The following is a 71,225-nucleotide window of genomic DNA, read 5'->3' as shown; positions in this document are numbered from 1 at the left end:
GACTTTGCAGTTGCAGACGCATCGCCCATAGCAAATTAACACCATTAGAATAAGTAGAAATCATGCTTAAATCTCTGTCTAAAGTAAACTAGTAATTGCTGTCATGTGGTTACAAGACTTTGCAGTTGCAGACGCATTGCCCATAGCAAATTAACACCAATAGAATAAGTAGAAATCATGCTTAAATCTCTGTCTAATATCTTTGTTTTTGTGGTCCTGATGCTTCCATGAATACTATAGTCCAAAATGATTCAGAAAGGATTATAATTTGATATATATACTTTCCTTCGGGACATGATATTGCATCACTTCTGATAAGATACAAAATGTACACAGTGCGGTTTTTGACTTGCACTAAAGAATTAATTGGTCTTGAAAATGATATTTGAAGGCTTTTGTTTATTTTAGCACGAGGACAGGAAAACTTCAATAATTTCCTCTCACGTTCCTTGCAGATAACACGTAGAATTTCATGGGCCCAAACAAATAATAAAGTGTTCTTAACTGTCGCTTACGGCAGCATGTCATTGTTAATCTTCTATCCGGAGCAGCCTTCTTTATGAGCCACAAATTTCACACTTCATATTCAGAACACTTAGGTGAAGGACCAAGCAACACCACTTAATTTTTCTAAAAAAAAAGACGAACTTATTTTCTTACAGAATGTTTATCACAGTCTAACAACCTGTTTGGTATGAGGAAAAGGGAGGGATTGAACAATCACTCATTTGTTTGGTTGGCTAATTAAAACGGAAAGAAATGGGCAAAGCGTGTTTGGCTACAAGGGGAGGGAAAAGAAATGAAATGAAAGAGAGAGATTGTATAGTGTAAATCTCTTCCCTCCTAAATCGGACGGATTGAAAAGGAAAGAAAAGAAAGGTAAGTAGAAGAGTTTTTTATTCCCACACTACCCCTCTTTTCCTTTCCTTTCTTTTAAATCCATGTGTTATTTAGTCTTTCCTGTTCTTTTGTTTCCTTTATATCCAAACAACTTTTTAATCAACTCTTTCATTTTCTTTCCATTCCATTCATTTCCCTTTCCTTTCTCTTTTCCTTCCCTTTCCTTTCTCTTCTTTTCCCTCCAACCAAAAAAAGCGTTAAAAGCATGCTTTAATTCAAAAGGTTGCTTTTATGAAAATTAAATATTGATATTTCTACTACAAAATTATGTTATTGTAAGAGACATATTGATTTTTGATGACTATACTAGAAACACATTGAAACTCGTAAAGTTTCCTCAAAAGCTCCAATCACGAAGACGGATCTATATATCAAGGGAAGCAACTAGAGGCTCTCCGTGTGGTACATGGAGTCAAAGCTGGTATTGATATGTCTCACGGAACACGGTTTTTCTGTCTGTCCTTGTGGAGAAATTTCGGATGCTCAAAATTCATAACCATAAATTTTTTTATGAGAGAGGTCAAATTAAAGTTTTTAAATTTTGATCAAAGCCGAAATATCAAATTTTTATATAAGTCAAATGATTTTTTTAAAATTCACATGTAAATTTATTTATTTATTTTTTAGGTGGAGCTAGGGCCCTTGCAGGGCCCTGCCTTGGCTCTGTAAATTGTATGTTCCTATCAAACACTATCCAGAGAGAGACAGAGGGAGAAATAGATCATGAGAGAGCTAGATTAAAACTTGCATATATTTGCTTTATCATCACTTGAAAAACATGCAGTAGATTAGGGTGTCGAACTAGATTAGGGTATCGAACGCGAAGCAGGTTCTATGTTCGGCCCAGTTCTGGCCTCAGTGGTGCATGTTAGAGCCATGAAATGACCAGAAAGTCCTTCATACGTAAAAAGAAAAACTCTCTTCTATAAGGGTGAACAGGAAAATCCAAAAATAGCTTTAACTACCTGTAATATCTATGTAATTTTCTAAAGACCAAAATACCCTTCATGCAATCCTAAGAGAGCCGAACATTTGCATGTGTGCTTGGGCTTAGGACATGGAGTGCACACTTTATCTGAATCTGAATTTTTGTTTTGAAATTCAAATCCGATTTTAAATTCACAACTGAATTTAAATCAAACTTTTAATATTACACAACCGAAACGGAACGGAATTAATATTATACATTTGGACCAATTCAAATCAGCTATGCATACTTTGAGAGCTACAGACTGTTAGTGGTTCAAAGACTTTTCAAACCAACTCCACATTCCACCATCACACCACAAAGACATTTCCGACTAACAAGGTGGAACTTCCTTTGAGAGTCACTTTCTCCCCAAAGCTAGCTGCAACATTCCCTCTCAATGAGCAATAGAATTTGCTTAGGAAGCTTGAAACACATCAGCCAATAATCAAACAATTGACTGAGAAGATGTTTAGTTAAGCAAAAATTTTACCCGAGTATGATAGGAGCCGACTTTTCCATCCTGGGGGCATTTATAAACCTTCTTCATGAGCATCTTACAATGCTCTACTTTCATTCTTCTTGTGAAGAGAGGGAAACCCAAATAAGAGATCGAGAGATCGGCCTTGCTCTTGCCTAATTAGTTTGAGATTTCAATACAATCTTCCTCTAGGACACCAAAAGGTACAAAACAGGATTTCTGAGCATTAATATCTACCCCAACATCAGTGGCAAAAGCCATAAGGGCAGGTTTTGTATTAGAGATGAAGACAATATCGGCTTTACAGATCGCAATCATATAGTAAAGAGCGACCGGGAGATAGGATCCTTATGAAGAAATGGCTGCCAAGAAAAATTTCCAGGAGAGTTCCTTTCACGAAGATGGATAAGTATCGATATTGGTCAATAGAAGCAGTTAAAGGATTATTACATCGACAAGGATTATTTCTCAGTCTTCAAAGAACAATGGATACATCTCTCCATGTGATTGGGAGTCAAAGATCACAATCTAAGTGGGTCACATGGTTTCTCTATTTTCCATCCGGAGAAAGAACTTGGCAATGTTCATGTCATGATCTCACATTTAAATGTTATCCTTACAAAAGATAAGGTTGAAACGGTTGTGAGCATAATGACTAAGAAGATATATCATTATCAAGGGAAACTATTAGAAACCTTCCTTATGAATGCTCGATCTTGTAAAAGCAATGACTTTTAAACTTAATTTCCCCATTCCACACGGCAGTACTGTGTGATTATCAAATTAATAGAGAACTTTCTCTTGGGGTTATTTTTTATGTTAATACGTGGAAAAAAGTATCAGCACTCTTTGTGGCATGTTTTAATATGGTTCACATTTTTTAAAAATTAACTACCCAATATGGGTGTGAAGTAAAGTAGTGCTAACTTGAGATATAAAAAGAAACTGTCAATGCAATTTAAGAAGTATTTTCAGTTAATCTTCGGAGGTTAACAGAAATTAATTTCAGTTTTTTATATGGTAGTTTTAATGAAAATCAGATCTTGTTGGAAAAATATTCACAAAATGTGGTTCATGTTTGAAGTCATAACATAAATAAAAGATAAGTTTGACGATAGAAAATTCTCTATATATTACAAAATAGAAGTCCCTCTTACTTTTGTACTTGTTCTAGTTCCCTCTTCTTTTCTTCTATTGCTTTTGTGTTGATTGTTGACGATTGTCACCAGACTTTGTTTGTCAGTGGATTTAACGCCTCTCAGTCTCTCTCAAAAGAGGGAAAAAGAACTTTCAGTGCGCATACACATTTACATATTTGTGTAATATGTAGTTCTTGCTAAGAGAAACGGTACTGTAGAAAGCAGAGAGCAGTACAGCAGTAAAGGAGAGGAATCGAAACAGGGGATGAACAAGAGTACGACTGATAGAGAAACAAAAGTTTTTGAATTCCATTAGCTCTGTGAGATTTCGTTATACACGTCTCGGTTCAGAATACAGAACATGTATCCAGAATGAATTTCTTAATACAGAAAGAATCAAATAAAATCAAACAAAATCAGAGTAACAATAGCTGTGGAAGGCAACCAGCAACAACGCTTGCAGGGCTCAGCGATCTTCAAAATGATTCTGCTGCTCCCCTTAATTCAACTTTCGAATAGGCTTACAATTCTACTGACCGATTCCATGCAAAGGCTTTAGGAAGCAAAACAATCTACGGTATAGGTTTGCTTGGTCTAGTTGCCTTGCCGGAGGTAGCCGGGCGAGCCCCGGGTTTCATGTTTCCGGTTCCATGGCATCTCTCGTGCAGTCATTGATGCTTTATGGTTCTCTTCAAAGGTTTTTTATCATTGAAAATTAAGAAGCCTATTAGATTTAAAAAATGTGTAGATCAGGCTTCTTTTCATTTAACTCATTTATGTTTGAACATGAGGAAAGGAATAACCTATGATGATACAGCAACAGTTTTTCACAACAACGAACATACTTTAAGTTTAATATCTACCATTAATTTGGCTTTATAGATAAAAAGAGATGGCACACGCAAGAGACTAGTTTGAAATTTATACATGTTTTGTGCGTGACAAAGAACCAACGTCTTATATATTGCGTGTAGATTACCGATGAATTCCAACTTAAGAACTTAATTCCTTTTCTTTTTCGTTGCTTATACATTGAGGCGTTTGATCGGCAAGGGTTCGAGCAGATGAACAGTGAGTGGCTTCTGCCATAAAAGATATTGAGCTGCCAATATTGCAGGCCCTGTTTTGTGATCCAGAATTTTCAGAGACTATAACTCCATAACCTAGCATTGAAAACCATAAACAGATCATGCAACATAGCCGCGCAGATGGCGGCATTGGTGATGACGCGGAGGAGACTATGATGTGGTGAAGATCACGACAATGAAGAACATGGTGGATCTGAGGAACGGTTAACGATAATGCAGACATCAAATAAATATGGTGCAGTTAACGGTAGTAAAGCTCTCTTGTAATTGCTCCTCAAAACAAGGAATTATTCTCGGGTATAAGAGCATATATATGAAAAGATGCCACTCTATCAATCAAACCACAATGTCAATAACATGTTTGAACAATGTCGGTTGGCATCCGTTAAATCAAACCCATGAAAAAGCAGAACGGAACTTTAGCAATTGCTGAAGTTCTATTAATCATGAGCAAAGAAGAACCGAAACTACACTAAATAGAAAAGAAAGAATCGAAAGTACGCCCAAAAAGTTTCCCTTCCCTTTTCTCTCTCGCTCTCTCTCTCTCTCAGCTGCTTCCTTTTGGGTCCAGGTTCCTCTGCAAGTTGTTCAGCGGTCACCTTCTTTGGGCGAGAGCTCTATGTTCTTTGGCTCTATCAGACTTCCTTGGCCTGGGCCTACCTGTCCTGGAACGCGGGGTCCTCCTTTTTCGGTACAGGTTCCGCAGGTTTTCCGGCCAGGTGATCCGCCGCACCAGTGCTCTTCGGTGGTAGAGCTGCCGCCTTCTCAGCTTCCGCCCTTGCTTCCCTCACCGTGGGCGCCTGCCTCTCCTCAGCGAAGGAGTCTAGCCTGCTCTCTGCCACGCTCCTCTGAGGTACCCTGCTCGCCCTTTCCTTTTCCTGCTTTGCGAGCTGGGGCTCCACGCGAGTCCACCTCGGGCTGCCCCGACCCGTTGCGAGTTGCTGCTCAGTCTGACCTTGGCGACGTCCGGTCGTCCGCACCGTCTCTTTCGGTTGCCCGCCCGTCGGCAGAGGGTCTTTCCCTTGAGGCTGCTGTTGTTGCTCGCTCTCGTCTGACTGCGGCCTGCGTTGTCTTGGCCTCTGGAGTCTCGGCACCCCCAGTCAGTCATTCTCCCTCCGTCCCTCCGTTGCCTGTACGTTGCTCTTTAACTTGGTTACTGGCCCCCCTATGCCCCCCTTACACCCAGGACCTCCTCCTTTGCCTATCTGCCTTGGGTTTTTTCTGTTTCTTTTGACGGTAGCTTTAGCTCTTACTGGCCTTCCCTGCATATTCTGCTCCCTAGACTCAGTCGCTGCTCGACTCTAAACCCCACCTACCTGCCCCTCCCACCGGTTAGCCCTGCCCTCTCCCGCATCCCTTATGTTGGCTCTTTTTCCCCTGCCCTGCGGTCTGAGTCTGAGTTCACCTCTGCCCCCTCGTCCTCCCCTGTTCAGTTGTCTAGCCCCACCACGAGTCCTATGGGTCGTCACTCCCAGCCCGATAGGTTGCCACCTGTTGCCCTCTTGTTGGATGCTGAGTTGGGCATCTCCCTCCCGGATGCGCTTGACGCTCTTAAGGTCTCTCTTCCGCCTGAGCAACTTGATTTGTTGCGGTCCTCTTTTGCTGCCGCTGTGGCACCGGTCTCCCGCTCCAGCCTGGCCAGGTTGCGGCGGGAATTGCGTAGGATTGGGGCTTCTGCAGCCTCCGTCCTCCCTCCTGGTGCCGCCAGGGTGGCCAGACGTTCGTCGCTTCACGTGGTTTCCCCATGAGGGTTGCATGTTGGAATGTGCGGGGCCTCAGTGCCCGTTATCAGCGTAGGTATCTCTCTTCTTGGATCCGTCAGCATGGGCCTTCGGTGCTTATTGTGGTTGAGACCAAGATGTCTGTCATCTCTCACGCTTGTGTTCGTACTTTGTTGCGCCAACCGTCCTTTGGGTTCCTTCCAGCTTGTGGAGCAGCGGGCGGCATCCTGCTGGCTTGGTCTCCACCCCTTACAGGGGCTATTGTGCATGTCGGAAGGTACTCTATCTTTGCTTCTCTCAGCGGATTTTGGCCTAATGGTCCGGTCCTGGTTACAGCGGTTTATGGCCCTTGCGTTGGGGCTTTGCGTGGGCAGCTGTGGGCTGAGCTGCATCAGGTTCGCCAGCTTGCAGCTTCCCCTTGGTTTCTGGCAGGGGACTTCAACTGTTTGCTTAGCCCTGCTGACTCATCCTCCCCTGTCACTTCTGGCCCGTCTATGTCTGCTTTTCGATCTTTCGTTGATGAGTTTGGTCTTTTTGACGTGTCTTCGACTAACGGTCCATTTACTTGGTCTAATAATAGGAACCCTCTGATCCTTCGTAGGTTGGACCGTATCTTTCTCTCGCCTGAGTTGTTCTCTGCTTTTCCTTCATCCTCCTTGGTTCTTGGCCCGAGGCACCTGTCTGATCATGCTCCGCTGCTCTTTTCCCTTCTTCGGGGTAGGGCTGGTACTGGGCACGCCAGGTTTCGTTTTGAGATCTGGTGGCTCCGTGATGAATCCTTTGTAGCTACCGTCCCTAATTGGTGGGCTCGTGCAGTCAATGGTAGGTGGGCAGCTTTCAGGCTCTCGCGGAAGTTGCACTCCATCAGGAGGGAGGCGCTCGCCTGGAAGCGCATTTTCTGGAGCAGCAAATTTTTGGAAGTGACCGTTTGGGATGAGGAGATCATGTCCCTTCAGGCCTCTGATAATATTTCTGCGGATCAGTCTTCCCGTCTCCTTTGTCTGCAGTGTCTTGCCCAAGAGTGGCGCACGAGGGAGTCTATCCATTGGCAGCAACGCTCTAGGTTGGGTTGGCTCGCGCATGGGGACCAGAACTCTAGATTCTTCCACTTGGCCGCCTCTCAGAGGCGCCGTCAGACGTTGCTCCAGTCCATGGGTATCGGGGGCAGGATTTTTCTTGGTGATGACATCCTCTCGGCCCTGAGCGCTCATTTCAAGGATTTCTACTCTAAACCTCTTCGCTTCCGTGCCACGCTGCCGGATTTTCACCTCTCCTCTCTCTCGGTCTCTTGTGCGATCGCTCTTGAGCGGCCCTTCCAACACCAAGAGATCAAGAACGCGGTCTGGGCCCTTGGCTCGGGTAAGGCGCCTGGCATTGATGGTTTTCCAGTCGAATTTTTTCGTACTTTTTGGGAGGTTTGTAGCGCGGATGTGTTTGCGTTTTGTGATGAGTTCGCCTCCAATTCTGTTTTCCTCAAGGAATTCAATCAAGCTACCTGCGTCCTGGTGCCTAAGCGCCCTAACCCTACGGACGTCACCCACTTTCGCCCGATCTCCATCCTTGGCACGCCGTACAAGATTATTGCTAAGTTGCTCTCTATGCGGCTTGCACCAGTCATGCCTTCGGTCATTAACCTCTTCCAGGTTGCTTTCGTCAAGGGTCGGCGTCTGCAGGATGCGGTTGTCCTAACCAATGAGGTTGTTCACTCCCTTTACTGTCTATGGCTACCTTCATTCATCCTGAAGTTGGACATCTCTAAGGCTTTTGACTCGGTTAGTTGGGAGTTCCTTTCTGACCTCCTCACCCGTCTTGCGTTTGGTCCTTCGTTTAGGCAGTGGATCATGTCGCTTGTCACTGGGGCCCAGCTTGCGGTCTCCTTTAATGGGAAGTGTGGTGATTTCTTCTGTCTCGAGCGTGGCCTCCGTCAAGGTTGCCCGTTATCTCCCTTGCTTTTCAACTTGGTTGCTGAGAGCTTTTCTGCGCTTTTCCATCACGCAACGGTCGTTGGCTTCCTCACACCCCATTCGCTCCCCCACTTACCGTCCTTCTCCACCCTTCAGTATGCTGATGATTTTCTTCTGTTCGGCAGTGCTTCTCGCCAGTAGGTTGTGAGAACTTGGCTCATCCTTCGGGTCTTTGAGCTCATCTCAGGTCTTTTTATCAATTCTGCCAAATGTCACCTCTCCTTCATTCACGCGGATCCGGCCACGGTACTTCTCGCGGAAGCTTGCTTTGGGTGTAAGGCTACTAGTCTGCCCATGGACTATCTGGGGCTTCAGTTTACGTTGTCGCCTCCTGCTCCTTCTTTTTGGGATGGGGTGGAGCAGAAGCTTACGGATCGCCTTCAGTGTTGACAGGAAAAGCTGCTTTCTCTTTCAGGTCGGATTACTTTGGCTAAGCACTACCTCGCGTCGGTTCCTCTCCATGCTTTGTCTGTCTTTCGGCCTCCTGTGGCTGTCTTGCGTAGGTTTGATAAGCTTATTCGTAAGTTTGTTTGGGATGGTGATCGACCTTCAGATCGCCTTGCGCATTGGGATGTGGTTGCCTTTCCGCGTCTTCTTGGGGGTGCTGGGGTGCTTGTGAGTCTTCCCTGTGTTCTTGGTGGTGGCGGTTAGCTACTGAACATCCTCTCATCACCCAGTTCATTAGTTCAAAATTCGACCTGCCTTCCCCTAGCGTCTGGCATAGTTCTATATCTCACATCTCCCCTTCCCACTATTGGTCCGACATGCTTTCTGTCCTTCCTCTTTTCCTCCGCCTTGCTGACCTCTCATCGTTCACGTCCCCATCCTGGCCCCTTTCACCTACTCATGAGTTCACTTTTTCTTCTTGCTACCTGGCCTCCTTTGGTCCCTCTGTCGCGTCACTCCCCCCCCGATCTCTTTGGTCTCTTGGCCCATCTCCTTGAGCCATTGCTTTTGTCTGGCTTCTTCTGACTGGCCATATGAACACTTTTGATCACCTACAGCGCCTTGGCATCAGTTTGGCTAACCAGTGTCCCTTATGTCTTGTTGCGACTGAGTCTAGGGTCCACCTTTTTACTTTTTGCCCTTTTTTCTTTAGTGTCCTTGCTTCTACTTGGCCTTCCCTTGTTAGTAATCTTCCAAACCAACCATCCATTCGTCTTTTCTTCCTCTTTTGTCCTTCCCCCCACCTGACTGCTTCTTGGGGTCATGTCTGGAGGCAGTGGCTCATTTCAGCTTGGTGGCGCATTTGGGTGGAGCGCAACAACAGGGTCTTTAGGGGCACCTTCTCTTCACCAGATTCTGTGGCTCGTCTTGTGCAAGGGGATATCCAGTTCGCCATTCGGATAAAGCGCCGCCGCCTGACTGCGGTTGGGTGACTGTGCCGTTTCGTCTTTCTTCTTCTCTCTTATTTTTCTGTGCATTGTATTGTTTATTTGTTCCTCCTGCTTGCGTAATTTTGTTCTTTGCGGATTGTTTTTATATTTAGGGGACCTCTTGTCCCCAAATTTTGTTATATATTCCCATTTTATCGGCTCTCGCTCTCTCTCTCTCTCCTGCCCTCCTCTTTGCTCTCTCACCTCACCCTCTACCCTTGTCTTACCTTGCTTCCTCTCTTTGCACCTCTATATTCCCGGTCTCTTCTCCTCATTTTGCAATTACCAAAAGGGAGGCGATTGAGTGTGAATAAGGGAGTGCACCAACATTTGGTATTAGAGCTTCCAGGTTGTATGCCAAAGCTGAAACAGCGCGGGAAATTGCCAGTGGGACGTTCCAATATCCACAACTCACGACGACCAACTACACCAGCTGGGTGATTAGGGTCCAGGCCATGATGGACGATTAAGGCGTTTAGGAGGCAGTCGAGCCGGTGGCCGGTGTGGCTGTCGACACGAGGAATGACAAGAAAGCGAGGTCGCAACTTTGCCTAGCCCTCCCGAAGGATCTCCTAATGCAGATGGCGAAGGAGGTCTAGGACTGCCTCAAGATGAGATTCATCGGGGCAGATCGTGTGAGGAATGCGCGCCTGCAGACGTTAAAGAGCGACTTTCATGCCATGCGCATGCAGGAAGGAGAGACGCTGGATTAGTAGCAAGGCAGGCTCACTGGGATGCCTGTCAAGTATGCCAACTTGGGGGGGAACCCTGAGCGATGCCACCCTTGTGAAGAAGCTGTTTGACATCGTTCCAAGTCAATTTCTAAGCGTAATTGCCGACATAAGGCAATTTTGGGACCTCGACACTATGTTGTTTGAAGAGGCCATGGGACGACTCAAGACCTACAAAAAACGCTCCCGTCCCCGAGCATTCGGTACCGGTGGCAATGGCGATGTTCAACTACTTCTCACTCAGGCTGAGTGGGAGGCACGACAGAAGAGAAGCGGCGGTGACCCATCATTGACTCGAAAAGAGAGGCCTCACGGGGAAGGAGGGGTTCGTAGTCGGGGTGGACGTGGGCGTGGCAGAGGTCGCGGGAGAGGCGGACGTGGTGACTTTCCACTCAAAGACAAAGCAGGTGGCTCTGGGGCAGTGGTAGCGACAAGAGTCATATCCGTAGCTTCAATTGCGACAAATTGGGGCATTACGCGAACCAGTGCAAGACTCCCAAAAGAAGGAGGAGGCGCATCTCACACAAGCTGACGACACCGAACCAGCCCTGTTGCTTACAGAGCTGGAAGAAGTGGTGCCCGCAACACTTGAACCACCAGAATGGCAGGATCGGCAAGATGTCGTCCCGCTGAATGAGGAGCAGGTATGGCCGGAACTGCACAAGACCGAATACTGCGAGGAAACTACCGACGTCTGGTACCTGGATAACAGCGCCAGTGACCACATGATCGGAGACAATCACCGACAAGGTGAAGTTCGATGACGGCTCATCAGTGCAAATAATGGATAATGACTCAATTCCTTTTAGATGCAAAAAATGATAATCAATGGCTGCTCCAGGAAGTATATTATATCACAAGGCTTCGCAGAAACATCGTGAGTCTTGGGCAACACACCTAGGCAGACACATGGTGGTTATGGATGAGGATGAACTAGAGGTGTTTGTCAAAAATCCATGGCAGCTGATCATGAAGGTGAGACGCACACCAAATCGTCTCTATCGCATCGAGCTGTGGATTGCTAGGCCAGTGTGCCTCCTGGCAAACCTCGAGGATCTGACATGGCTGTGGCACGCACGTCTTGGCGATGTAGACTTTTAAACAATGAAGATGCTTGTTAAACAAGAAGATGGCAACCGAGGTACCGCCGATCACTCATCCCGCTCAGTTATGCCGAGAGTGCTTGGTGGCGAAGCCGATGAGACTGCTATTCACGTCGGTAGCCATCTATCGAGCGAAGGAGCCACTCGAACTCTTGCATGCTGATCTTTGCGGCCCGATCTCGCCACCCATCCCTGCCAGTAATAGTTATTTCGTACTAATTGTTGATGACTTCTCTCATTGGATGTGGTTGTGTGTGCTCAGAACAAAAGACCAAGCATGCTCGGCGTTCATGAGGATCAAGGCCCTGGCCGAGAACGCATGCGGGCATCGCGTCAAGACGTTCAGGACCGATCGAGAAGGCGAGTTCATCGCTCTCGAGTTCGCCAATGTGTGTGAACATGCTAGCATTGCACGACACCTCACCACACCATACTCACCTCAATAAAACAGTGTGGTGGAGTGAAGGAATAGGACGGTGATGGCGATGGCAAGATCTCTCCTCAAGAGCAGGAGCATGCTGAGAAGATTTTAGGGAAAGGCGGTACGACACGCGGTACGTGGTCTATTTATCGAACTGCTTGCCTACGAAGGGCAACGAGCGAGCACAACCTATATGAAGCTTGATTGGTAGGAAACCAGGCCTTGCACATCTTTAGTTGTTCGACTGCACGACGCATGCCAGGGTGACGCCACATCTGAAGAAGGTTGATGATCGCAGCCAACCAATGATGTATCTAGGTGTTGAGGACAACTGCAAGGCGCATCGACTATTTGATCCACGACGTGGGAAAATCCATGTAAGTCGTGACATTAAATTTGAAGAAAAACTGAAGTGGAAATGAAACATGGATGCATGAAGCAGTGAACTGTCAAATTTCACTGTTGAGAAGGAGTCTAACACTGAGTCGGGATTGGGCAACTTAGTTGCAGGCGGACAAGCAGGAAGGTCGGTGTCTATGGAACTAGGCTTTCTGGCTTCCTCATCGACGCCGATGGGCGGCGAAGCAATGCCAGTGGTGACGCCGGCTCGGAGATTGCTGGCAGATGAAACTGCCACGACCTCAGAGATGGAGGATAGCAATGACGGACCCATCCGACATAAACACATCGAAGATATCATGAGAGACGCTCAGCGCGTCGAACTCGACGATGAAGACGTCGAAGAAGAGGTCATGTTTGCGGCAACTGAGGAGCCGTCATGTTACCAAGAGGCAGTCGGCCAACCTGCATGGAGGAAGCTATGGCCAAGGAGATTGAGTCCATTGAGAAAAACGCGACCTGGACGCTGACAACCAAACCGGCCGAAACCAAAGCAATCAGACTCAAATGGGTGTTCAAATTGAAGAAAAACTCAGACAGAGAGGTGATTAAGCACAACGCCAGATTAGTCGCGAAAGGCAATATCCAGCGGCAAGGCATTGACTTCGAGAAGGCGTTTGCACTGGTCGCCAGGCTTGACACCGCACGAGTCAACCTTGCCTTCGCAGCCAACCGTGGGTGGCAAGTCCATCACCTCAACGTCAAATCAGTATTCCTCAATGGCGAACTTGAGGAGGAGGTCTATGTAGCTCAGCCGAAGGGTTTCACGGTAAAGAACAAGGAACATATGGCACTCAAATTAACCAAGGCGTTGTATGGTCTCCAATAAGCACCACATGCCTGGAACACGTGCCTGGATTAGAGCCTGAAGCACCTTGGGTTCTCAAAGTGCATGCTGGAACAAACCATGTATATGAGGGGAAGAGACCACGCCGGCATCATCGTTGGAGTTTATATTGATGATTTAATTGTAACAGGAGAAGATTCAGAGGCAATTGCGACATTCAAGCAACAGATGGTGGTTGAGTTCAAGATGAGCGACCTTGACCTACTCAACTATTACCTTGGGATCGAGGGGGCACAAGGAGAAGACAGTATCCGGATCAAGCAGGCCTATGCCAAAAAGGTGTTAACTCGATTTGGCATGTTCGATTGCAACCCCACAAAACTCCCTATGGAACCAAGGTCGCAGCTGCACAAGGATCCCAAATGATAGTCGGTGGATGCAACAGAGTATCGACGAGTCATCAGATGTCTGAAGTATCTTCTCCACACAAGTTCAGATCTTTCATATGCCATCGATGTAGCTAGCAGATTCATGGAGAGACCGACAGTGATGCACCACAAAGCAGTGAAGTAGATTTTGTGAAATTTAAAAGGAACAATCCACTTCGGTCTTGTATACATCAGAGGAAGAGGAGAAGAGGTGATTGTCAGGTTTACAGATAGTAACTTGGCAGGCGACGTCGATGACTGAAAAAGCATCGGAGGCATGACATTCTATGTAAATGAAAGCCTAGTCTCGTAGAACTCGCAGAAGCAAAAGACCATTGGTGTGTCTTCATGTGAAGCTGAATTCATAGCAGCAACCGCGGCTGCGTGCCAGGCACTCTGGCTCAAAGGACTACTGGCCGAGTTGGCCGGAAGAGAGCTGCATGCGGTAAAGTTATATGTGGATAATAAGTCTGCAATCGCACTGATGAAGAACCCAGTTTTTCATGGACGCAGCAAACACATTGACACTAAGTTCTATTTCATATGCAAATGTGTTGAAAGAAGATAGATTGTTGTGGAATTTGTGCAAACAAATGAGCAACAAGCGGATTTATTGACAAAACATTGCCGGCAGTAAGGTTGGCAACATTACGACACTTGCTAGGTGTTCGACATCTCAGGCCACATAAGGATTAGGGGGGAGAATGTTGCTCTAACTCCTGTCATGGAGGAGATTGTGGGAACATGTGTGAGTGTGAGTGCGTCCTTTCATCCATCGATTCCAAATGGTGGGGAGTTAAAGAGAAGTGGAGAATGTGAGGAGATTGTGTGTGCGGTTCTCAAGATCATGGGTGGTGGAGAAAATGGTGCCACACTCTAGCTAAACTAGAGAAGATCATGGGGATTGACCAGCGGTTACTAACTTGAGGGTGAAATAAAGGAGATCATGGGAACTACCCAGTAATTGGCTTGAGGGTCAAGTTTTAGTTTTCTTTAAATTATGTTTTCTTTTTAATGTTAAAAATGAAGTTGAGAAGAATACACCCAAAAAGAAAGAAGAAAAGTTTCCCTTTTCTCTCTCTCCCCTGCCGTCCTCTTTGCTCTCTCACCCTCTACCCTTGCTTCCTCTCTGCGCCTCTGTATTCCCTCTCCTTGGTGTGTTGCAGCCTACGACCTCCCCCTCTTCATTTTGCCATTACCAAAAAGGAAGCGATTGAGTGTGAATCAAGGGAGTGCACCAACATATCTGCCGATTGTGGCAGAAGCCATATCTCTTAATCGCAAGATGATATCATCGTCGTTGCATAAGTTCAGGCTAATGCCTACCAGATGCCTTGTGGTCTCGAAGGCGAGATGGCCGTCGTCTGCGACGACTGATACAAGGATGGGAGAGGACAGTCTATCGAAGGTGAACTGCGCTCTGCTTAAGCAGCGGTTGGAGTGGGGAACATTTGGAAGCAAGAACGGCAGATCCCCACGTTGAACCCATGATATTGCTAGTGTAGACGATTCGCTCTCATGTAGAATATCCTTGACACCAGAAGGGCCAATGAACTCTCTTGGCACCTCCGTTAGCGCAGGGAGGGTAGTTCCTCGCAAAAAACGGATCAATTCTGATGTTCCCTGTGCTTTCGACGGAAAACGTACTCAAGCGTGGAAATGCTGCTTTGTGTTGCAGGCAATGGTTAGGACTACATTAAAATGGATCTGAAAATAACAATTAGCTTTAGAATTGTCAATAAGGTAAAACATGTGTGAGATTTTCGGGTATATCAACAACAATGTTCCAAGGGGCAGAAGGTACATTCTCGACACACTTTTCGATGGACTCCGACTACACCAATACCCAATACACTGGTACTTACGTGATCTGAATTGAATATTCAATTAAGCAGATCCAAAAAATCCGATATGAAAAATATTTAATACCCAATTAAGAGATTAGATTAGATTTGGATTCAAAAAATGACATTTGATTGGATTGGTATTCGGATACATGTAAATATATGATCAAATTCGAGTACGAAGTCAGATCGGATTTATTTTTAGCCAAATATTCGATATTTAATGCTCTTAATTTTTGAAAATTATCAAAATTCGAATCAAAATTTGGATTTGGATTTGGATATGAATATAAAAATCAGATTCGAATTGAATTCGGGTGGTGAAATTGGATTTTAGATTCAGATATGACGTTTATTATCGAATCTGCATGTGTGATTATTTGAAAAAGCATATATGGTTAAAGATATATTAGATTCAAATACGATCCGTTGAGTCTTTAGTAGCAAAGAATGGAGGGAAGAGTACGGACTTTAGCTCTCATCTTGAGGGTATCTTCAGGGTAGAATGAAATACTCCTCACGCTTATTTAAGAAGGTTTAGTGTGTAAAGAGAATAGTGACACTATTGAAACTTAATTTTTTTAACCTTTTGCTGTAATTGACACATTTTGTTTGCTGTATTTGTTTATTCCCTGTTTGTTCCTGTTCCTCTTTGTTTTTTGAGTAATAAATACGTTAAAGGGGCCCTTATCAAATCTTCAACATCACACCGTTCACATTTTTCGCCTTACTGCCCACTTCAAGTTTTGTACTCGCGAATCTTCGGTTATTCTCAAGCGAGAATCGCCTCAGTCTATAAATTCGAGAACATACCAGCGTCTGGAAGCTCCTGCCGACATTCGCCTTCCTTTTCCTTCCTTCCACGCCCTACCATTGCCAGTCCAGGCCCTACCATTGCCAGCCACTTGCGTTTGAATTGTTCTTGGTGAAGATCGACTACTGCTTCATAGATTATTTTATGGCAATAATCTTAGCTTTTGTCATGGCGCAAATCACCGGCGTCCATTTTACAATGAAGATGGAGGACCCTTGAATGCAATCAGCGGCCAATATTAGCTCCCCTATAAGAAGAACGAAAGTCTATAAATTGGCTCTTTCGCCCTATAAATGTCCACTTTCACTCATTTTCATATGCAAGTCGCTTTCAATATTGCAATTGCCATTCTAGCAAGTTGTAGGTTGCCAAAGAATTGGATTCAAGCTTCAAAGGGAAACTTGGACGACCATAAAATTGAAGTGAAACTATAATAATAAGAAAATCTTAAAAAAATTGATGCTTAAATTAGAGTTTGTAACGAATACTATAAAATTTAATTTACACATTTAGTTTACGTGTCTTTAGTCTTTATTTATTACAATAAACAAACAATCATAGATATGAGACTTGATCTTGAAGCGATCCAACCCATTTGAGGTTTTGTTTACATATTTACCGGGAGGATCTCAAACCTTTATCCTTACATGGTGGTGAAATTTGGAGTTAAAGAAATTTCAATTCAATGTAGGATCAAACACATCCTTTAACTATCTTGATTTTGGGATTCATATGGATTTTAAAACCGTGGATCTTTTGTCTGACGACAAATTTTCAATGTAAATCAAATTGGAATAGAAACTCTAACAGGGAATCTCTCTTAACATCAATCTGTACATAAGCTATTTATAATATTTAATACTAAAAAAAAAATTCTAGAAAGATAGGTAAAGTGAAAAGCATGACTAGCAAATCGGACTGTTAACAATGTTTTCCACTTTGATGCTTCGAGAAACTTCCACGTGTAACGAACCAGCCGTAGATTATACCACGTGAATCTCTACTTGCATTCCCATGCTGCTATGGACTTATAAGATAGGAGCGCACTTTTCATGTCGGTCGTGAAAGCGACGGCCTCCGTTGACGGGGGCAGAGCGGAACCAAAAATTTTTCATCAATATAAAGTGAATTAAAGTTTTTAAATTTTATTACGGTTGAAATATTATTTTTTATAATTTTATATAAAACAAGTAAAATTTTTTAAAATTTATTTTGCTAGGCAGTTGGAATGGAATGAAAGTTTGAAGAACTGACATGGTTGCCGTTGATCCCCAAGGGTGGAGATGGACGGCTCTTATTGCTTGATCAACCGCCGGCTAGACAAACATGAGGAGAAATATATTACATTGAAATAAAACCCGGGAAAATTGACTCCATCGCTCAATTTCGACTTTCGAGTGGCTGAATCTGAATTTGGTGTCATTTGGGCCGAATTTGCTTGTCATCTGGCAATTATTTAAGGAGGTCGGAGGGGGAGCTCATTCAACCAGGAGGAGAAGTTGGCTCTCTAGCAACTTATTCCACTTGGGTGTCAGTCCTTTTGCTTTATCAGATCGCAACTCTAGTTTTCCGGCGCCGGGAAAACTGACAACCAGTAGGGCGGCGACGTTGTAATTAGTTTAGCGTGAGACATGGCCCCGGGAATACCTATTAGTACCGTCACTAGCACCGGCAAGGTCGCCACGCTCAACGCTGGCTACTCCAAGCGTGCCTATGTCACCTTCCTAGCCGGAAACGGCGACTACGTCAAAGGAGTCGTCGGCCTGGTAAAGGGTCTGCGTAAGGTGAAGAGCGCATACCCGTTGGTGGTCGCCGTCCTGCCGGACGTACCGGAGGAACACCGGAAAGTCCTTACTTCACAGGGCTGCATAGTTCGCGAGATCGAGCCCGTATACCCGCCGAAAAACCAAGTCCAGTTCGCCATGGCCTACTACGTCATCAACTACTCTAAGCTCCGTATATGGGGGGTAATTAACTCGTGAAAACTTTGTAATTCGCTTTGTTTTCATGGTAACAGCACTTAGATGATGATGATGATTATGTGTATGATGATGTCATGACATGTTTCTTGGTGATTGCTGTGTATGTGGTGCAGTTTGAGGAGTACAGCAAGATGGTTTACTTGGATGCAGACATCCAAGTGTATGAGAACATAGACCACCTGTTTGATGCAGCAGATGGATACTTCTATGCTGTTATGGACTGCTTCTGTGAGAAGACATGGAGCCACACGCCTCAGTACTCCATTGGCTACTGCCAGCAGTGCCCGGAGAAGGTGGCTTGGCCTGCTGAAATGGGACCGCCACCAGCACCCTACTTCAACGCTGGGATGTTTGTGTTTGAGCCCAGTACGCTCACCTGTGACAGCCTCCTTGAGACCCTCAAGGTCACTCCTCCTACCCCATTTGCAGAGCAGGTAAGTCCCCGGGTCCTATCTCTCCTTTCTCTTCATCAAGTTTTCTCTGTCATGGTCCCATTTTCATCGCCAGGTAACTTGAAGACAAGGACGGATAATTGGTCCTTGCCAACAATATATAAGAGATCTAAAGAGAGAGAGTTTTTATTAAACTAAAATTTATATTTGCTTTACATATAATCAGTACTTGTTCATTAGAAAGATGCATTAAATTTGGTGTCAAAGGCATGTCAACATGTAATTTCTTAGGGTAAAATCTTTCAGAAGCTTACAGAAAAGAATGAAGATGTTCTCGATACATTGATTCAGTTACAGAATCTTGGTAAATATCAATCTGGCACCTGCAATTATCATTGTAGTTTGTCATGTGACCACGTTAATGACGATGGTGATAATGAACTTCAACATCAGCATCATCTCACATCCCTCTACTTTGTCTTGAACATATCATCATCGTCATCATGCTTATTTTCGTAATGAATGCTATCTTATTTATCTTGAAATTCAATATAGGACTTCTTGAACATGTTCTTCGAAAAATTTTACAAGCCCATCCCACTGGTTTACAACTTGGTGCTAGCCATGCTATGGCGCCACCCCGATAAGGTCGATCTAGAGAAAGTCAAGGTGGTGCATTACTGTGCTGCTGTAAGTATCAATACTTCATTTTTCTAATTAATTATGAACTATTTCTTGAAATACTATATCGATTTTCTCACTTATTTATGTTATTTTGTTTCTCTGTTGATTTTTCATTGTAGGGTTCCAAACCTTGGAGGTACACAGGCAAAGATGCTAACATGGGCAGGGAGGATATCAAGATGCTAGTGCAGAAATGGTGGGATATCTTCAACGATAAGTCTCTCGACTTCAAGGAAGAGGACCCAGTCATGGTGGGAGAGAGCTTGCCAAGGGCGGTTCTTATGACTGACATGCCTGAGCCTGCAATAAACTTCATCCCTGCACCATCTGCTGCTTGATCTCGGCTAGCTGGATCACCTTCATATCAGTAGTATAATAAGACATGTATTGTATTATTGATCACCTTATCTCTCCAAGCAGCTCCAAGCAGCCACATCTTCATTATCAAACTTCTTGAGGTGTACAATTGTGTGTGTTTGTTTCTCTCTCCATTTCCCTGGTTGCAGATGCATGTCAGAGACATCGGTTGGAACATTGAAACCGACAGTGTCACAATATAAACGACATATGAAATGCGAAAACTATTCAAATACATGGCATGCACATTATAGAGATGATTAATTTTAAGAATAAATGTATTTTAAAATTTTAATAAAAAAAAAATTGGTGTCATGTGGTTACACGACTTTTGCAGAAATGACACCAATAGAATAAGTAGAAATCATGCTTAAATCGGGTTTGAATAATTCAAAGTGAATTAATCCACTGACTGGCATGAATTAAAGTGGTTTTAATTTGAACTATCTCTCTAATGCCTTTATTTTTGTGGTGCGGATGCTTCCATGCATACTATAGTTCAAAATGATTCAGAAAGGGTTATAATTTGATATGCATACTTTCCTTCCGGACATGATATTGCATCACTTCTGATAAGATCCAAAATGTACACAGTGCGGTTTTTGACTTGCACTAAAGAATTAATTGGTCTTGAAAATGATATTTGAAGGTTTGTGTTTATTTTAGCACGAGGATAGGAAAACTTCAATAATTTCCTCTCTTATCTTCGTTGCAGATAACACGTTAGAATTTTCATGGGCCCAAACAAGTAATAAAGTAGTTCTTAACTGTCGCTTAGGGCAGCATGTCATTGTCAATTTTCTATCTGGATCAGCCTTCTTTATGAGCCACGAATTCACACTTCATATTTAGAACGCTTAGGTCAAGGACCAAGCAACACCACTTAATTTTTCCTTTAAAAAAAAAAGACGAACTTATTTTCTTACAGAGTGTTTATGATAGTCTAAAAGCATGCTTTAATTCAAAAGATTGCTTTTATGAAAATTAAATATTGATATTTCTACTACAAAATTATGTTATTGTAAGAGACATTTTGATTTTTTGATGACTACACTAGAAAGTAGAAACACATTGAAACTCGAAAAGTTTCCTCAAAAGCTCCAATCATGAAGACGGATCTATACAAGGGAAACAACCAGAGGATTAATTACAATGAAGAGGATTAGGTCTCAGTCTCTCTAGGGAAGATGTGTGGTACTTGGAGTCAAAGCTGGTATTGATATATCCAGGGGGAACACGGTTTCCCTGTTTGTCCTTGTGGGGAAAGAAGTACTTCGTGATGCTCAAAAGTCATGGCTTGCCATCCAAGGACCGAGCCATAAATTTTTCTATGAGAGGCTCAAATTAAATTTTCTAAATTTTAACTAGACCGAAATATCATTTTTCAACATTTTTATATTAGACAAATGATTTTTTTTAAAATTAACATGTAAATTTAATTTTTTTTTTTTTTAGATGGGCCCATGGCCCTTGTAGATCATCAAAGAGCTAGATTAAAACTTGCATATATTTGCTTTATCATCCCTTAAAAAACATGCAGTACATTAGGGTATCGAAGGCGAAGCAGGTTCTATGTTCGGCCCACTTGTGGCCCCAGTGGTGCATGTTAGAGCCACGCAATGTCCAGAAAGTCCTTCATATGTAAAAAGAAAAACTCTCCTATAAGGGTAAACAGGAAAATCCAAAAATAGCTTTAGATACCTGTAATATCTATGTATTTTTGTAAATGACCAAAATACACTTCACACAATCCTGGGAGAACCGAACATTTGCATGTGTGCTTGGGCTTAGGACACGGAGTGCACACTATATCTGAATCTAAATTTTTATTTTGAAATTCAAATCCGACTTTAAATTCACAACTGAATTTAAATCAAACTTTTAATTATTACACAACCGAAACGGAACAGAATTAATATTATACACTTGGACCAATTCAAATCAGTTATGTATACTTTGAGAGCTACAGACTGTCAGTGGTTCAAAGACTTTTCAAGCCAACTCCACATTCCACCATCACACCACAAAGACATTTCCAACTAACAAGGTGGAACTTCCTTTGAGAGTCACTTTCTCCCAAAGCAAATTGCAACGTTCCCTCTCAATGAGCAATAGATTTTGCTTAGGAACACATCAGCCAATAATCAAACAATTGATTGAGAAGATGTTTAATTAAGCAAAATTCCTACCGAGTATAGTAGAAGCCGACTTTTCCATCCTGGGGGCATTTATAAAAACCTTCTTCATGACCATCTTACAATGCTCTACTTTCATTCTTCTTGTGAAGAGAGGGAAACCCAAATAAGAGACAGAGAGATCGGCCTTTCTCCAGCGTAATTGGTTTGAGATTTCAATACAATCTTCCTCTAAGATCCCAAAAGGTACAAAACAGGATTTCAGAGCATTAATATCTCACCCAGCATCAGTAGCAAAAGCCATAAGGACAGGTTTTCTATTTAGAGATGAAGGCAATATCGGCTTTACAGATCACAGTCATATAGTAAACAGCGACCGGGAGATAAGATATTTATGAAGAAATGGCTGCCAAGAAAAATTTCCAGGAAAGTTCCTATCGTGAAGATGGATAAGTATCGATATTGGTCAATAGAAGCAGTCAAAGGATTATTACATCGACAAGGATTATTTCTCAGTCTTCAAAGAACAATGGATACATCTCTCCATGTGATTGGAGTCAAAGATCACAATCTAAGCGGGTCACATGGTTTCTCTATTTTCCATCCGGAGAAAGAACTTGCCAATGTTCATGTCGTGATCTCACGTTTAAATGTTATCCTTACGAAATATAAGATCGAAACGGTTGTGAGCATAATGACTAAGAAAATATATCATTATCAAGAGTAACTATTGGAAACCTTCCTTATGAATGCTCGATGTTGTGAAAGCAAGGACTTTTAAACTTAATTTCCCCAATCCACACGGCAGTACTGTGTGTTATCAAATTAATAGAGAACTTTCTCTTGGGGTTGCTTTTTATGTTAATAATGTAGAAAAAAGTATCAGCAATCTTTGAGCCATATTTTAATATGGTTGATCTTTTTATAAAAATTAACTATGGAATATGGGTGTGAAGTAAGTATTGCTAACTTGAGATAAAACTGTCAACGTGATTTAAGAAACATTTTCAATTAACTTTCGGAGGTTAACAGAAATTACTTTCAGTTTTTATAAGGTAATTTTAATGAAAATCAGATCTTATTGGAAAAATATTCACAAAATGTGGTTCATGTTTGAAGTCATACATAAATAAAAGATAAGCTTGACGATGAAACATTCTCTATATATTACAAGTCCCTCTTGCTTTTGTACTTCTTCTGGTTCTCTTTTCTTTTCTTCTATTGCTTTTTTGCTGATTGTTGATGTCTTGTCACCAGACTTTGTTTGTCAATGGATTTCACGCCCCTCAGTCTCTCTCCCAAAAGAGAGAAAAAGAACTTTCAATGCGCATACACATACATATTTGCGTAATATGTAGTTCTTGTGCAGAAACGATACTGTAGAAAACAGAGAGCGGTAGAGCAGTAAAGGGGAGGAATCGAAACAGGGGAAGAACAAGAGTACGACTGATAGAGAAAGAAAAAGTTTTTGAATTCCATTAGGTCTGTGAGATTTCGTTATGCATATCTCGGTTCAGAATACAGAACAAGTATCCAGAATGAATTTGTTAATACAGAAAGAAACAAATAAAATCGAACAAAATCAGGGTAAGAATAACTATGGAAGGTGTTACAGGGGCGCAAGGATGGGGGGCTTACAGAAGGCAACCAGCAACAACGCTTGCAGGGCTCAGCGATCTTCAAATAATTCTGATGCTCCCCTTAGTTCAATTCTCGAATATGCGTACTGTTCTACTGACCCATTCCATGCAAAGGCTTTAGGAAGCTAAACAATCTACGGTATAGGTTTGCTTGGTCTAGCTGTCCTGCCGGCAGTAGCCGGCCGAGCCCCGGGTTCCATTTTTCCGGTTCCATTGCATCTCTCGTGCAGTCATTCATGCTTTATGGTTCTCTTCAAAAGTTTTGTATCCTTGAAAATTAACAAGGCCTATTAGATTTGAAAACTGAGTAGATCAGGCTTCTTTTCATTTAACTCATATTTGAATATGAGGAAAGGAATAACATATGATGATCCAGCAACTGCTTTTCACAACAAAAAAGATATTTTGAGTTTAATATCTACCATTAATTTGCTTCTACGGATAAAAAGAGATGGCACACGCTAGAGACTAGCTTGAAGCTTATACATGTTTTGTGCGTTACAAAGGATCAACGACTTATATATTGCACGTAGAGTACCGACGAATTCCAACTTAAGAACTTAATTTCTTTTCTTTTTCGTTGCTTATACATTGAGGCGTTTGATCGGCAAGGGTTCCAGCAGATGAACAGTGAGTGGCTTCTTCCACAAGACATTGAGGCGTTTGGTGTGGCTAGCCAGCCACTGGCCTCTCTACATCATCGTGCCTTTTCATCTCCCATTCAAAAGAAGCAGAAAGTTGCGAAAGCCTCGACATGTCTGCCGTCACTTCGATTGTGGCAGAAGCCATATCTCTTAATCGCAACATGATCTCATCGTCATTGCATAAGGTCAGGCAAGTGCCTTCCAGATGCTTTGTGGTCTCGAACGCGAGATGGCCGTTGTCTACGACGACTGATACCAGGATGGGAGAGGTCAGTCTATCGAAGGTGAACTGCGCTCCGTTCAAGCAGCGGTTGAAGTGGGGAACATTTGGAAGCAAGAAAGGCATGAAGTGGGGAACATTTGGAGGCAAGAAAGGCAGATGCCCACGTTGAACCCATGATATTGCTGGTGTAGACGATTCGCTCTCATGTAGAATATCCTTGACACCAGAAGGACCAGTGAACTCTCTTGGCACCTCCGTTAACGCAGGGAGGGTAGTTCCTCGCAAAAACGGATCAATTCTGGTGTTCCTTGTGCTTTCGACGGCAAACGTACTCAAGCGTGGAAATGCTGCTTTCTGTTGCAGGCAAAGGTTAGGAACACTTTAAAATGGATCTGAAAATAACAATTAGGTTTAGAATTGTCAATAATGGACAAAGGTATATATATATATATATGTATATATATATATATATATTTATTTATTTATACTGCTAAGATGGACAAACTGTCAAATGTGATAAATTTATCCTTTGCCTGTCCAAGGATTGGCCTAAAATAAAAAGGTAAAGTCCTATTCGTGATGCATTTGTTTGATTAGTATCAAATTTGTAACTGATGTTATCGCCGTTTTGCTTGTCCGGCCGACCCTTGCCGTAGAGGCGCGACGGTATCGTCCAGATATGACCAACTTTCTTATGGTTATTTGACACTCTAATGCCCAAATATAACTAGATTTATTGCCTCTGAGACTGTCCTCCACATGTATGGCACACACAGTATCCTCATGCTCTATCAGATCTAGAGCTACAGAGGCGAGGACCATCAGTGGCAATGCTCCAAGCTGCTTAATCTTGACATGAATATTATTTCTAACCAAGAAAATAATGCATCTGATAACCTCCATAGTGGTCAATACGATACTAAAGAGAAAAGATATTGTACCTTGAAAGAACTTTCATTGAAGTTGTCGCTAAGGGCACATGCTGGATTGGGCAAAACAAGACTTTCCAAATTATTCGAAATATTTTCCAGACCGTGGATGTCTTCTAACAAATCAGAACCTCGAAGATCCAGCTTCATCAACGATTGGAGGTCGGAAATGTTTATTTCTCTCAGTTGAGTGCAGTCAGAAGCTTCAAGATCGTGCAAGGAAGAACAAAGTTGTAGAAGAGAACCATGCCCACCCTCTTCTGGTCTCTTTGACGAGAACGGCTGAGATAATGCAGAATGCTGTGGACTGTCCTGCTGCGGTATGGGAGCAAGCGTTAGCTTTTTCAGATTATGGCAATCTCTTAACCATAACCTTTGAAGTCTTCCCAAATAATTGATTGAAGCAGGCAAGTCTTCCAGGTTGCTGCAACGCAACAGAAGCGTTCGAAGATTTTTCAGATGTCCAATACTGTGAGGTAGAGATGTTAATCTGCTGCAATCGATATGCAAGTCTTCAAGTTTTTCTAATCCTCCGAGTGAATCCTGAGCTTCCAAACTCGCACAGATGATTTTGAAGGTGACAAGTTCCTTGAGTCCACCAACAGAGTTAGGTAAACTTGTAATCCGCATACAGTCCAACGTGAGTTCCTTAATTCTTCTCAGTGAACCAATGTAGGCAGGTAATGCTTTGAGCATCATGCATCCAAAAACAATGAGCTAAGATTTGTCATATGTTCCACAGAATCAGGCATCTATTCGGTTGTATCATCAGTCAAAGAAAGTCTGGACTATCAGCAGTGGTAAACGTAAATTTCTGATGGAACGTGGCAATGTTTCCAGGTCCTTGCAACCTTTCAAAGACAGAGAACTCCAAGTCTTCTAAGACTTCCTATTGAATCAGGTAAGGTTTTAATGCTTCTCTCAAGATAAAGCTTCTGCAGTGCTTTCATATTCTCCAGGCTTTCAGGCAAACACGGAACTTGGGCACACTTACGTAGATCAAGAGACTTGAAAGAACTTAATTTGCAAACAGAGTCTGGTATTTTGCCAGAATCTTACATCTTCCTAGGTCCAAGCTCAACAAGCTCTTCAGTACCCCAATAGATTCGTGAATCTTAGTTAACTTTGTGCAGTCAATAAGTATCAGTTGCTCGAGGCAACGGACATTGGTAAAATCAGGAGTGCCAGATATCTCCGTTCCAGCAAGATTGAGAAATTTCAAATAACTGAGGTCCAGCAAAATTTTTAAGCATTAACCTTCAGGTAATCTCGTTTGCGAAAGCAGCCAATAATCAAACAATTGATTGAGATGTTTAATTAAGCAAATTTTACCCGAGTATGATATTTTCTAGAGTCACAACATCAGTCGCAACAAGGGTGTAAGATTCCCACTTATCCCATAAAGCATGAAGTTGTCCAAGATATTATGTGAAGGTCATATTTCCTCGTTTAAGCTTACTAATTTCCTTAGCTATTTGAAATCTTCTAGCGACATTATATTGCTGGCTATAGAGATCTAGAGCTGCCTCCCACATGTCTTTGGCAGTTTCAAGGAAATAAAATTCACTAGCAATTTTTTTCTTCATTGAATTCAAGAGCCATGACATAATAGTATGGTCATTTGACTCCATTCATCAAGCTTCAAATCACCATCAACAGATTTTGTTTGCTGCCGGTAACATGACCGAACCTAGACTTTCCATTCAAGAAAAGTTTATCAGATTTCGCCCAGGTAAAGTAATTAAACCCATTCAAAAAGGAGGAGGAAACTCGTTGTAATTATGATTTGTGTGTTGTTTCACTCTACAATCATCATTCACCTTATATGGCGAGTGAATAACCGTTACATGTAAAATGGGCAAGAAAATTTAAGAAAAGATCCATTATCAGCAACCCATTGTCAGCAACTTCAACCCTATCTCTCTCAAAACACCGTGATTCAAGAATCTAGAAATTCCGAAGCGTGCGCTTCACAATGACCTCCCTCTCCAAAATCCTCCTGGGCTCCTAGCGACCGCCGACGGATCGACCATCCATTCAAAAGAAGCAGAAAATCGAGAAAGCCTTGACATATCTGCTTTCACTTCGATTGTTGCAGAAGCCATACCTCTTAATTGCAAGATGATCTCATCGTCCTCCCGTAAGTTCAGGCGAGTGCCTCCCAGATGTCTTGTGGTCTCGAACGCGGGCAGTCTATTGAAGGTGAACTGGGCTCTGCTCAGGTTGGAGTAGGGAACATTGGGAGCAAGAAAGGCAGATGCCCACGTTTAACCCATGATATTGCTGGTGTAGACGATTCGCTTTCATGTAGAATATCCTTGACACCAGAAGGAGGAGTGAACTTTCCTGGCACCTCCGTTAACGCAGGGACGGTAGTTCCTTGCAAAAACGGTTCAATTCTGATGTTCCTTGTGCTTTCGACGGCAAACGTACTCAAGCATGGAAATGCTGCTTTCTGTTGCAGGGAATGGTTAGCAATACATTAAAACGAATCTGAAAACAACAATTAGCTTTAGAATTGTCAATAAGGTAATATATATATATATATATATATATATATATATATATATATAAAGGCTCGTTTCTTGGAGAAGCTGCGGTTCTAGCACTAATAGATAGAGAAAACTTGCTTCTAAAGAAAGTAAACTACCAAGAAGGACAAACTGCCAAATGTGATAAACTTATCCTTCGCCTGTCCAAGGATTGGCCTAAAACAAAAAGGTAAAGTCACCTATTCATGATGCATTTGTTTGATTAGTACCAAATCTTTAGCTGATGTTATCGGCGTCTTCCTGTGTCAGGCCGACCCTTGCCGTAAAGGCGCGACGGTATCGCCCAGATATGACAACTTTATTATGGTTATTTGACACTCTAATGCCCAGATATAACTAGCTTTATTGCCTCTGGGACAGTCCTCCCCATGTATGTCAGACACACTATCCTCCACATGCTCTATCAGATCTAGAGCTACAGAACTGAGGACCATCAGTGACAATGCTCCAAGCTGCATAATCTTGAGATGAATATTATTTCTAAGCAAGAAAATAATGCATATGATAACGTCCATGGTGGTCAATACGATACTAAAGAGAAAAGATATTGTACCTTGAAAAAACTTTCATTGAAGTTGTCGCTAAGGGCACATGCTGGATTGGGCAAAACAAGACTTTCCAAATTATTCGAAATATTTTCCAGACCGTGGATGTCTTCTAACAAATCAGAACCTCGAAGATCCAGCTTCATCAACGATTGGAGGTCGGAAATGTTTATTTCTCTCAGTTGAGTGCAGTCAGAAGCTTCAAGATCGTCAACCTTAGTTAACTTTGTGCAGTCACTAAGTATCAGTTGCTCGAGGCAATGGACATTGGTGAAATCAGGAGTGATGGATATCGCAGTCCGAGCAAGACTCAGAAATTTCAAATTACGGAGGACCTGCAAAATTTTTAAGCATTAAACCTTCAGGTTTTGCGAAAGCAGGTACATGATATAAAAAAGAAAAGCACAAGGAACTCCCTCTATGTATTACCAGCTTTCCCTTTAAGGAATTATTAGTAAAACATTCAGCCAAGAGACTGCAGCCGGACATATCAAGCACTGTAACTTTCTCAAGGACAAAATCAGGAGGCGGGGAAGTGAAACCACAGTTTTCCAACGCCAACCATCTCAAACCTTTAAGAAAATGCTGGAAATTGCCTTCAAAGCTTATGCCCTCAAGATGAAGAATCCTCAGACTTTGCATTAGTTCAAAACACTGGGCACAGAAGCATTTCTCTAGATTTGATCTTTGACCTGTTGCTTTGTTTTGGAGGCTGCTTCTGTCAGTATCATCAAAATCATTTATGCATTTAGGAAGCATGATGCCTTTGACATGTTCGTTCGCCACCTGGATAAAAAGACGCAAGTTTAGCTCAGACATTCAGTTATAGCAGCCTTTCAAGTTTCAACTGGAGCAAGAATCCAGCATCATTGGCGACTCTGAAGTTTGCTAGTCACAATAAGCTTCAAGAAAAATGCAGCTCGTTTTCCCATTCTCCTCCCGTAAAATACAACAAATATTGCAGAAGGTGGTCGGACGTTCCATCACTTCATCCCTGATCACCTATAAGTAGGTTCAATTAATAAGCTTCACATCTGCGTGTGAAGCTAAGAGAATAAGAGTGTAGAACTCACTATTGTGAGTGAGGTAGCATTATGTAGGCTTCTTTGACTTGTATTATGTGTATTGCTCTTGACTAAAATTTGATTGCTATGTATAATTAGACAAGTAGACCAAAACGCTTGGGAATTTATATTTCACTATATTATATATATATATATAGGAAACTGGGGAAAAAAAGGGAGGTAGGCGCCGGCACGTCTCCAATTTGACAAACAAAAGCATGGTTCACTTATATATATATTATAGGAAGTTGGGGAAAAAAAGGGAGGTAGGCACCGGCACGTCTCCAATTTGACAAATAAAAGCACGGTTCACTTCCTCTATATATATATACATATATATATATCAAAGAGAAGAGAAAGAGAGAGATTCCATACCGTCTGTGTCATTCTTGAGATGGAAACCACTTAACTTGCTCACTGTCTTTAAGGTGCGTCTCCAATTGCTCACCTCCTACTGGTCCATGTTGGCATCCCTTTTGTATAGTTCAAAAGCAGGAGCAAAATGTTCAATTTGATCACAAACCTCCGCAGGTTCTACATCGAAGAACACGGGAATGATGAGTCTCCCGCATGGCACCATCATGCTGATCTCCTTCAAACACCATCTCGACTCCGCATACCTCTTTGAAAAGATGGGTAGAAAGATCATGGAAGTTCAACAATTTATTGATCTCTTGGCCTTTTTCAAGGTCATCACTGTCCTTGAAGGCCGATATGCCGTGAAGCTTCAGGCGATCATATAGATGGCCAGTAAACCCCTTTCGATTGTCCGTCCCTCTGAAGCTCAAAAATATATCGAACTCAAATTTTGTTGACGATGACGATGCTTCCATTTCACCTTCAAGACAAGTGTCGATTCCTCCAACAGTTTGCTTGCCTATTTGTTACCTTCTTTCGGAACGACCGGGCATGACATTAGTATCTTTATCCCTTTCTTCCGCTCGAGGAGAAGCTTTACCAGTTTCCTCTAGATCTTGCGATAATGTGTGTGAAACATAATTGGCCAGGGATGCAGAAGAAGATACCAATGGGATTATATATAGCGTAGAAAGATGGCGGAAGGGACGATGGCGTGTCATTGAAATTATATTATTACAGAGAGGATGTTCCAACCACCCCATATAGAGCACTAATCGTAAAACGGAAAATGCTTCTAATCACAGGCCGAGTTAGGCAATGTTGATCAGTAGACTAAATTATATAGTTTTAAAATTTTAATAGAAGCTAAAGTCTAATTTTTCAAAATTTTTATATAAAAAAGTTAGAATTTTTGAAAGTTACAAGTACAATTTTTTTATGAGAATCTGCAGAGGCTGGGGGCCAATGACCCTGCCGCCCCCTGACTCTTCCCCTGCTTCTAATGGAAGGTGGGCAGATCAAAAGTAAAAGTACGAGCTTAGTTTAAATAAAATCAGAGAATGAGAAACCTAACATAAAAAAACTATATATCAAGAATTTTATCTCATTCTCTACTGTCATTTACATTAATATAAATATTTTTAGCAATCTAATAACCTCAAGAATAAGCTCAGTTTCTGAAATAGCAATTCTGAAATCATTTTGAAGCCCCAAAACCTTACCAAACCCAATACTTGGAATTCTTCTAGCTTCTCTTCTTAGGGTGCGTCCTCCAATAACTCGAATATTAGCTAGACTGAATAAAAATCTCCAGTTTCCTCCAGAACTTGGGAAAGTGGGTGCCAAATATAATTGGGAAGAGACGAAGAACAAGGCGTCATTGGAATATTATATGTTAAGTAGAAAGGTGGTTGGAACTTGGAACTTGGAAGGGAGATGGCATATCATTGATATTCCAACTACCACATGCATGCATGGCATTAATTGTAAAACGGGAAATGCTTTAAGGAGTTAGGAAATTTTTATTGGGTTGGCCAAATTATGGTTCTAAATTTTAATGGAAGCTGAAATATGATTTTTTAAATTTTTATATGGATAAACAAAAACATTTTAGGAAGTTACACAGATTTTTTTTTTTTTTCCTGAAAATGAGGCTAGAGGTCATGACCCCAACTTAGAAATAACATTCAGAAACAATAATGGATAAATCTCAAAAGCTTATCTTGAATCTCAAAAGCTCCTATGCAAGATCCACGGGAAGTAATGCTTGTCTCATTTTCAGATGGAAATAGTAAAGGAATCCATGATTGTTATAGTGATCTTTGGCATCTATGATTCTTTGGTAGATGGAACACTTTATAATTATTTCATTAATTTACACCCAAAGATTATGACACTTTGGTAAAATTATGTGTCCATGAATCTGCCCATAACGGGTCATTTGGTAAACAAAACACTTTGTACGTGTTACATAAGTCGGCCCAAAAATTGGGTCATTCGTGAACCTCCTTTTGTTTTTCATTTGCTTTAATATCTGGGATTTTGTTTTTCATTTGCTTTAATATCTGGGATTTTGTTTTTCATTTGCTTTAATATCTGGGATAGATTCAAAGAACATTGCCAAAGTTGCAACTGTATCATCCTAGCTTTTCCAAGCAATCGATTCAAGGGTAGTATCATGTACATATATATATATATATATATGATTTTTTTTCATTTTTTGAAAATAAAAATTCAACATGTCAATCTCATGATATGCAGTTTTGAGCACTGCATCTACAGTATTGAAAATTTTTGAACGATTTATATGTTAAACTTCAACATGAAGAAATTAGAAGCGGAGTCACACTTCAAACAATTGATCCAACTGGCATTAGAATCGGACGAAGTAGACGGACTCAAGTCGGTATTCATGCAATTTATCCAACAGGCTGGAGACTCTCACTGGCAATTTAGGGAAGTGAAGATGGTGGACTTGGAAAATGAATGGTGGAGCAAATTAAAATGAAGCCCCGGGCCCTCAAACACCTACAAAAAAAAAAAATCATGGCCATGCTGCCACCAACGACCAAAAGACAAGTATATATATATATTCATCGGCACTAGCAATTGGCTTACTTAAAAACTTTTGGTGCATCTCCTATGACTCTCTTTAGGGTACTTTGGTCAAGTTAGTAGCTTTTTGATAATATATATATATAAAACAATATTTTTGTAATTCTCTTTTTGTCTTTTGAAAACTTTTTTTTTGTAGTTTTTTCAATAATATTTTGGTCATTATGTACAGAATTTTGTTGTACACAAAATATGCACATAACTCGTATCGATGTGAAATAGAGTTGGCCAAGATGGGAAAGATAACACCAATAAGGTAGAAAGATGGTAGTGGAAGGGAGACAGCATATAATTGAAATTATAATATTACAGTAAGTAATATAATAAGTGATATTCCTAACAACCCAAGTAGAGCACTAACTGTAAAACGGGAAATGCTGCTGATCACGGGTAAGAGTTACGAAATTTTTGTCGGAGCAACTACGTTATTGTTTAAAAATTTTAACATCTTTAAAAAATTTTTGAAATTTTTTAAATATGAGTTAGGATTAAAAAAATAAAAAAAAACTGAAGAGGCCGTAGGCGGTAGGCATAGAGAATGGGTAGGGTGGGAGCCCAGTAGGGGCCGACCTATCTCATTAATATTAGAAAAATAATTTTTATTATTAATAAAATATATTTTATATTTAAAAATATGTTTTATATTTAAAAAATATATTTTATATTAAACAAATATTTTATAATATAAAAACTGTTTTTTGTTATAATCGAGCCGGGCCACGGGGCCAGGCAACTTTTTGATGGATTGCACGACGCTGCAGTTCCCTAAATTTCATTAAGGACAAATGAATATATACAGAACGGCAAAGGAGAAAATAGAAAAAAAAAAATCAGAACAACAAAATTCAGTGAATAGGAAAACCTAAATTAAAAACTTGTTTGTCAGGGTCAAGTTTATCCCATTCTCTACTTTCATTTACATTAACATAAATATTTAGCAACCTAACAACTTCAAGAATAGGGCTAATTTCTTGTTCGAGTTTAATTTGTAGATAATTAACACAAGCATCCTTTTGACTGCCAACGACGATGAACCCTTTTTCCTGGCTTCCACTTTTAAGTAAACGTCCGGAAGCTGCTTATAAGGTGCAGGCTCATGTGAACAGCTTGGCAAGTGAATTAAATATATTTACAAATGCTAAAGTGCATTCATGCAAAGCGATGCGTTGAGCTAATATGGTGATGTGAAGAGTAAGCATTACTTATAAATTTTAAAATATACAATATCATTAAAAATAAAAAAAATAAAAATAAGAAAGTAAAAATGATTTGACAACTATATTATATGAATAACTACTTATGTATATTTTTATTAAATTTAAATATAGAGATATAGTTTTCAACTTGAAAAACCTAAAAACAAAATAAAAAACATATTTCTCCAAAGCACAATAGGATTTTATGAAGGGGTTCAATGTTTTTTTTTTCTTTTTGTTTGTTAGTTCTTGTGTTTGCACAAAAAAAAAAAAGAAATTCTTGACAATTGACTCTCAATTCATAAGACATGTAAAATAAGGAATAAAAGAGTTTGACATATAAAAGGTTATAAGTAGGTGTTCAATAACAGCTAATGTAACACTCTAAAAGTTTAGTCTCGTATCGAAAATTGTGAGGGATCTTCAAGGACTTATAAAGGGAGGCTTTAATGAGATGATTGTCCTGGTTCCTAGACTTTTTAAGATTGAAAGCGAAACTGCTAGGGGGCAGGTTGGGATCCGTCGATCCAGGGGCCCGAGAGTGGGTCGGGTTGTTACAGTGGTATCAGAGCCGGTTCAACACTCGGACCTGGGGTCCCACACGCGCGAACGCGGGTGCCTTAAGGGGGGTGGATTGTAACACCCCATAAGTTTAGTTTGGTATCGAAGATTGTAAGAGATCTTTAATGACTTATAAAGGGGGGCTTTAATGAGATGATTGTCCTGTTTCATAACCTTTTTAAGATTGAAACCGAAACTAGTAGGGGGCGGGTTTGGATCCGCCGAACCAGGGGCCCGAGCCCGAGAGTGAGTCGGGTTGTTACAGATAAAATCAAGTCGATAAGTCTTGTTTTCTAAAATAAATTTCAAAAAACATGACATCAAATTTACACGTCTAATACAATATAAAAAAACTGAAAAGCCTGAACATCTTGGAGAATCAGCAAAAATAACTACCAATCAATCTGGTATCCTTGTCGACAAACATCAACTATTTAACTAGAAGGGAGATGGAGACAAATATATGAGAGATGGACAGAAATATTTACCAAAATTGGATCAAACCTTCACCGAGGTCATGCAAAGACTGCCTAAGAGAGAACGTCATCGCTAGACAGATTAAGAATGGAAAACCACTTTTGCAAGTTCAAATCCGTTTTTATACGAAATTTAAAAGTCTTTCGCTTTAGAAGTTCAAATCGCTGGAGATCATTGCCGGCAATTTGAAGTGCCCGAAGTGTGCATTTCTCACAAACCACCTTCTGCACACGATCCGTGCGAATAAGTCAAATAGGCTTGAAATAAACTTTCCAAAGCATCTCCATGGCATCTCTCGCACAGGCATTGGTACTTTATGCTTCTTTTCAAAAGTTTGTGGTCCTTCGAAATTAAGAAACATATTAGATTTAAAAATAGTGTAGATCAAGCTTATTTTCATTTATTTCAATTATGATTGACAACGAGGAAAAGAAAAACCTATGATGATCCAACAACTGTTCTTCACAACAACGAGGATCTTTTAAGTTTAATGTCTACCATTAATTTCCTTTTATATATAAAAAGAGACTGCACACACTAGATATTAATTTGAAGTTCATACACGTTTTATGCGTTACGAAGGACCAACGTCTTACATATTACATGTAGGTTTACCGATGAGTTCCATTCGTTTTCTTCGTTTAGGTTTGGATCGGTAAGAGTTCGAGCAGACGAACAGTTTTGGGCTTCTTGCATAAAAATGCTGAGCTGCCAATACTGCAGTCTGCAGGCCGTGCTCTGTGCTTCAGAATTGTCGTAGACTTTAACGCCATAACATAGAACTGAAAACAATAAACAAATGATGCAACATAGATGGCGGCATTGAAGATGACGCTGAGGAGATTACGATGCATGGTAAAGATCACGACAATGAAGATCATGATAGATCTAAGTAATGGTTACCGATAATGCAGATATCAAGCTCAAGTGTACGAGCATATATATGAAGAGATGGCCATTCTATCGATGAAGGTCCACAATGTCAATAACATGATTGAACGATGTCAGTTGGCATCCAATAAATCAGGCCCAAGAAAAAGTAGAAAGGATCTTTATCAAGTACTGTAGCGCTGTTAATCTTGAGCAAAGAAGAATCGAGAATACATAGAAAAGAGAATCAAAAGTATTTCAAAGTAAGAACTTATTTTATCTACGCATGACAAAGGCAAGATGGTCATATTTTATTAACTCAAGTGCTGAAGCTGAAATGGTGCAGCTAGCTAGTCCATATCATCGAGCCTCTTCGTCTCCCATTCAAAAGAGGCAGAAAATTCAGTAATCTTCGATTCTATATCTGGTGTCACTTTGATGCTGGCAGAAGCAATATCTCTTAATCGCAAGATGATCTCATCGTCGTCGCCTAAGTTCAGGCTACTGTCCACCAGATGTCTTGTGGTCTCGAACGCGAGACTGCCGTCGTCTGCGATGACTGATATCAAGATGGGAGAGGTCAGTCCATCGAAGGTGAACTGCGCGTTGCTCAAGCAGCGGTTGGCGGCGTGAGGAACCTTTGGAAGCTCTAAAGTCAGATCCCCTTGTGGAACCCACGACGTCGCAAATGTTCGGCTAACTTCAAAGTCCTTGACACAACGAAGAATGAGCTCGGGCAAAAATGGATTACGTCTGGTATATCTTGTAGTACATTCCATGGCAAACATAAGCAAGCGTGGAAATTGTGGACTCTGTTTTGCAGGCACTAGTTAGCAATACATTAAAAAGAATCTGAAAAGAACAACCTCTAGAATTGACAGTAAGGTAAATTTTTTAATTAAGGCTCTCCTCTTGGATAAGCACTACTAGCATTTGTGGATGGGGAACCTTGCTTCTAAAGAAAGTAAACTACTAAGAAGGATATACTGCACAATGTGATAAACTTATCCTTTGGCTGTCCAAGGAATTGGCATAAAACAGAAAAGTAAAGTCTCTTATTCGTGATGCATTTGTTTAAGTAGCATCAAATTTTTAACTTATCCTTTCACACTCTAATGCCACATAACTAGCATTATTGCCTCTGGGACTGTTCTCCACATGTACGGCACACACAGTATCCTAATCTTGCTCTATAAGATCTATAGCTACAAAACAGAGGACCAACAATGACAATGCTCCAAGCTGCTTAATCTTGATATGATTATTATTTGTACTCGAAAATAATGCATATGGTAACGTCTCTAGTGGTCAATATGATACTAAAGAGAAAAGATGTACCTTGAAAGATCTTTTTTTGAAGTTGACGTTACGGGCCCATGTTGGAGTGGGCACAACAAGGCTTTTCAAATTGTTCGAAATATTTTCCAGACCATGGATGTCTGGTAAGGAATTAGAACCTCGAAGATCCAGGTGCAACAATGATTGGAAGTCTGAAACGTTTATTTCTCGCAGTTCTGTGCAGTAAGAAGCTTCAAGACAGACCAAGGAAGAGCAAAGTTGCGGAATTGAACCATGCCCACTCTGTTCTGGTCTCTTTGACGAGACCGGCTGAGATAAAGCAGAATGTTGCAGACTTTCCTGCTGCGGTAGGGGGGGAACTGATAGCTTGTGCAGACTACGGCAACGTCTTAACAACAAATTTTGAAGTCTTCCCAGATAACTGATTGAAGCAGGCAAGTCACTGAGGTACCGGCTACACAACAGAAGCGTTTGAAGATTTTCCAGATGTCTGATACTGCTAGGTAGAGATTTTAAACTCCAGCAATCGATGAGCAAGACTTCAAGACTTTCTAATCCTCCGAGTGAATCGGGAAGAACTTTCAGACTGTCGGAGAAAATTTCAAAGGTGACAAGTTTCTTGAGTCTACCAATAGACTCGGGTAAACTTTCAAGGTCTCTACAGTCCAACCTGAGTTCCTTAATTCTTCTCAGTAAGCCAATGCAGAGAGGAAATTTAATGAGCGCTTGGCAGTGCAACTCCAATGAGGTAAGATTGATCATATTTTCCACGCAATCTGGCAGCTTATTGTTTGTACGATCAGTTAAAATAAGTCTGCATATTCTTCTACAAAAGAAGTTTGGTAGTATAGCAAGCAATTCGATGGATGAGGCATGCAGTTCAACTGATTCCTCAGTGTAATAAATGTTGTTCTCTAAACCGTTCACCAAAGTGTGCTCAACTATCAGGTGTTGTAAACATAATAAATTTTGAAGGGAAGCAGGCAATGTTTTCAGCTTGCAATGTTTCAAAGACAGAACTCGAAGACTTGTAAGACTTCCTATTGAATCAGGTAAGATTTCAATGTTTGTCATGTCAAGATAAAGCTTCTCCAGTGAAGTCATATTCCCTAGACTTTCAGGCAAAGACAAAACTTTGTCACATTGATGGAGATCAAAAGACTTGAGAGAACTTAATTCGCAAACAGAATCTGGTATTTTGCTCAGAATCTTACATCCTCCTAGGTCCAAGCTCAACAAGCTCTTCAGTGCCCCAATAGATTCGTGAACGTCAGTTAACTTTGTGCAGTCACAAAGTATCAGTTGCTCGAGGCAACGAACATTGGTAAAATCAGGAATGCTAGATATTTGCGTCCGAGCAAGATTGAGAAACTTCAAATTACTGAGTACCTGCAACATTTTTAAGCATTAACCTTCTGGTTTGCGAAAGCAAGCACATGAAATAAAAAAGAAAAGCAGAAGGAACTCCTTTGTATTACCACTTTTCCCTTTAAGACTTTATTAGTGAAACATTCAGCCATGAAACTGCAGCCGGACATATTAAGCACCACGACATTCTCAATGTCAAAATCATGTGGCTGGGAAGTGAAGCCACAGTTTTCCAATACCAACAATCTTAAACCTCTAGGGAAATGCTTGAAATTGCCTTGAAAGCTTACACCCTCAAGATGAAGGATCCTCAGACTCTGCATTAGTTCAAAGCACTGGGCGCTGAAGCGTCTTTCATTATCTTCAAAATCATTTCTGCTCTTCGGAAGCACGATCCCTTTGACACGTTTGTTTTTCTCCTGGATAAAAAATGGCAAGTTTAGCTCAGACAAGATTGAGTTATAGCAACATTTCAACTGGAGCAGGAATCCTGCAAGACTCATTGGCGACTCCGGAGTTTCCTAGTCACAAGAAGCTTCAAGAAAAATGCAGCTCAGTTTTCCCACTCTCCTCTCGTAAAATACAAAAAAATAATTGCAGAAGGTGGTGGGACATTCTATCACTTCAATCCAGATCACCTATAAGTAGGTTCACTTAATAAGCTCCACATTTGCGTGTGAAGCTAAGAGATGAAGAGTGTGTATAACTCACGATTGTGAGTGAGGTACCTTTATGTGTAACATGTGCATTGCACTTGTCTAAAATTTGATCTTTAAGCATAAAAAAGTCTCTGAAATTATACTTCACCGGGTTAATTCTCATGCCCAGTTCACAATGTTGTCAATCAAATTAAAAGAACCGCAATCTCTATCTGAACTTTTGGCACTGATCACACACACACAAAGATAGATAGAGAGAGATAGAGAGAGAGAGACCGTCCGCCGAAGCAGATGAAATATATGTTGTGAACTCCACTGCCTACTTCTCATCCAAGACTCGGTGACTGCTTCTTGACGAACTATTTCCCTTCCCATTTCCCGGATGACATCATGCATTGAAAACTCCCCATGCTGATCTATGTCAATAAGAGACCTACTACAAAGGTCAGGAATGACACGTTCTGGACACCAATCACATGCTTTCCACATATGAGTTGCCTTCTCTCTGTCCTTACCAATGAAGAAGCATGAGATATCCAGAAATATCTGTCTCTGTCGTTCCTCCTTCAATCCATCATAGCTTATCCTCAATTGCTGTTGAATGTGAGGATCAGGATTATTTTGCAAGTCCTTGAGTACATGTTTCCAATCTTGTACTTCACTTTGGGATAAAGTGGATCCAATCACTTCAAGTGCCAATGGTATCCCCCTGCTACCTTTGCCTTTAACAAATGCATCCAACAGCTGACGACAACCATTTTCTGGTTCCCTACCTTTAAAAGCATGAAACTTAAGCAAGTCACATGATTGGTCATAGTTTAGACCATTCACCTTGTAAATTTGACCTTCACTCAGACCACATTCTTTTAATACCTTCTTGTTTCTCGTTGTCATGAAGATCACACTTCCATGTCCAAACCAATCACTTGCACCAGCCAATGCATCTACTTGGTTCCTGCCGTCAACGTCATCTAAGATAATTAGCACCCTTTTGGAATTCATTCTGTTCTTTATCATGATTTTCCCATGTTCAACGCTATATATTCGTGGATCTTCGATTTTGACGATGTCACTAGTGAGCTGCCGTTGTAGCTCCAGTTCTCTGTGCTGTTGAAAGTTCTCCCTAATATTAAAAAGAAAGCTGCTAGCTTCAAACTCAAGAAATAGGTCGTTGTAAATGGCCTTTACAATTGTTGTTTTACCAATGCCTCCCATCCCATGGATACCAATGAATTGTACAGTCCTGCAATATTTGCCAAGTAATTTCTTCACTTCGTGAACATGAGCATCAACGCCAATTAGGTGTTGGGGAAGTAGGAAAGGAAGCTTTCTTACTTCAGTTAGCAACCTTTTGACAATGCAATTAATTAGCTCTGCCTCATTCCTAACATGACCATCCAAAGAAAGAGAAAGATTAGAATGAGACATTGGTTAATAAAAAAGTTGAATGACCTAGTTTTTGAAATATTATTCTGTACAAAAAATAGAAATTATAACGCAGATGATGTTTATAGGTAGAAACTTTTGCACAACGGAAATTATTAAAATAATATAATGTATGAACTAAAACATACTTTTCTACGAGTGTTTTGTACTTTAATATGCTGTTATGTTTTAGTCTATTGGCAGATTTTCAATTTTTAACCATTTGGCAGTATACGGCACATTCAACACCACAGAACCCCACACAATTTAAAACGAGAGAAAATGTGATAAATAAGTCGCCCATTTAAACCTTAAAAAAAACACCAAACCGTACCCCCTTTCTTCATTTTATTCATTTTTTAAAGGTTTTTTCAATGCCCAACGGATTGTTTTCATTTTTTTAATTTTTATTTATTACAAATTTACTTATTTTTTTTGTGTTTGGGTGATTAGTTTCTTACGTACTTTACTTTTTTTTTTTTCTATTTTTAAATATTTGGCTTTTCATCTCATTCTTTTAAGCAAGTCGTACTATATCCGAGCAAAGCATCACCGTTTAAAACACAAGAAAATGTCTTGTGAACATATATATAAATAGGAAGATGGGAAAAAAGGGACGTAGCTACCGGCGCGTCTCCAATTTAACAAATAAAAGAATGGTTCACTTATTTATATATATATATATATATATATATATATATATATATCAAAGAATAGAGAGAGATTTCATACCCGTTGGTGTCGTTTTTGAGATGGAAACCACTTAACTTGCCCACTGTCTTCAAGGCGTGCCTCCAATTGCTCACCTGGTCCATGTTGGCATCCCTTTCGTGTCGTTCAAAAGCAGAAGCAAAATGTTCAATCTGATCACGAACCTCTACAGGTTCTACGTCGAAGAACACGGGAATGATGAGCCTCTCACATGCCACCATCATGCTGATCTCCTTCAAACACCATCTCGACTCTGCATACCCCTTTGAAAAGATGGGCATGAAGATCATGGACCTAACGATGTAGCTCAGCAATTCACCGATCTCTTGGCCTTTCTCAAGGTCTTCACTGTCCTTGAAGGCCGAGACGCCGTGAAGCTTTAGGCGATCATAGAGATGGCCTGTAAACCCCTTTCGAGTGTCCGCCCCTCTGAAGCTCAAAAATACATCATACTCAAATTTTGTTGACGGTACATCATACTCAAATTTTGTTGACGATGACGATGCTTCCATTTCACCTTCAAGACAAGCGTCCACTCCTCCAACAGTTTGTTTGCCTAGTTCTTACTTCCTCCGAAACGATGGGGCATAACTTTAGTGCCTTTATCCCTTCTTCGGCTCGGGAGAAGCTGTACCAGTTTCCTCTAGAACTTGGGAAAGTGGGTGCCAAATATAAATGGCCAGAGACGCAGAACAAGACATCATTGGAAGCATTTTTCTCGTCTGTTCCGGTAAATTCATTGAAGCGGTGGTACTTTTCGTTTTTGTTTTGATTTGTTTCTTGGATCCCTCGTCGCTTTAAAGTAGCCCTTATTGAGGGTTTTCTTGTTTGTCCGTTCTTGTTGGACTCATTCTTTGATTCTTTGGCAATAAAGGGGAGGGACCTTATACCCCCATTAGAGTTGCATTGGAAATCCCCAAGATTTGAGATGCATGCATTTATGCTCAAACCCTCCCTCTTCCAATCTTAAATCACACATTTTCTCAATACAAAATTGTTGTGGACCTTTGGCCAGATCAACAAAACCATGTCACGTTAAATCTAAGTAATCAAACGCCCCTTAAATAATTTATTCATGATCTTTGTGCCCTTATCCACCGGCTAATCTTTTTCCCTTTTCATATAGGACAGCAACTCAGCAAGACTGCGTTCTGATGAAGGCCCTCCTGATTGCTTTATTGGGCTGACACAGAGCTGCCCTCTCAATAAATTAGGACAAACCTCAATAAATGCCTTGCATTCTTGTAGCAGTTCATGCCCCCATGGCCCTTCCATGATGATATTCATGTGTCTATGGACTCACCCACATGTTTAGACCATGCATGCCTTCGTAATAGTCAAATATTGCAGATTTGAGTTATAAATTTTCTTGTTAGATAGTGCCTCTTTCCCTTTGAACTGGCACAAACATGAGATGCCCATCTTTCTTGCTAATGAGGCCTTCCTTGTCATTCAACGACAGTCCGCACTTGCGGACTTTTCCATTGCTTTCCACGGGTTCCATCTCCATCCAGCTCTCTTTCGGAAAAGCATATAAGAAAGATTCTGGTTGCCGAACAGATTACGATTATATTGCATCCTTTCCATCCATTATTCGTCCTTTCAAAAGCAGGTGGCTTTACCACGCATCACCAAACAAACTGGTGGTGATCTTTTCAGTCTCTTCCAAAATATCTTCCCCTAAAAGCAATGGAACCGGCAGCGGTCATTATATGGTGATGGGTCTGTACTAAATGCTAAACTCCACAGGGGACAATTTGTTTCTGTCATTTTCATATGGAAATAGTGGTGGAGGAATCCATGGCTTATCGGGCCCGGGCCCGGGCCCGGCCCCCCGGGCCCCGACGCCCAGGCCTAGTTGTCATCGTCACCTTTCGCGCCTATCGCTCCTTGAGTTCTGCTTTTCTCCTACACGGATTTGGGTTCCAAGATTTCCATGTATGATATGAAATTAAAATGATAATGTTTGAAAAGAGGCCAGAAAATTGCAGAAGAACGGAGAAGAAGAAGCTTTTCCCAGCACCAAACTAAAGAGGCTAGCTTGAGTGGAGTCTTCTTCCACAGTCACTGCAGATGGGGAAACTGCTCCCACCCGCGTCTCTGGATCTCTTGCTATTATTATGAATGATATTTCAGTTTGTCTCCTAAAAAAATAAAGTTTTCCTTTTCTTTTGTTCTTCCATGTAAGGGGTGGTTTCATTTTCCTCATTCAAGGGCATTTCTGTCATTTTATTTGGCAGTAGGCGTATAGGCGACTGAGGAAGGTGCAGGCTGCAGGGGTGACTGCCACAGGCAGAGCTATTCTCCTGGCCATCGGTGCAGGAACTTTCCTTCCCCCTGCTATTCTTTCCCTTTTTTCCGCTGCATCTTCCCTCCCCGCTCTCTTGCCTTGTCCTTTCATCTCCCCTCTTTCTCCCTCCTCCTTTCTTCTACCTGCGATTCTCTTGCAGGCATGAAAAAGAGAGCGTGTTTCCCCATCAACAAAACTTTACCACCTGAAAAACTTTCTTGCCATCAAACGCAGCGTCGCAGCCTAATGGAAAAAAAAAAAGTAAAAGAGGGATCTTAATGCGTATCCTTGACCTAAAATCCTATTTATTTTAAATTTCAATATTGGACCTGGTTGAGCATATTCTTCCAAAAACACTTTGAAACCGATCTCATTAGTTACCGCTTGCTAGCCATGCCAAGATGCAGCCATAATTTTCTGCCTTAGGGCCACTAATTCAAAAGTTCTTTAACCCTTTAAATTATATAGTAAACTCTGACTTTAAATTCACAACTAAATTTAGATCCAACTTTTAATTAATACACAACAGAAACGGAAATGTATTGTTGTCAAATATTAAAAATCGATTTTCAAAACATATTGGTATTAGTCAAACGACATTTATTTAACTCTAAATCCAACTTTGAATTCAAAACTGATTGGAAATTTATTTGTCTTCCTCCTGCACTAAAGTAGTACTACTAACGACGTGGTTAACCCAAGGGGAGAGCTACCCAAGCAAAGCTTTCATTTGAGTCTTCACACCATTTCATGCCTAAAGTGAGCTTCTCGTCAGCTAAATGGTAAAAGTATTATGCTCCGTTCCCTAATCATCAGTCCTAAATTTAGCCTTTCCAGCATTCTTCAGTTTATTTACATCTAATGAGATGACTGACTTCCTCCCCGCCCCCGTGGACATTTTTTCTTGACATTTTTGAATGACTTTTGCAACTAACTCTTCTTTCAAAGGTATTACCCATAAACAAGGCTGGAGCCAAAAAAAATTTCATGAGGAGAACCAAATTAAAGTTTCTAAATTTTGACATGAGTTAAAATATCATTTTTTAAAATTTTTATATTGAACAAGTAAAATTTTTTAAAATTTACATGTAATTTTTTTTTTTTTGAGCTAGGCCAACACATGGTTACGTTTCATATATACTTTTAGAGATAAATGAATCATATGAGCTCTATTAGTAGACCAAAAGACTTTTCAAACGGACTCCACCTTCCACCACCGGACCACAAAGACTTTTCCAACTAATAAAGTGGAACTTCCTTTGCGAGTCACTTTCAGCAACTTTCCCTCTTAATGACAGATAGAATTTGGTTAGGTAGCTTGAAACACATCAGCAGATAATCAACCAATTGATTGAGAATATGTTTAATTAAGCAAATTTTGCACGAGTACGAAGAGAGGAAGACCCAAATAAGAGACAGGAAGATTGGCCTTCCTCCAGCCTAATCGATTTGAGATTTCCATACAGTCGTCCTCTGAGGCACCAGAAGGAATAAACATGATTTGTGAGCATTAATATCTAACCCAGCAACAGCAGCAAATGACATAATGACAGTTTTTTATGTTAGAGATGAAGGCAGTATCCGCTTATAGATCATCACAATCAAAACATAAAAACTAACCAGGAGATAATATGTTAGAACCAATGACACGAGCTAGCATAGTATGAAGGAAAGAAAAATTTTCTGGGAAGTTCCAATCATATAGATATTGAACAATGGAAGCAGCTAGAGGATTACATCGACAAGGACTATTTCTCAGCCTTCAATGAACAACGGATACAGCTCTGCTGCATCTGATTGGATTCAAAGATTACAAAGATCTAAGTGGGTCCCAAGGTTTCTCTATTTTCCATCTGGAGAAAGAACTTGGCAATGTTCATGTCCTGATCCCACATCTGTAGAAAACAGAGAGCAGTAAAGCAGTAAAGGGGAGGAATCAGAACAGAGTACGACTGATAGAGAAGCAAAAGTTTTTGAACTCCATTAGCCGTGAGAGACTTCCTTATATACATCTCCGTTCAAAATACATAACAAGTTTCTAGAATGAATTTGTAATGCAGAAAGGATCAAATAAAATCGAACAACATCAGACAAAATCAGAGTAAGAACGACTATAGAAGACAACCAGTAATACCGGCTGCAGGGTCAGTGATATTCTAGATAATTTTGCTGCTCCCCTTAGTTTAATTCTCGAATAGGCTTATAGTTCTACTGACCCCTTCCATGAATAAATAGATGACCAATATAGCAGCCTAGATGGTGGCACTGATGATGGTGCGGATAATATTGGAGATTACGAGGCATGCATGGTGAATCTAAGGAACCGTAAAAGACAATGCATAAATCAAGGAATTATTATGCAGTTAATGGTAATAATAGATCTCTTGTAACTGCTCCTTTTAAACTCAGGTGTAAGAGCATGAACAATCAAGGTGATCGTAGTGAAAAACCACTTAAAACATCTTTTATTATTTTTGTGTTTTTCAACAAGAACATGATTGAACAATGTCAGTTGGCATCCAATAAATCAAGCCCAAGAAAGAAGCAGAAAGGATTTTCAGTAATTGTTGTAGTGCCAGCAATCTTTAACGAAGAAAGTATTCGGAACATGAAGTTATTTTATCAACACACGATCGACAAAGGGAAGACGGATATGTTTCATTAGCTCCGGTGCTCAAGTTGAACTGGTGACGGCAGCTGGCTTCTGTAGGTCATCGAGCCGTTTCATCTCCCATTCAAAAGAGGCAGAAAATCGAGAAAGCCTCGACATATCAGCCGTCACGCCGATCGTGCCAGAAATAATGTCTCTTAATCGACAGACGATCTCATCGTCGCTGCATAAGTTCAGGCTAGAGCCCACCAGGTTTTTGGTAGTCTCAAACAGGAGCCGGCCGTCGTCGGCGACGACTGATATCAGGATGGGCGAAGGCAGTCTTTCGAAGGTGAACTGCGCTCTTCTCAAGCGGCGGTTGGCGTGGGGAACATTTGGAAGCAAGAAAGGCAAATGCCCACGTCGAACCCATGATATTGCTGGTGTAAGTGTAAGCGTTTCGGTCTGATGTACAATGTTCTTCAAACCAGAAGGAAGAGTATGCTCTCTTGGCACCTCCGTCAACGCCGGGAGGGTAGTTCCTCGCAAAAATGGATCAAGTCTGACGTTTCCTTCAGTACTTTCCACGACGAACCTTTGTAATTGTGGAAACGATGCCCTCTGTTTGCAGGCAATAATAGTGCGCAATACACTAAAATCAATCTAAGGGAAGAACAAGCTCTAAAGGGCCTACGGGTGTGTGGAAATAACAAGTTTTAGACGGCGTTTGGGTGACACCCTAAACCAACTTTTTAGATTGTTTGGGTGCCATTAAAACTGGGTTAAGAACAAAACTTGATTTTGTTTTCGCGTTAGGATTTTTACAAAAAACCAAGATTTGGGTTATCGCCCAAATAAATCTTAAAGTTCATTAAAAAACTTGGTTTTCATGAAAACAGTTTTTTAGAAAACCGGGTTAAATGGGGTGTCATCCAAACGCCCCCTTAAAATTGTTTTCTTGACTAAGGCACACCTCTCGGACAGGCACTGCTAGCAATTTGTAGACGAAAAAGAAAGTAAAATACCAACGAGGATAAACTGTCAAATCTGATAAAGCATATTGTTTGCGTACCGAAGGAATTTTGACCTTAATAGAAAAAAAAAAGTAGAGTTTCAATTCTCCTGTTCGTACATTTGTTTGATCGGCATCAAATTTTAACTAACGCATTATCCTTACTGTCTGATCGTGCAGTTAAAAGGATCGACAACTTTTTATTGTTGATCTCGTCGTACACGTTATCCTCTTTACGCTCTATGAATGGATCTCGAGCCAAAGAGATAACCAGTTTCAGTCACAATCCTACGGGCCTATTAACATGATTAAAATTTATAATCAAGAAAAGAATGCATACGTCGTCAATACAATAGTAAAGTCCGGAAGAGATGTACCTTAAAAGATCTTTCATTGAAGTTGTCGCTAAGGGCACACGCTGGAGCGGGCAAAACAAGAATTTCCAAGTTGGTAATATTTTCCAGACCAAGGATGTCTTCTAACAAGTCACAACCTCGAAGATCCAAGTTCACCAATGACTGCAAGTTCGAAACGTTTACTTCTCTCAGTCGAACGCAGTGGGAAACTTCAAGGTGGAATAAGGAAGAGGAAAGTCGTTGCAGAAGAGAAGCGTGCCCACTCTGTTCCGGCATCTTTTGGGACAAAGGCTGAGATAAAGCAGAGGGTTGCGAACTGCCTGGCTGTGGCACAGAAGCAAGGGATAGCTTTTTCAAATTATGGCAATGCGTTAACGATAACCTTTGAAGTCTTCCTAGAGAACTGATTGAAGCAGGCAAGTCTTTTAGGTTGAAGCAATTGTACAACAGAAGCGTTCGAAGATTTTCCAGGTATCCAATACTATGAGGTAGCGACGTCAACTTGTTGTACCTGATGAGCAAAATTTCAAGGCTTTCTAGTTCTCCAATCGAATCGGGTAGAGCTTTCATACTGCCCGCGAAAATCTCGAAAGTGACGAGTTCCTTCAGTGCACCAACAGAATTAGGCAAACTTTTGAGCTCCATACAAAGTAATTTGAGTTTCTTAATTCTTCTGAGAGACCCAATGTAGGAAGGTAATTCTCTGATTGCATGGCAATGCAACTCCAATGAGCTAAGATTGGTCATATTTTTCATAGAATCTGGCAGCTCCTCAGTTTTATAATCAGTCAAAGTAAGTCTGCATATTCTTCTACAAAATAAGTTTGGCAGTATAGCAAGCAAGTCGAGGGATGAAGCACGCACTTCAACTCCTTCCTTTTTGTAATAAATGTTGTTCTCTCTTCCCTTCACGAAAGTTCCCTGGACTATCATGTGTTGTAAACATACTAAATTTCGAAAGGAACTAGGTAACGCATTCAGGCACATGCAACCTTTCAAAGACAGAACTCCAAGTCTTGTAAGACTTCCGATTGAATCAGGTAAGGTTTCAATGCTTGTACTGTCAAGATAAAGCTTCTGTAGTGACTTCATATTCCCCAGGCTTTCAGGCAAATACTCAACTTTCGCACACTTCCGTAGATCAAAAGACTTGAGAGAACTTAATCTGCAAACAGAATCTGGTATTTTGCTCAGAATCTTACATCCTCCTAGGTCCAAGCTCAACAAGCTCTTCAGTATCCCAATAGATTCATGAACCTTAGTTAACTTTGTGCAGTCACTAAGTATCAGTTTCTCCAGCCAACGTACATTGGTAAAATCAGGAGTGCTAGATATCTCCGTTCGAGCAAGATTGAGAAATTTCAAATAACTGAGGTCCTACAAAATTTTTAAGCATTAACCCTCTGGTTTGCGAAAACCTAAACATGATATAAAAAAGAAAAGCGAAAGGAGCTCCCTCTTCTTATTACCAGTGTTCTCATCAAGGAATAATTGGTGAAACATTCAGCCATGAGACTGCAGCCGGACAAATCAAGTAAGGCGACCTTCTCAATGTCAAAATCATGTGGCGGAGAAGTGAAGCGACAGTTTTCCAATGCCAACCATCTCAAACCTTTAGGAAAATGCTGGAAATTGCCTTCAAAGCTTATGCCCTCAAGCTGAAGAATCCTCAGATTAAGCATTAGTTCAAAGCACTGGGCGGTGAAGCATTTATCTAGATTTGATCTTTGACCTGCTATTCTGTTCTGAAGGCAGCTGCTTTCAGTACCTTCAAAGTCGTTTCTGCTTTTAGGAAGCATGATCCCTTTGACGCGTTCGATTGGCACCTGGATAAAAAGAGGCAATTTTAGCTCAGACATTTAGTTATTGCAACCTTCCAACTGGAGCAGTCTTCCTGCAAGTTTCATTGGCAATTATAGAGCTTTATAGTGACAAGAAGCTTCAAGAAAAATGCAGAAGGTGGTGGGACGTTCCATCATTTCCTCCCTGATCACCTACAAGTAGGGTCAACCAAGCTCCACATTTGCGTGTGAAGCTAATTAAGAGATGAAAAGTGTGTAGAACTCACGATTGTGAGTGAGGTACCTTTGTGTAGGCCAGTGTGCGATGTATCATGTGTATTGCACTTGACTAAAATTTGATTTCTATGTACAATGAGACAAGTTGAGAAAACTCTTCCTGAAATTATGTTTCTCCGGGTTAATTCTCATGCCTTGTCCACAATGTTGTAATAAAAAAAACAAACTGCAATCTTTATCTGAACTTCGTACTAATCAGAGAGAGAGAGAGAGAGAGACCATCTGGCGAAGCAGAACAAATATGTCTTGTGAACTCCATAGCCTACTTATCATCCAAGGCTCGGCGATCCCATGTTGACGAACTATTTCCCTTCCCATGTCCCGGACGAGATCATGCATTGAAAACTCCCCATGCTGATCTATGTTAATAAGTGACCTACTAAGAAGGACCGGAATGACAAATTTTGGGTATAAACCACATGCTTCCCACATATGAGTTGCCTTCTCTCTGTCCTTACCAATGAAAAAGCATGAGATATCCAGAAATATCTGCTTCTGTTCTTCCTCCTTCAATCCATCATAGCTTATCCTCAATCGCTCTTGAATGCGATCGACAGGAATATGTTGCAACTTATCGAGTAGATATTTCCACTCTTGTACTTTTCTTTTGGGAGCTAAAGTCAATCCAATCATTTGAAGTGCCAGTGGTATTCCCCCACCAGCTTTAACAAATGCATCCAACAGCTGACGACAACCTTTTTCTGGTTCTCGACCTTTAAAAGCATACCACTTAAACAAGTAACATGATTGCTCATAGTTGAGACCATTAACCTTGTAAATTTGACCTTCACTCAGACCATGTTCTTGTATTACCTTCCAGTTTCTCGTTGTGATGAAGATCATACTTCCATGTCCAAACCAATCTCTTCCACCAGCCAATGCGTCTAGTTGGTACCCGTCGTCAATATCATCTAAGATAATTAGCACCTTTTTGGAATTCATTCTGTTTTTTATCATGCCTTTTCCATCTTCAACGCTATAAATTTGTGGATCATCGATTTTTAGGATGTCATGAGTGAGCTGCCGTTGTAGCTCCAGTTCTCTGTGCTGTTGAAATTTCTCCCTAATATTAAAAAGAAAACTGCTAGCTTCAAACTCAAGAAATAGGTCGTTATAAATGGCCTTGGCAATTGTTGTTTTGCCAATGCCTCCCATCCCATGGATGCCAATGAATTGTACAGCACTGCCATATTTGCAGAGTTTCTTCACTTCATTAACATGAGCATCAACGCCAATTGGGTGTTCTGCAACTTGGTAAGGGAACTTGCTTACTTCTTTTAGCACCCTTCTGACGATAAGAAGTACCAGCTTTGCCTCATCCCTAACATGATCATTCAAGGAAGGAAAAGATCAGAATGGGACATTAATTAAATAAGGGGCCTGACTTGTGGGAATATGGCCAGGATGGAAATATCACAAAGCTTGAAGTGCCTAACTCTTTGGAATTTTTATTCAGCACAAAAAATGGAAAAATATAATTAATGCAGAGAACGTTTACGGGTAGAAGCTCCTTTTGCACAATGGAAAAAATTAAAATAGAATCAGAAACTAAACCATACCTTATAAGAGTGTTTTCTGCTCTAGCATGCTGTAATATGCTGGTCTAAAAATAGGTAGCTATGGGGAATCTGACCCAAAGATTGAGGCAAGTTTGTGAAACAAAAGAAGTACCTCAATCAGATCTTTGAGATAGACTTTTGGGACACTCAGTGTCGCTGCTACCAAACAACTCCTAAAAAGTACCATGGATTGCAGCTAAACCAACATAAACTGCTCTTACATCACAAACTGTCAATAACTCTCACATACAAACCATCGGTAATGCTCATGTGAGACCGCTTGTTGACAAATTTTTAATTTTTACCACAGGGCACACACGACATCATCGAACTTCATGTGTGTGTGTGTGTATATATGTATATATACATGAGAGAGAGAGAGAGAGCGAGGACAGGTCTTTTTACCCGTCGGCGTCGTTCTTGAGATGGAAGCCACATAAACTGCCTACTGTCTCCAAGGCGCGCCTCCAATTGCTCACCTCCTGCTGATCTATTTCGGTATCCTTTTGGTATCGTTCAAAAGCATGAGCAAAATGGTCAATCTGATCACGAACGTCCAAAGGTTCTACGTCGAAGAACACAGGAATGATGAGCCTCCGGCATGCCACCATCATGGTGATCTCCTTCAAACACCATCTCGACTCCGCGTACCCCATTGAAAAGATGGGCATCAAAATCATGGACCGCTCTATGTAGTTCAGCAATTCCTCTATCTCTTGGCCTCTTTCGAGGTCCTCACTGTCCTTGAAGGCAGAGATGCCATGTAGCTTCAGGCGATCATAAAGATGGCCGGTAAACCCCTTTCGAGTGTCCTTCCCTCTGAAGCTCAAAAATACATCAAACTCAAATGGTGCTGACGATGATGATGCTTCCATTTCACCTTCATCAAGAGCGTCGACTCCTCCTTCAACAGCTTGGTTTGCCTACTTGTTACCTTCTTCCGGAACGACGAACATAGCTTTGGAACCTTTATCCCCTTAGTCGGCTCGGGAGAAGCTAGCTTACCAGTTTCCTCCAGAACTTGCGAAAGTGGTTTGAAATATAATTGGCCAGAGACGCAGAAGAAGGAACCATTGAAATAATATTATATATAGGTGGTTGGAAGGGAGATGACAAATCATTGAAATTGTAATATTGAGGCAAGTAATATAATAAGTGATGTTATTTCCTACCTATTTTAAATAAAATAAGAGTAGCGAGTTCTGGTGGTTGATAGTTCTAAACTTTGTCCTTTTGGTGGGTGGCAGTTGGCACGATCCAAAGTGCAAACTGATGAGAGTGGAGGCTCCCCCCCTTTTATTAATAACAAATGAATATACACAGAACAGCAAAGTTAAAAACAAAATCAGAAAATGGAAAACCTAACATCAAAAAACTATGTCAGGAATTTTATCCCATTCTCTACTTTCATTTACATTAACATAAATATTCAGCAATCTAATAACCTCAACAATAGGGTTAGTATCTGAAATAGCTAATCATTTTGAAGCCCCAAAACGTTGCCAACCCCTGTACTTCCAATTCTTCTAGCTGTTCTTCTTAGGGCCCGTCTCCATTGCAGTGGTCCTCCAATAACTCCAATATTAATTAGACGTGGAGGAAGACCGGCAGCTGATGTACAGAACAAAAATCTCCAGTTCGTCTTCATTAACATATCGGTGGACTGCCAACTGATTTAGACTCTGTTATCAGTTTGCCTCCAATATTATCATATCTTATTTTAATTGGGCCACCGTCGTTATCAATAATAAAAAGACATGTTGAAAGTCCTGTAAGGGATCGATCTATATTTTTTAAATTAAATTGTTCAAGTTTAATTTGTTGACAATTAACACAAACAACCTTTTTATTGCTAACGATGAGGAACCCATTCCTGGCTTTCACTTAAGCACAAGATCGGAAGCCGCATGTAACCTATGGTGAATTTGGTTATGTTCTTGAAAATGCAAATTTCGAAGCTGCCGGTGGTAGCCGGGCAAGCACCGAGTTTCATTTTTCCGGTCCCATGGCATCTCTCACGCAGTCATTTGGTACGTCATGTTTCTCTTCAAAAGTTTGTAATCATTGAACATTAAGAAACCTACTAGATTCGAAAATAGTGTAGATCGGGCTTCTTTTCATTTACTCGTTTATGTTAATTTGAACATGAGGAAAAGAATAACCTATGATAATCCAACAACTGTTTCACAACTGCGCAGATCTTTTAAGTTTAATGTCTACCATTACTTTGCTTTTATATATAAAAAGTAAGCCACACGCTAGAGATTAGTTTGAAATTTATACGAGTGTTGTGCGTTACAAAGGACCAATGTCTTATATATTGCATGTAGATTACCAATGAATTCCAATTTAAGAACTTAATTAGTTCCTTTTCTTTTCGTTGCTTGTATGTTGAGGTGTTTCATCGGTAAGAGTTCGAACACATGAATAGCGAGGGGCTTCTTCTGGAAAAGATACTGAGCTGCCAATATTGCAGGCCCTGTTCTGTTCTCCAAAATTTTCATAGACTATGACCCATAACTTAGAGCTGAAAACAAAATACAAATGATGCAATATAGCCGCATAGATGGCTGCATTGATGATGATGCTGAGGAGATTATGATGTGGTAAAGATCACGACAACGAAGATCATGATGGATCTAAGGAACGATTAAAGATAATGCAAAATTCAAGAAAATATTGTGCAGTTAATGGCAATAACAAATCTCTTATAGCAGCTCCTTAAAACAAGGAATTATCTCAGGTGTAAGAGCATATATATGAAGAGATGACCACTCTATCGATCAAGGTCCACAATTTCAATAACATGATTGAACAATGTCAGTTAGCACGCAATAAATCAAGCCCAAGAAAAAACACAAAGGATCTGTAGCATTTGCTGTAGCGCTACTAATGTTGCAAAGAAGAATCGAGAATACATTAAACAGAAAAGAGAATAAAAAATATTTCAAAGTAAGAACTTATTTTATCTACACATGACAAAGGCAAGATGGTCATATTTTGTTAACTCAGCTGAAGCTGAAATGGTGCGGCTAGCTAGTCTAGATCATCGAGCCTCTTCGTCTCCCATTCAAAAGAGGCAGAAAATGCATAAAGCTTCGACGTATCTGCTGTCACTTTGATTGTAGCAGAAGCAATGTCTCTTAAGCGCAAAATGATCTCATCGTTGCTGCATAAGTTCAGGCTACCGTCTATCAGTTGTCTTGTGGTATCGAACGCGAGGAATCCACCGTCTGCGACGACTGATATCCGGACGGGGGAGGGCAGTTCATTGAAGGTGAACTGCGCTCTGCTCAAGCAGCGGTTGGTGTGGGGAACATTGGAAGCAAGAAAGGCAGATGGCCACGTCGAACCCATAACATTCTTGATTCAGGCGGTGTTAGCACACCCAAAAGGTCCCATGACTGACCTCTCCGGGAAAAAATGGACTCGGAGTGAAGCGTGTTGTATTACTCTCCACGGCGAACATACGCAAGCGTGGAAACGCTGCACTCTGTTTTTCCGGCAATAGTGTTAGCAATACATTAAACAGCCGATAAAATAGAAAATATATAACAAAATTGGGGAACAAAAGCAAACCACAAAAACAAAAGCAAACAGACAATTAGCAATACATTAAAGAGAATCTCAAAACAGAGAATCTTAAAACAACTTCTAGAATTGTCAGTAGGGTAACTTTTTTTATTAAGGCTCCTCTCTTGGACAGGCTGCACTACTAGCATTTGTGGATGGGGAAACTTGCTTCTAAAGAAAGTAAACTACCAAGAAGGATAAACTGCAAAATGTGATGAACTTATCCCTCGGCTGTCCAAGCAAGTGGCCTAAAGCAAAAAAGTTGATGCATTTGTTTAATTAGCATCAAATTTTAAACTGGTGTTGTCGCCGTCTTTGTGCGTCTGGCCTAAAACACTTATAAGTTTGATATTGAATCATGAATCTTCAAGAAAACATTGTTGGTGTATGGAAGTTGATTTATACTGGACACTCATTTGCAATACCGCGGATCCAACTTCGCGGTAAGTTGGCTAGGGAAATTTTTTCTTCATGTAAGGGCATATGGGTCATTTTGTACAAATGCGGGTTTGCCCTAATCCTTATGTTTTGAGGATGGCCGCTGCTGAGAGTGTCTGTGTGTGTGTTCTTTTAAGAGAGAGAATACAAGAGATCTGTGCGACCGTGGACGTAGGAGATTATTGCTTCGAATCATGTAAATCGTTGTCTTCTTCCTTGTTGCTTGTAACCCCTTCTTGAGAGTGCGAGAAGAGTGTTTATTGTGTTGTTCCTAACAAACATTAGATCCACATCTAATTCATTTCAAATCCAGACACCCCCCAATCATTTAAACGATCGATCAAAAACCCAAAATCAAGTTGAGCGCTTTCAGAGTAAAAAATCAAGCTGATATGACTCCGGCAAGTAGACTAAAAATTCATTCACGATTTGCCAAGTGCGTAAAGTGGCCCTCAATGACCCATGTTGATGAAGTCGATGCCGCCTCCCAAGACTAAAAACAAATCAACACGCTGGTGGACTCCCAAACAGTAAAGAATTAACAACGAATCTGAAAAAAGTCATACCGTTGGCTTTTCAAGTAAGAACGACTTGTCAAATTCCGCACCAACCTTGATGGAGGTGACCTCATGACTTGCCACTCGTGTGACCCAATTAAGAGTTGCCAATGGCTCCCGTATTTAATAGGTATTAGAATATTTGATTGGCCAGATTAAAAAAATTGGCCGGGTTAGGTATTATATATATATATATATATATATATATATATATATATATATATATATATATATATATATATATATATATATATATATATATATATATATATATATATGACTATTTGATTGGCTCCGGTTGAGTGTTGGCCCCATATATATAAAAATATAATGGGTCCGGTATTCAATAGGTAGTTGACTATTTGATTGGCCCGATTAAAAAATTCATTAGGTTTGGTATTGCCCGATATATATTCATGGGTGCGTGGCACTAGCAATTGGCTTATTTAAAAACTTTTGGTGCATCTCCCATGACTCTCTTAGATACTCTTCATGTGTTGTTGATAATACCCTTATAAACTCTTTTATGTCACCGATCACACTCTCATAAGCTTTCAGCTTGTTGCTAAGGATTTATGAGATATTAATATATAAAATAATAATAAATTCAAATATGGGTGGACATCAAGCTAGATATCCAACGTGTATAAAGTTGACGGTTGAACCCGACTAGATAATTAAGTGGGCCGAGCATAGGCTGCTAACAAAGACTTCTGGCCAGCATGAGCCTGACTTTGTTGAGCCTTGGGTCGGCCCAACCCGGCCTCGGCCTCATCCTCAGCCTTAAAACGAATCAAGTCCATGTTCAATAGTAGACTCCCAAAAACTGAAAAGTCAAGTTGATGGAGGTGTGAAATAAAAAATGAAGCCCCACCCCCATTAGAGTCTTCCTTTTTCACTTCAAGGAGACCATTTTAGTCATTACACATCCCTTTACATACACATGAGTATGTACATAACCAATTTAGCTCATGTTTGCGAAAGAGACGTAAGCATGCATTGCTCAGTGAGATGCAACACATGCACACCAAAAGAAAAAAATGTAAGTATTTACTTTTTTTTTAAAAAAAAAAAAGATGTTGTTTCAGGCTTTTAACCGTTTTTACTTTTCTTTTTTGTCCTTACAAAAAATTCTCTTTTTTTATTAAGTAGGAGTGTTTCTTTTCTTAACCATACTGACACACAACGAATCCTTCGTGCACCATGACATACATAACCTGCTTCCTTGCTAAATTACTTATGAAATTTGACCGAGTCTATAAATCCAACAAATATACACTCAAAGAAAGAGGAAGTAGGTTGGGGCATTTTAGAAACTTTTTTATAATATATATATATATATATATATATATATATATATATATATATTAAACTTTTAATATTTTTGTAATTTTTTTTGTCTTTCTGAAAACTTTTTTTTGTAGGTTTTTCAGGAATATTTTGGTCATTATGTGCACAATATTTTGTACACAACAGATGCACATGACTCGTATCGATGTAAAATAGAGTTGGCCAAGATGGGAAAGATGACACCAATGGAATAATATGGTTTATATAAAGTTAGAAAGGTGGTAGTGGAAGGAGGACAGGATATCATTGAAATTATGACAGTACAGTAAGTAACATAATAAGTGATGTTCCAAACAACCCAAGTAGATCAGTGATAGTCGAAACCAATCACCTCCACCAGCCAATGCATCTACTTGGTACCTGTCGTCAACATCATCTAAGATAATTAGCACCCTTTTGTAATACATTTTGAACCTTATCATTGTTTTTCCATGTTCAACGCTGTCTATTCGTGGATCTTCGATTTTGAGGATTTGACGAGTGAGCTGCCGTTGTAGCTCCAGTTCTCTGTGCTGTTGAAAGTTCTCTCTAATATTAAAAAGAAAGCTGCAAGCTTCAAACTCAAGAAATAGGTCGTTGTAAATGGCCTTTGCAATTGTTGTTTTACAATGCTTCCGATCCCATGGATACCAATGAATTGTACACAGTTCTGCAATATTTCCTACGTAATTTCTTCACTTTCTGAACATGAGCATCAGTGCCAATTAGGTGTTGGGGAAGTAGGAAAGGGATCTTTCTTACTTCACTTAGCAACCTTTTGACAATGAGAAGAACTAGCTTTGCCAATTTTTACATGAAAGCAAATTGAGAATTCATAATAACAATTACTAAATTCAAATGTGATTGCTAGTCAAACACAGGTTTTCTTATCAAATCAAACCATTACTATTCAGAAACAGGTTAACAGCAGATTATTTTTGAACCATTAACATCCGTTCAGATCAGGATCCGACTTTTCATCTCCAAAATATAGATAGAGATGTGGTACACTAAAAACTGAGCCCAACGTCGATCCTGTTCCGGTCGCTTCAACCGCCCTGAACATTGAGGATCTGAATTTCGTCACCTATGAGAATTTGAGGTCCAAACCTTTTGTTTTTTTCTCATGTTTATTTAGAGGGAATTGCCTTCGGCATAAAATCCTTAATTTGTACCTCAAATGTTTTGACCTGCTTCGGGGGTTTGAATGGACCTACGCTACATCATTCAACTTCTGATATCGTGTTTGCTAGTATTACACATTATTAAATTCAAATGTGATTGCTAGTCAAACATAGCTTTTCTTATTACATCAGATCATTGCCGTTAAAAAAGAGCTGAACATCGGATTATTTTTCCACCATTAACATCTCTAAGCTCAGATGTAGCTTCCTTTTAGGATATCATTTATTAATTTAACGATAATCAATTTATTATTTCTGGAATCGTCATTTTATAGATCAGGACAATTTTTTTTGTTTGCATATCAGGACAAATTTATTTCCAAATTTGTGGGCGCAGCTGGAAGTTGAAGGGCCACCTTAGTTTCCCTTTTAGCTTGTATAAATGTGCCAACCATAACAGAATGTGCCCGTTTTAAAATGAATTTTTGAAAACAGAAAACTTTTCTCAAAATTTTTTTTATCCTTGTCCATGTCGTCACAATCGTCCTGTAGGAAAATGTAATAGAGACATGGACTACAAAACTTTAACCTTAAACTCCTTTTATATATGTGAGCCGTCCTTATTAGGAACAACACACAATAAACTCTCCTCTCGCACTTTCAAGAGGGGGTTAGAAGCAACAAGGAAGAAGACAATGATTTACGTGGTTCGAAGCAATAATCTCTTACGTTCACGGTCGCACAGATCTCTTCTATTCTCTCTCTTCTATGAACACACAAAACAGACACTCTCGAGCGGCGGCCATCCTCAAAACATAAGGATTAGGCAAACCTGCATTTATACAAAATGACATATATGCCCTTACATAAAGAAAAATTTCCCGCGGTATTACAAATGAATGTCCAGTATGGATCAACTTCCATACACCAACAGTCCTCCCGTCCGATTATGCTTTAGTCCCTTGTGACACAATCCTTTCATATAGTTACTCTTCTTTCTTTAGCTTTTACATTTATGATCTACACGACTATAGTTACTGCAAAATTTAATTTATTGCCTCTTTTATTACAGAGGAGGTCCGTGGAGAACACTGACAACGTGGACTCTTCGTTAGGCTGAACAATCTCTTCATGATACTAAGCCATTCACAATCCCCTGCATGGCTAGCCAGATGGACGCGGGTTATGAATATTTATTTGAGTTGGGTGCAAATGACTGCCAGTGGCATCCAAATCGCCTATGCATCCTTCAACCTTGGCATGGTGAAAGCCCATGAGCCAAGTTTGGAATAGTGAATAATGATTTTTTTATGTGGGTTTGTCAAAATACTTAGTGAAGGCTGCTTAAAAATTGAGTAGTTAATTGACCTTGAATAATTTTTGTCATGAATAAAATCATGGTCAATTTCCACATGTTTCGTTTAATTATGAGAAAGTAAGTTGATAGTTGCATGTAAAAGTGATAGATTTTCAACAAAAATACTAGGAGCACTAGAAGTTCATAAAAGGCAGTTTGACACTTACAACAGGTTGATTTGGGGTAGATTCATAGAACTTTATGTTACAGAGTTCCATGTATCTATTGCCTCCTTCACCTCGTTCAGGCCCCATACCAAAAGACGATACACAGTCGCGTTGTATATTTGACCTTCACTCAGACCACATTCTAGTAATACATTCTTGTCTGTCGTTGTGATGAAGATCACACTTCCATCTCCAAACCAATCACTTCCACCAGCCAATGCATCTACTTGGCAACTGTCGTCAACATCATCTAAGACAAGTAACACCTTTTTGGCCTTCATTCCGTGCTTTATGATGCTTCTCCCTTCTTCAACGCTATATATTCGTTCATCGCTTTTTAAGATATCACGAGTGAGCTGCCGTTGTAGCTCCAGCTCTCTGTGCCGTTGATACTTTTCCCCAATATCAAAAAGACAGCTGCTAGCTTCAAAATCAAGAAATAGGTCGTTGTAAATAGCCTTTGCAATTGTTGTTTTACCAATGCCTTTCATCCCACGGATGCCAATGAATGTTACAGTGCTGCAAGATTTGCTAAGTAATTCCTTCACTTCCTCAACATGAGCGTCAACGCCACCTAGCCATAGGTCTTCGGGAGGTAGTAGGAAAGGGAGCTTTCTTACTTCACTTAGCAACCTTTTGACAATGAGAAGAACTAGTTTTGCCTCATCCCTAATATGACCATCCAAAGAAAGAGAAAGATTAGAATGGAACATTGATTATCAAAAAAGTTGAAGGCTCTACTTTTTGAAATATTATTCTCTACAAAAAGTAGAAATCATGAGGCAGATGATGTTCATAGGTGGAAACTTCTTTTGCACAATGGAAATTATCAAATTAGAACAATGTAGGAACTAAAGTACTTTTCTACGACTGTTTTCTATTTTAATATGCTGTTATGGATAGCTAAAAATTAAAAATCCATCCATAAAAGCACCATGAATTGTACATAAACTGTTTGTAGATCATAGATCGTCGCTAATGTTCATATAAGACTGTTTATTGGCAGATTTTCAATTTTTAAACCATTTGGCAGTATTCGGCACATACAACACCACAGAAATCATAATATATATATATATATATATATATATATATATTAGTCACGACAAATGTGTTTGTCTTTAAAAGGAGAAAAAAATTGATAAATAAGTCACCCATTCAAACCTTAGAAAGCCCTTTTAAAAAAAGAACACCAAAACGTATTCCCTTTCTTCATTTTTAAACGGTTTTTTTAATGCCAAACGGCTTGTTTTCATTTTTAAATTTTTATTTTTTACGAACTTATTTGCGTTATTAGTTTCTCACGTACTTTAATTTTTCTTAAATTTTTTATTTTTAAATATTTACCTTTTTTATCATTCTTTTAATCTTGTCGTACTATATCCTAGCAAACCATCACCATTTAAAACACAAGAAAATCTTTTGCGAACATATATAAATCCGAAGTTGCGGAAAAAACGAAGGTGGCCAACTACGTGTCTCCAATTTTACAAACAATTCCTTTATATATATATATATATATATATGAGAGAGAGAGAGAGAGTTTTCATACCCAATGGTGTCGTTCTTGAGATGGAAACCACTTAACTCGCCCACTGTCTTCAAGGCGCGCCTCCAATTTCTCACCTCCTGCTGGTCCATGTTGGCATCCCTTTTGTGTCGTTCAAAAGCTGGAGCGAAATGTTTGATCTGATCACGAACCTCCGCAGGTTCTACGTCGAAGAACACAGGAATGATAAGCCTCTGGCATGCCACCATCATGGTGATCTCCTTCAAACACCATCTCGACTCCGCATACCCCTTTGAAAAGATGGGCATGAAGATCATGGACCGCTCGATGTAGTCCAGCAATTTATTGATCTCTTGGCCTCTTTGGAGGACATCACTGTCCATGAAGGCCGAGATGCCGTGAAGCTTCAGGCGATCATAGAGATGGCTGGTAAACCCCTTTCGAGTGTCCGCCCCTCTGAAGCTCAAAAATACATCAAACTCAAATTTTCCTGACGATGACGATGCTTCTTCCATTTCACCTTCAAGAAGAGCGTCGACTCTTTCAGCAGTTTCGTTTGCCTACTTGTTACCTTCTTCCGGAACGACAGGGCATAGCATTAGCATCTTTATCCCGTTCTTCGGCTCGGGAGAAGCATTACCAGTTTCCTAGAACTTGCGAAAGTGGAAATGAAATATAATTGCGAAAGTGGAAATGAAATATAATTGCGAAAGTGGTTGGAATTTAGAAGGGAGATGGCATATCATTGACATTATTGTATTACGGTAATTAATATAACGATTGATATTCCAACTACAACATACACTATAACATTAGATCCACACCTAATTCATTTCAAATCCAGAGTAATCAATTGAACGCGATTTGCTAATCGCGTAAACTGGCCCATGTTGATCAAGTTGACGCCGCCTCTGGAGACTAAAAAACAAATCGACACGATGGCTAAAGAATTAACAATGAATCTGAGAAACAAGTCATACCATTGGCTTTTCAAGAAAGAGCCACTTGCCAAATTCCGCCCTCCTCACCTGACTCCGCCTTCCTAACCTGACTTGACCTGGTCAGGCCGGGACAGGGAAACCAGCCCGGTCCTTAGTGGGTACTGTTGGACCGAACCAAATTAAAAAATTCGCATGGTTGGTATTGGGGACCACACTATATATATCCTTCACATTTTTTAATCGTTTCTAAATATGTATACTTAAAACTCATTCCTCCACATTTTTTTGTTTTTTATATATATATATATATATTCGTCGGCACATGACACAAGTAATCAACCGACTTAAAAACTTTTCGTGCATCTCCGATGACTCTGTTTGATACTCTTCATGTGTTGTCATCACACCAATAAACTGTGGCCCATTAAAAAGCTCGCTAAAGGTTCTTTAGATATTAAAATATGAAATACTAAGAATTTCAAATCTGGGTGGACATCGAATTAGGTACCCAACGCCAATCGAATTAGGTACCCAACGCCAACCGATATAAGTTGACGGTTGAATTTGACCTGATAACCAAGTAGACCTGGCATAGTCAGCTGACAAAGGCTTCTAGCCCATCTAAGCAGGACTTTGTTGAACCTTGAGCAGCTCAACCTTGCACGACAGTTTCCCTGATCAAACTAGAGGTTACCAAAGAACCATGCATAGCACTGAATAGAGAGCCGCGGAATACACCAGCCACACCTAACATGTGGAATGGATGCATAAGGATGTTGTGTTCAACCTGTCATGAAGTTGAAAGTACTAGATATTCCTAGAGGCATACCATCAGAGAGAAGCTTCCTTGACCAATAGGGTAGATCAAGAAAACAGCAGTAGCAGCTGCAACAGAAGCTGAATACGCAACAGCAATCCAAGGGCGCATACCCAGACGAAAGCTAAGCTCCCACTCACGACCCATGTAACAAGCTACACCAAGTAAGAAGTTTAGAACAATTAGTTCATAAGGACCGCCATTGTATAACCATTCATCAACGGATGATGCTTCCCATATCGAGTAAAAATGCAACCCGATAGCCGCAGAAGTAAGAACAATGGCACCAGAAATAATATTATTTCCATAAAGTAGAGAACCAGAAACAAATTCACTAATACCATCAATATCTACTGGAAACTCCGATTGGAGTCGACATTTTAATCATTACACATCCCTTATGCATGTCTACATAGCCAGCTTAGCTCATGATAAGGTTACCTGTTAAGAGACATGACTCGTGCACCGCTCGTGAGATGCAACACATATACACCAAAAGGGAAAAAAAAAAAAAGGGTACGGGTGGGTATTTTAGAACTTGTTTAAGAAAGATGTTTTTTTTAATCTTTCAACTTTTTTTCAGTTTTCTTTCTTTTTCTTTTTGTCCTTACAAAAAGTCCTTTTTTTATTAAACAAGTGCATTTCTTTTATTAACCATACTTACATACAAAAATTTTGTGCACTAATATGGCATACATAATCCTCTTCATTGCCAAAGTGTAAGTGTGTCTGAATTATGCATCCAACAAATATACACTCAAAGAAAATGGAAGTGGATATGGGCATTTTAGAAACCTTTTGATAATATATATATATACGAAACTTTTAATATTTTTGTAGTTTTCTTTTTGTCCTTCTGAAAACTTTTTTTGTAGTTTTTTGAAGAATATTTTGGTCATTATGTACACAATTTTTTTGTACACAAAAGATACATATAACTAGTATCGATGTGAAATAGAGTTGGCCAAAATGGAAAAGATGACACCAATGGAATAGGATTATGTATATAAAGGTAGAAAAGGTGGAAGTGGAAGGGAGACAACATATCATTGAAATTATAATATTACTGTAAGTAATATAATAAGTGATGTTCCAAACAACCCAAGTAGAGCACTAACTGTAAAACGGGAAATGCTGCTGATCACGGGGGTAAGATTTACTAAATTTTGGTTGGAGCAACTAAGCTATTGTTTAAAAATTTTAACATCTAAAAAAAAAAATTGAAATTTTTTAAATATGAGTTAGGATTTTTTTTTTTTTTAAATCTGAAGAGGAGGCCGTAGGCATAGAGAATGGGTATGTGGGGGCGCCGGCCGCCGGGGGAGCCCACTCGCATCGAAAGAAAGAACAGGGCCAATCAACGTTTTTGATGGATTGCACGACGCAAACTGGATAGAGTGGGCTGCCCAAATTTGATCAAGGACAAATGCCCCATATACAGATAGTGCTGGGCATCCGTCCAGGCTGGCCCGGCCCCATAAAAATGTTCAAGTTTGGACCGGTAATTCTATCAAGTCAGCCCGACCCGTTAGTAATCGGGCCAGGCGGGCCTGATAATATATCGGGCACCGGGCTTGATTTTATGCCCAGGACCCACCCGACCCGTTTTTTAACTGACCGGATCGAAAAAATGGGCCCGTCGACGGGCAAAATTTCAAGCCCGAATCCGACCCGTTAAAGTACCGGGCCGGGCTGGGCCTGATAGGACCAGCCCGATAACCATTTTTGTTGGGCCTGGACCCGAGCCCATGTCGGGCCGGGTATCGGATACCCGGCGACGACCCGGCCCGGTGCCCAGGCAAATATACAAAAGGGCGAAGCAGAAAAAAAAAATCAGAACAACATAAATCAGAGAATAAGAAACCTAAATTAAAAACTTATTTGTCAGGATCAATTTTATCCCATTCTCTACCTTCATTTACATTAACATAAATATTTAGCAATCTAACAAGTTCAAGAATAGGGTTAATTTCTGAAATAACTTGTTCGAGTTTAATTTGTAGAAAATTAACACAAACATCCTTTTTATTGCCAAACGACGATGAACCCATTTTCCTGGCTTCCACTTTTAAGCACACGACCGGAAGCTGCTTATAACGTATGGTGATTTTGGTTGTGTCTTGGAAATGCAAATTTGGGTAATGAACTTGCTAGTACACGTAAGGAAAACTTTGTAACGCATTTCTAAACTCCAGAGACAACTGACAAGGACCTGCTCTGTGCTCCAGAATTGTCGTAGACTCTAACGGCATAACATAGAACTGAAAACAATAAACAAATGATGCAACATAGCCGCGCGTTAGATGGTGGCATTGATGATGACGCCGAGGAGATTATGATGTATGGTAAAGATCACGAAATGAAGATCGTGATAGATCTAAGTAATGGGGGTGAAATTTTATCCAGTAAATTTTTTTTAAAAAATTTACCATGGTAAGTTAAATTTCACCTGTCCGAGCCCTTAATGACAAAAAAAGATGCATGCCCATGTTGCCTCCAAGGACAAAAAAACGATATATATATATATATATATATATATATATATATATTTAATAGGTAGTTGACTATTTGATTGGCCCGATATATATTGATAGGCACGTGGCACTAGCAATTGGATTATTTAAAAACTTTTGGTGCATCTCCCAGACTCTCTTAGATGCTCTTCTTGTGTTGTCAATAATACCCTTATAAACTGTTCATATGTCGCCGATCACTCTCATAAGCTTTCAGGTAGTTGCTAAGGGTTTATGAAGTATTAAAATATGAAATATTAAGAATTTCAAATATGGGTGGACATCGAACTAGATATCCAACGGGTATAAAGTTGACGGTCGAACCCAACTCGATAATTAAGTGGACCGAGCATAGGATGCTGACAAAGGCATATAACTCGATAATTAAGCGTCCTTCTAAAAATTTTTTTTGTAGGTTTTTCAAGAATATTTTGGTCATTATGTACACAATATTTTGTACACAAAAGATGCACAAATCATAGAGACGGCCGGTAAATTTCTTTCCAGTGCCCGTCCCTTTGAAGCTCAAAAATAAGTCAAACTCAAATTTTGCAGAGGATGACGATGTTTCTTCCATTTCACCTTGAAGAAGAGCATCGACTCATTCAGCAGTTTCGTGTGCCTACTTTGAATTCTTCTAGCTTCTCTTCTGAGTGTGCGTCCTCCAATAACTCGAATATTAGTTAGACGTGAAGGAAGGCCGGTAGCTGATTGACTGAATAAAAATCTCCAGTTCGTCTTCTTTAACATGTCGATGGGCTGCCAACTGATTTAGACTCTAATTCTATAATCAGTTTGTCCCCATCATCCTGTCTTAATTTAATTTGGGGTGTGGGGGGAATAATGCAAAATTAAATGTCACACCCAAAATTTATACAGGAAAGCAAATTGAAAATTCATAAAAACAATTATTAAATTCAAATGTGATCTCATCAAATATCCAGTCGCACCAACCGTCCTGAACATGGAGGATCTGGATTTCGTCATGCATGAGAATTTGAGGTCCAAACCTTTTGTTTTTTTCTAGTGTTTATTTTTGAGGAATTGCCTTGGGCATAAAATCCTTAACTCGTACTTGTGTACCTCAAATGTTTTGACTTGCTTCAGGTTATGTCGTCAACCTTCCTGAACATGGAGGATCCAGACTTCATCTCCGATATATGAGAAATCCAGGTTCAAACTTTTTTTTTTAATGTTTATTTATGTTGACTGCCTTCGGTGTAATCCTTAAAGTCATACCCATAAGCTTCTAAGCATTTGACTCGGTGTTTGGATGAACCTACGGTACATCCTTAAATTTAAGTATCATGTTTACCACCATTGGATATTATTAAATTCAAATGTGATTAGTAGTCAAACATAGGTTTTTTTTATCAAGTCAAACCATTATGGTTCGGAATCAGCTTTAATATCGAGTTATTTTTGAACCATTAACATCCCTAAGCTCAAATGTAGCTTCTTCTTTCGATATCATTCAAATATCCATTTAGATCAGGATCTCTCAACAGCACAGATAGAGATTTGGTACAATAAAAACTTAGCTCAACGTGGATCCTGTTTGGGTTGCATCAACGTTCCTGAACATGGGGAATCTGGATTTCAAACTTTTTTTTCTAGTGATAATTTAAGGGAAACTATCTTTGGTATAAAATTCCTAAAGTCACACCCATATGTCACTAGGGTTTTAAAGGTGTGTCAACATATTGAACTAATTATTAAGCAATTGGCACAGCACAAGACGATAATCAATTTATTATTGCTGGAATCAATAAAAGAATTTTAGTAACTCTTCTTAACTCTTCGTGTGGCAAACAACTTTGGAAATCAATATATAAAGCAGCTTAACTGGTGGTCAGTCATAATATATATATATATATATATATATATATATATAGACACACACATGCGCAGAGAGAGAGTGTGTGTGGGTGTGCGCATGCACGTAGAAGGAAGAGGGATTGTCAACTGATGGTGGGGATGAAGAGACTTTTGAAGATGGGTTGAGAATGATGTTGGGGACGCAGACTCTACTACAAAAACTCGAGAAAAGCTTGTAAGGGATCAATATTTAATTAACTTGTTCAAGTTTAATTTGTGGACAATTAACACAAACATCTTTTGGTTACTAATGATGATGCACTCATGTCTGGCTTTCACTTAAGCACACAATAGGAAGCTGCTTCTAATGTGTGCCCATGAAAAAAGATTAAAACTCTCAACCTTCCTATTATCCTCTTAAAGTTCAGAAGTGTCTCAGGTAAGACCAACTATACTTCAGCTTGCATATGGGTACTTCATTTTCACAACACCGGACATCGATGCTCTAGAAATTCGAGACGAAGACAAGCTGCCCACCTGCCTTCACGCTGGCTGTGCCGGTAACCTCCTTGGAGATCATTATCCGTCTTGCAAATGCAAATTTGGCTAATGACTTGTTAGTACAAACAAGGCAAATCTTTAGTTATTAATTATTGATAATTTGCAAAAGTCTTACCAAAATCTAATACTGGAACAACTTTTGGCAAAGCCCGTAAAAGGCAGGAACATTTTGCAGAAGCAGTACATCAAAAAATTTTGTAACGTGTCTCTCAACTTCAGAGGCACGACCTCACGCTACACTTTTACCAGCAAATTTTATATATTTACCTGTTATTGCCTCTCAATCATTTTATTACCTATTTAGAGCAGTGGCAATGTAGGTGTAGGCGTGGGCCTGTGAGGGCGGTTGCTCACACAGACCCATAAAAAAGTTTATTATCTAAATTTGTAGATCAGAACTATTTTTTTCTTTTTCATATCAGGAAAATTTTATTTCTAAATTTGTGGGCGCAGCTGGAAGTTGAAGGGCCGCCTTATTTTCCCTTTTAGTTTGTATAAATGTGCCAACCATATAAGTATATAACAGAGCAAAGTTAAAGTGCCCTTTGAGAGAAAATGAATTTTGGAAAAAAGAATATTTTATCCTTGTCAATGTCGTCACAATCGGCCTGAATCAACATATTCATATTCGAATGAAAACTTTGGAAAAGTCAAAAAATGATTTTCAGTTCTGCCTCTTGGCCACACTCGCGTTTCCCTCAAAATTACTGAGAAACTCATTCCCCATTAAGTTTTTTTATTTTACATGGTTTATTTTGGAATTTCATGAATTTCTTGCGTGATGTTTTCCAACACTTTCGTTTTTTTTCTTATATATTCTACAAGCGCTTCTATTAATTTCCAATGAAAAGCACTTCTACAAATTTAATGGGCTGGTAGTTATACATATTATGCCAATTTTTATTTTTGAAAAGTAAAAATATAAGAATAATTTTACCAAAGCTTGCAACATAACTTTTAATCCTTACTCCCTTTTGTCCATAGACCACATCTCACACCCTTTCATAAATTTGCAATGAGAATCTTAAACACATATCCAAGAAAAACAAAAACAATCAGAAAATGTACAAAAATAATGTCAAAATTTTAAAATATTTTTGAAAAATAATTAAAAATAATCAAAATAATTAAAATAATTAATAATTTTGAAACTATAGTTTGGCCTCTCTGACATAAATTTTTTTGGCTCTTGGTAAGATGTCATCCCAAGTCACTAAAAGCAAACCTAGTACACTAGGAGGGGACGAAGAAAAATAGGCGAGGTCTTTGGATCACAATCGGGGAGTAAAATGAAATATTCTTCCTACTCACTTCTAAAATAATATTAAAAAACTATGCACTTAAGCAAACCTTACAAGTTAAGAACTTCATGACATCACACCTATTTTTGAAGTAGACCAATTAACCGAAGTGGTCCGTTTAGTCATCCCAAGATCCTGAAATTGATTTAAAATGCTTAATTGAGTTTGAGATCATATTACTCAAACTCGTACAATGCAAAGTAAAATATCACACCTAAAATTTTTTTACCTGAAAGCAAAATTAAAAATTCATAAAAATAGATGTCTTAGTCAACTGTGGGTTTTCTTATCACATCAGAGCATTAGAGTTCGAAGGACCTGAATTGAGCCCAAATGTGGATTCTGTTCCTTGCAACCTTCCTCAACATGGAGGATCTAATTTTGTCACTATAAGATTTTGAAGTAGATATTTTTTTTTTTTCCATTCTTTGTTTAGGGCCACTTAAGCATAAAATTTAATAGGTTATGCCCATGTCTTTAAGGTTTCGACTTACTTCAGTATTCTTCAGTTTAGGTATCGTATTTACATCATTTGCAGTTTAAAAGAATAACTCACATGAATGTGACAGTGATTACTGACCACAAAATTCAAACCTAATACCTCTTGAATGTGAGAAACTTTACCCCTAGTTGCATTATGTCCTTTGAGTAAGGTTGGGCATTGGGCCAGTTGAGCGGGACTGGTCTTATTCTAATAAAAGCAAGTCTGGCTCGATTGGGTAATTGCCGGGTTTGTGACCCAGCTCGATTTGACCCAAAATTGGATATCAGGTATCCTGCCCAAACCCAAGGCTCCATACTTGGCATAATGAATTGATTTGACCCATCAAACCCTTTTTCATAAGAACTTTTTAGGCAGGTTTTTTTTATTTTTATTTTTTAACTAAGTGTTGATACTGGGCTATTTTCAACATAGGTGTAATGTGCTTTCCTCCTATAATGCTTTGAAGATAAAGAATTTTTTTTTTTCAAAAAGGATAGTACATGTATAAAAAGAAAGACCACCAACTCACCCTTCTTTAATGTCTTGAAAGTTGCATACTTTCGGGTGAGCAAGGGGTATTAATCCCACCGCCCGAAAAAGGCCCGAAGGCCCCCTCATTCTCCCTGTCTCCGGGGTCCTGAGCTGCGTCGGTGTCAGCGATAGCAACGGCGCACCCTTCAGCTTAGATGTCGCGCCCTACCGCGTTAAGACGCAGGAACATAACGTCCACGAGAATCGAACTAGAGACTTGCCTTAGTACAGACACCTAGCTTATAAAGTTGCATAACTAAAGAGGAAAGCAAATAAAGAAAAAGGTAATTCTATATAGTTTGAATTATGCTAAGCAAAAACACATTATGATGGAGGATCTCCATGCACGCTGAGCAAGGTCCACAGCCTTTAAAGCAAGCCAACTGCACACCTCACCCACCTGCATTGAACGCTTGACCTATGTGTACTGAATAGAGCCTGTCCGGCCCATCGAACCCACAGCTTGTGCCGGAGCCCAGCGTACTCGTAAAGTTTAAACAATGGGTTTTCATGGCATGGGCGTGCTATCGTCCAGACGGACCCGCTTGGCTGGTGCTCTTCGGCCGAAATAATCGGTGGGGGAGTGAGATGTGAGTGTTCTTTGACCGAAGAAATGGGGGATCTTCGATGAAGTTTCACAGAAGGCTATCTTATTGCAAAACAAAAGAACTAGCGGGTTCGACTGGCCATGCTAGGCAAGTGTTCGATGAAATGCCGAAGAGAGATGTGATCCAATGGAACTCGATTATCTCGGCATACCGCCGGTGTGAGTTCGTAGAAGCAGCTCTTGAATTGTAGATACTAGATAGGGATGAACTGTGAGGAAATCAAGGGGAACGGATCGACGTTTGGTAGTGTTGTTGGTGTCTGTAATGATGCTGGGGCTGTAGGTTCACTGCCGGAGTACGCTTCTTGGGTTCTGTCTCAAGCGGTTGGCGCGCAGGGTGCTCGGGTCGTCGGCTACACAAAACTTTTCCGACTAGTTTTCCGGCTGGTGCGACGCTTGGCCTTCAAGGGCTGCGCAGGCGTCCATGGGCTGCTACAAGGATGTCAATCACATCTGGGAAGGCGTTATTGTGGAGGGAGAGAAGTGGAAGATGGATGGTGGAATAAAGTTTCATGATTTTTTTTTTTTTTTTGCCCAAATGAAAGCACGTCTCTTTATAAGTGGTGTTCTTCTTCTTTATCGATGATTAATTCTTAGAGGCTAAAGGCTAATGATACTTTAGAATTGGATATACATATCAATTTTTTTTTCGAATATTCACATATCCAGATTCAATTTTGGATTTGAATGGGAACAAATAAAATTCATTTATGAATTTCATATCCAATTTCACATTTCGAATCGAATTCAAATTCAATTTTTATATTCATATATGAATTGAATCTAGTTGATTTTCAAAGCATTGGGTATACGATATATATCTAAAAGCTAAATGTCATCTCATTCGGAATCCTAATTCAATC

The 71,225-nt window shown here is 40.2% G+C and overlaps 4 protein-coding genes and 1 pseudogene across 8 annotated transcripts; 1 reads left to right on the top strand and 4 right to left on the bottom strand.

Annotated features, from left to right (window-relative positions):
- The first annotated feature begins 17,643 nt into the window (after positions 1-17,643).
- Positions 17,644-19,794, top strand: LOC116248221 (galactinol synthase 1-like). The gene is made up of 4 exons (XM_031620883.2): positions 17,644-18,130; positions 18,259-18,579; positions 19,093-19,227; positions 19,341-19,794. The coding sequence occupies exons 1-4, from the start codon at positions 17,795-17,797 to the stop codon at positions 19,557-19,559; spliced, it is 1,011 nt and encodes a 336-aa protein (XP_031476743.1). The 5' UTR covers positions 17,644-17,794; the 3' UTR covers positions 19,560-19,794.
- A 15,744-nt stretch (positions 19,795-35,538) lies between these two features.
- LOC116247586 (disease resistance protein RPV1-like) lies at positions 35,539-41,923 on the bottom strand. 2 transcript variants are annotated; one of them, XM_031619770.2, is made up of 6 exons: positions 40,871-40,958; positions 40,049-40,097; positions 38,990-39,956; positions 38,165-38,473; positions 36,726-38,075; positions 35,539-36,199 (listed from the first exon to the last, which is right to left on the bottom strand). In XM_031619770.2, the coding sequence occupies exons 3-6, from the start codon at positions 39,926-39,928 to the stop codon at positions 35,738-35,740; spliced, it is 3,060 nt and encodes a 1,019-aa protein (XP_031475630.1). In that variant the 5' UTR covers positions 39,929-39,956; positions 40,049-40,097; positions 40,871-40,958; the 3' UTR covers positions 35,539-35,737. The 2 variants fall into 2 exon arrangements, with proteins under 2 accessions (XP_031475630.1, XP_031475629.1); XM_031619769.2 differs by having other exon boundaries at positions 38,990-40,097; positions 40,871-41,923.
- Positions 41,924-44,827: 2,904 nt separating this feature from the next.
- LOC116247585 (disease resistance protein Roq1-like) lies at positions 44,828-51,749 on the bottom strand. 4 transcript variants are annotated; one of them, XM_031619767.2, is made up of 5 exons: positions 51,140-51,749; positions 49,395-50,496; positions 48,567-48,923; positions 47,119-48,474; positions 44,828-45,034 (listed from the first exon to the last, which is right to left on the bottom strand). In XM_031619767.2, the coding sequence occupies exons 1-5, from the start codon at positions 51,607-51,609 to the stop codon at positions 44,960-44,962; spliced, it is 3,360 nt and encodes a 1,119-aa protein (XP_031475627.1). In that variant the 5' UTR covers positions 51,610-51,749; the 3' UTR covers positions 44,828-44,959. The 4 variants fall into 4 exon arrangements, with proteins under 4 accessions (XP_031475627.1, XP_031475625.1, XP_031475626.1 ...); XM_031619765.2 differs by having other exon boundaries at positions 44,928-46,392; XM_031619766.2 differs by having other exon boundaries at positions 44,928-46,350.
- A 7,504-nt stretch (positions 51,750-59,253) lies between these two features.
- On the bottom strand, positions 59,254-61,354 carry LOC116247587 (disease resistance protein Roq1-like). Its single transcript, XM_031619771.1, has 2 exons — positions 60,832-61,354; positions 59,254-59,948 (listed from the first exon to the last, which is right to left on the bottom strand). Exons 1-2 carry the CDS (start codon positions 61,302-61,304, stop codon positions 59,312-59,314), a joined length of 1,110 nt encoding a protein of 369 aa, XP_031475631.1. The 5' UTR covers positions 61,305-61,354; the 3' UTR covers positions 59,254-59,311.
- A 1,028-nt stretch (positions 61,355-62,382) lies between these two features.
- LOC126409847 (photosystem II protein D1-like) lies at positions 62,383-67,458 on the bottom strand (annotated as a pseudogene).
- Positions 67,459-71,225: the final 3,767 nt, after the last annotated feature.

Source organism: Nymphaea colorata, chromosome 2, assembly GCF_008831285.2.
Source record: "Nymphaea colorata isolate Beijing-Zhang1983 chromosome 2, ASM883128v2, whole genome shotgun sequence".
NCBI classification, from domain to species: Eukaryota; Viridiplantae; Streptophyta; class Magnoliopsida; order Nymphaeales; family Nymphaeaceae; genus Nymphaea; species Nymphaea colorata.
The sequence above is the reverse complement of the archived record's forward strand: the minus strand, read 5'-3'. Positions and strand labels throughout refer to the sequence as shown.

Bases quoted from the DNA above. Each gene is read 5' to 3' on its own strand.
- LOC116248221 (XM_031620883.2), top strand. From the start codon at position 17,795: ATGGCCCCGGGAATACCTATTAGTACCGTCACTAGCACCGGCAAGGTC. The intron at 18,580-19,092 runs GTAAGTCCCCGG...AATTCAATATAG, and splicing joins CTACCCCATTTGCAGAGCAG to GACTTCTTGAACATGTTCTT. The intron at 19,228-19,340 runs GTAAGTATCAAT...TTTTCATTGTAG, and splicing joins TGGTGCATTACTGTGCTGCT to GGTTCCAAACCTTGGAGGTA.
- LOC116247586 (XM_031619769.2), bottom strand. From the start codon at position 41,361: ATGGAAGCATCGTCATCGTCAACAAAATTTGAGTATGATGTACCGTCA. The intron at 38,076-38,164 runs GTAATACAAAGG...AAAATGTTGCAG, and splicing joins AAGTCTTAAAGGGAAAAGTG to GTACTCAGTAATTTGAAGTT. The intron at 36,200-36,725 runs GTACATCTTTTC...CCTGCAAAACAG, and splicing joins TCAAAAAAAGATCTTTCAAG to AGTCCACAATTTCCACGCTT.
- LOC116247585 (XM_031619765.2), bottom strand. From the start codon at position 51,609: ATGGAAGCATCATCATCGTCAGCACCATTTGAGTTTGATGTATTTTTG. The intron at 50,497-51,139 runs GTAAAAAGACCT...TGATCATGTTAG, and splicing joins CTCAAGAACGACGCCGACGG to GGATGAGGCAAAGCTGGTAC. The intron at 48,475-48,566 runs GTAATAAGAAGA...AAAATTTTGTAG, and splicing joins ATTCCTTGATGAGAACACTG to GACCTCAGTTATTTGAAATT.
- LOC116247587 (XM_031619771.1), bottom strand. From the start codon at position 61,304: ATGGAAGAAGCATCGTCATCGTCAGGAAAATTTGAGTTTGATGTATTT. The intron at 59,949-60,831 runs GTATGAAAACTC...TGGTCATATTAG, and splicing joins CTCAAGAACGACACCATTGG to GGATGAGGCAAAACTAGTTC.